At 35.3% G+C, this 62,467-nt stretch overlaps 11 protein-coding genes across 11 annotated transcripts; 8 read left to right on the top strand and 3 right to left on the bottom strand.

The window, feature by feature from the left end:
- Window positions 1-2,817: 2,817 nt before the first annotated feature.
- On the bottom strand, window positions 2,818-4,140 carry BCIN_13g00270 (hypothetical protein). The gene is made up of 2 exons (XM_001547447.2): window positions 3,499-4,140; window positions 2,818-3,449 (listed from the first exon to the last, which is right to left on the bottom strand). Exons 1-2 carry the CDS (start codon window positions 4,042-4,044, stop codon window positions 2,901-2,903), a joined length of 1,095 nt encoding a protein of 364 aa, XP_001547497.1. The 5' UTR covers window positions 4,045-4,140; the 3' UTR covers window positions 2,818-2,900.
- A 1,013-nt stretch (window positions 4,141-5,153) lies between these two features.
- On the top strand, window positions 5,154-6,611 carry BCIN_13g00260 (hypothetical protein). The gene has a single exon (XM_001547446.2). The coding sequence runs from the start codon at window positions 5,340-5,342 to the stop codon at window positions 6,438-6,440; it is 1,101 nt and encodes a 366-aa protein (XP_001547496.2). The 5' UTR covers window positions 5,154-5,339; the 3' UTR covers window positions 6,441-6,611.
- A 568-nt stretch (window positions 6,612-7,179) lies between these two features.
- Bcant1 lies at window positions 7,180-9,345 on the top strand. Its single transcript, XM_001547445.2, has 2 exons — window positions 7,180-7,287; window positions 7,525-9,345. Exons 1-2 carry the CDS (start codon window positions 7,261-7,263, stop codon window positions 9,079-9,081), a joined length of 1,584 nt encoding a protein of 527 aa, XP_001547495.1. The 5' UTR covers window positions 7,180-7,260; the 3' UTR covers window positions 9,082-9,345.
- Window positions 9,346-9,530: 185 nt separating this feature from the next.
- On the bottom strand, window positions 9,531-13,158 carry Bccdc9. The gene is made up of 5 exons (XM_024696603.1): window positions 12,799-13,158; window positions 12,472-12,713; window positions 11,214-12,411; window positions 10,398-11,166; window positions 9,531-10,344 (listed from the first exon to the last, which is right to left on the bottom strand). Exons 1-5 carry the CDS (start codon window positions 12,822-12,824, stop codon window positions 9,808-9,810), a joined length of 2,772 nt encoding a protein of 923 aa, XP_024552416.1. The 5' UTR covers window positions 12,825-13,158; the 3' UTR covers window positions 9,531-9,807.
- Window positions 13,159-13,670: 512 nt separating this feature from the next.
- On the top strand, window positions 13,671-15,760 carry Bcded81. The gene is made up of 2 exons (XM_001547443.2): window positions 13,671-15,338; window positions 15,438-15,760. The coding sequence occupies exons 1-2, from the start codon at window positions 13,705-13,707 to the stop codon at window positions 15,562-15,564; spliced, it is 1,761 nt and encodes a 586-aa protein (XP_001547493.1). The 5' UTR covers window positions 13,671-13,704; the 3' UTR covers window positions 15,565-15,760.
- A 3,000-nt stretch (window positions 15,761-18,760) lies between these two features.
- Bcmrn1 lies at window positions 18,761-22,998 on the top strand. Its single transcript, XM_001547441.2, has one exon. It carries the CDS (start codon window positions 20,012-20,014, stop codon window positions 22,481-22,483), a length of 2,472 nt encoding a protein of 823 aa, XP_001547491.2. The 5' UTR covers window positions 18,761-20,011; the 3' UTR covers window positions 22,484-22,998.
- An 893-nt stretch (window positions 22,999-23,891) lies between these two features.
- Window positions 23,892-26,435, top strand: BCIN_13g00210 (hypothetical protein). The gene is made up of 5 exons (XM_024696602.1): window positions 23,892-24,100; window positions 24,222-24,499; window positions 24,546-24,812; window positions 24,867-26,030; window positions 26,112-26,435. The coding sequence occupies exons 1-5, from the start codon at window positions 24,004-24,006 to the stop codon at window positions 26,205-26,207; spliced, it is 1,902 nt and encodes a 633-aa protein (XP_024552415.1). The 5' UTR covers window positions 23,892-24,003; the 3' UTR covers window positions 26,208-26,435.
- Window positions 26,436-28,006: 1,571 nt separating this feature from the next.
- BCIN_13g00200 (hypothetical protein) lies at window positions 28,007-30,463 on the top strand. The gene is made up of 5 exons (XM_001547438.2): window positions 28,007-28,975; window positions 29,028-29,078; window positions 29,130-29,249; window positions 29,336-29,881; window positions 29,933-30,463. Exons 1-5 carry the CDS (start codon window positions 28,490-28,492, stop codon window positions 30,338-30,340), a joined length of 1,611 nt encoding a protein of 536 aa, XP_001547488.1. The 5' UTR covers window positions 28,007-28,489; the 3' UTR covers window positions 30,341-30,463.
- Window positions 30,464-30,563: 100 nt separating this feature from the next.
- BCIN_13g00190 (hypothetical protein) lies at window positions 30,564-31,266 on the bottom strand. The gene has a single exon (XM_001547437.2). It carries the CDS (start codon window positions 31,115-31,117, stop codon window positions 30,713-30,715), a length of 405 nt encoding a protein of 134 aa, XP_001547487.1. The 5' UTR covers window positions 31,118-31,266; the 3' UTR covers window positions 30,564-30,712.
- A 421-nt stretch (window positions 31,267-31,687) lies between these two features.
- BCIN_13g00180 (hypothetical protein) lies at window positions 31,688-33,123 on the top strand. Its single transcript, XM_024696601.1, has 5 exons — window positions 31,688-32,089; window positions 32,144-32,256; window positions 32,316-32,509; window positions 32,560-32,605; window positions 32,666-33,123. Exons 1-5 carry the CDS (start codon window positions 31,961-31,963, stop codon window positions 32,958-32,960), a joined length of 777 nt encoding a protein of 258 aa, XP_024552414.1. The 5' UTR covers window positions 31,688-31,960; the 3' UTR covers window positions 32,961-33,123.
- A 255-nt stretch (window positions 33,124-33,378) lies between these two features.
- On the top strand, window positions 33,379-34,363 carry BCIN_13g00170 (hypothetical protein). Its single transcript, XM_024696600.1, has 3 exons — window positions 33,379-33,734; window positions 33,853-33,942; window positions 33,994-34,363. Exons 1-3 carry the CDS (start codon window positions 33,461-33,463, stop codon window positions 34,233-34,235), a joined length of 606 nt encoding a protein of 201 aa, XP_024552413.1. The 5' UTR covers window positions 33,379-33,460; the 3' UTR covers window positions 34,236-34,363.
- The last annotated feature ends 28,104 nt before the right edge of the window (window positions 34,364-62,467 follow it).

Here is a 62,467-nt window from a genome sequence, read left to right as displayed (position 1 = left end):
TAAAAATAGTAATAATTCCATTCACTTACCACGTACGATATATTGAATTGAGTACACACATACACACACGCGCACACACATACACACAGATACTCACGCAGATACACACAAACACCCACCGAGCCACCACATATAAATTTGGAGAGAAAATGCCACATGCCAAATACCAATTGAACCCTTAAACACTTTAGCGTGATCCAAATCTTCCATCTTCCTTGATATTTCTCCATATTATTTTTTACTTTTCCCGCTCAAAACCAGCGTCTCCACTTTAAGGATTCGGTAAGAGAAGTGATAGTGGAGAACTTTGCTCCTCAACAGTTTTTGAACAATCCGTCCTAACTTCATCGGGGCTTGGTTTTCGAACAGGTCCAAATCCAAATTTCACATTTCATCAATTTGTCTCGATTTACCGTAATTCTTCTTGCAATGGAATCGTTTGATTGGATCCGATAAGAGATGTTGTCATGTCAGCATTTATCCGCCTGAGACGTGGTGGGATGAAGGGGATGAGATTGGAGCAAGAATAGCCATCAGTATACACTTACTTGGGAGGACGAGGGCAGCAAGCAGGGCGGGCAGGGCGGGCAGGGCAGGTAACATGCTCAGAGTCTCAGACAGATACAGATCTCCCTTACCTAGATACCCTTTCAATGATTGAAACATCTCCAACGTTTATCTTCACCATCAACCATCAACCATCAATCATCAATCATCGTGGCCAGTATCATGCCACCCTGATACATCTCCACTGATTGTCCATCCACAAATTCCTTTTCTTACCCACAGCTCACTAACGGTACAACGGTACAAGTTGCGACCCCCCTAATCAAGAAGGGAAGTGATATTTGTGTTGGCATTGGCGTTGGTATTGGCACGTCTAGCATCTTTTCAGCTCCCCGGTTTATTCTCTTCGTTCACCAGAGAGATGCTGCTTGCTGCTGAGTGTTGCTGACGGTTGTAGGTGGTGATCTTGTCGTAAAGATTAGTAGTACGAGGTGTCATCATCTTCTGCTTCATCTTACGTTCTTTTTTGGGACTCTGTGCAACTTTCTCTCACATGTCAAACAGGCGGTCTTGGTATCACCTTCGCCCCTTCACCGTTGTCGGTTACAACCAGCCCTCAGGAACATCGCCTTCCACATACTTCAACGACAATCATTCATGGTTCATCCATCCATTCATTCAATCAACCAAATAAATTACATACTACCATCCAATCAAATGCTTTCTATCAAAAACTTCCTCTGAATCAAATTCAATCAACACATCTATCACCCCCTACCGACCCTGGTGGATCTAATGCAGGGTCCTTCTCCATCTATCAATCTTCGGCATATATTCTCAATTCAGCTAGCGAGAAAAAGGAACACTTCACCAAGATCTCGACCACCCCTTGACTCGTTGATCCCAATTCATGAGCCTTTGATTGGTTCGTCTATCAAAATAAATCATGAGCTTGGCTACGAAATGCTTTCCGCGGTAGTGATGTGTTTTAAATGGAGTTTAGCAGCCAGATCATCAGGGGCTTCGAATTTCGACTTCTAGAAGAAGTAGAGGATGAACGTGGTGGGATACAAATGCTGTGTCTCCCAAGGTTTTGTGGCTATGTTTTCTTGCGTTTTTCCCCCTATACTGAAACAGTGAACGGTTATGCACATGCAAAGTGCAATGCGTGGTTTATTATTGTTGTACAGCAGATTTGGGGCTCGACCCCAGTACTAGGTACATAACAAGCAGACAGGTATTATGTACTCAGAAAGTATAATGTATGAAGTAGAGCTCTTTCAGCCCCCACGTTTGAATTTTTCAAAATTCATACCTCGTTTCTCTGGTTCACGATGTCCTTCGGGATTCCAACACTAATTGAGAAAATGTTGGGGAAATTTTCATGCGATTCTAAATTTCAAGGATTCTTCCAAGGGTGTTCGTAATTTATGGATATCATGTAAAATAATCTGCAGAGGAATTATCATAACTTCTCAAGGGTTCTTATCTGCTTGGAGCCGAAGATCACAAAAGAAAATCCCCAGTTAAATAAAGGGATGTTTATCACAACATCCATATTTACCACCCGTCAATTCTGTTTCAAATACGCACGTTCTCGGATCCACTCACCATCCACTCGAGGGAGCGAGTGTGCGAATCTACGAGTACGACGAAGAAAAGGAGGAGGCGAATGATTAATTGTTGACCTTTTTTGCTTTTGTCATTGACTCGATTGGTTCGATTGGAAAGAGGAAGCTTCGACTTCAGCAATCAGGAATCAGGTCTCGGGAGAATACCCACTACAATTGCACGGGCTACACAATGAAGCCAATCAACTCAAATATTCTGGAGAGAAATATGCCATGTATACGAGGTACGCGACGGTATTGATAGATGCGGTGAGAGCTGGAGTGCGCTGCCATCGCGGGGTAGGTTGTAGGTTGTAGGTTGACTCGGTTGCGAAAATAAATTTGGAAGAAGACAACAGTAAATGCAAATAACGGGTAATCGTCGGCCTAAATGGAAAAGGGTGAAGACTTCCTTTTTTCTGTCTCCTTTCTAGCTACGGGTATGTGTTACTCTAATAAGTACCTTGAGATTCATGATTATTTGCTTTGTTCTTCACATCGATTTCAGGTTCAGTTGTAATCGATCAATGAACTATATACAGTGAACGATTGGCGAAGGTACTTTAGAACAATGAAATTGGTTGGAACAATCAGGTCATCTAGATGTCCAAATTAGCGTGTAGTCAAGGTCTATCATGTTTGACTTTTTCACTATAAAATCAGCTTGAACGGTCCATATTTTGAGGGTTGTAAGAACGTATGGTACAACAATAATTATCTTTCTTGTATTATAGTCATCTATCCCACGTTCTATCGTACAATTCGCCCGGACGCCACGCCATTCTAGCATTGAAAAGCGACGTCTTCCTTCACAACCTTATTACCCCCAGCACTAGCAAATCCTGTTCCCTCGCTTTTGATTTCTACCAATCCCGGCTTGATCTTTTCCTTATCCGCCTTCTTCCCCTTCTCCTTGACATCATTCCGCTCTGTCAAGTCTGCCTCGCAAACATAACAAGCTACGGCGTTCTGATCTGTTCCCGCTTCTGCGTGCGGATCATGAACCCCGCTTGGAGTCATGAATTTGGTGACGCATGATTTGCAGAGCACATGACCGCAGGGCTTCGCAAGTACGGCTTTGGAAGTGTTGGTCAATTGTTTTTTGCACGACGGACATATTCTTTGCGGCTTTTTTGTGACAGTATCGGTTTCTTCTGTGAAAGCAACAGTAATTAGGGTATGCAGTGAGTAATTGTGTGGTTTATCTTGTTGTGAGGCGGGGCAAACTGGCGATTGTTTGGCTTTTTTGATAATGTTGTGGAGGGTGGTGTTGGTGTTTGAACTTGGTGTAACGGATGGAACCCAGAAACTAGGTAAAGTCGTTTTGGAAGCCTATCGTAGTTTTAGCAAATTGTCATAATTATCAGATTGGGCACCATACTTTTTCGTCATCGATAGCTCTCCTCGCCTTCGATCTCTCATCCTGTGCAATTCTCAAAAGTTCATCCTCATCCAACTCAAACTTTCTCTTCTCTCCCCTCTTTCCACCCTCACTATTTACCTCTTGCTCCACCAAAATCTTCCCTCCTCCTCTCCCTACAATCTTGCCGCCTTTTCCTCCGGTCTTCCCTTCTAGCCCCATCTGTACTTTCTCAAACTCCTCTACAGCTCTCTCTCTCGCCTCATCTTCTTCTCTCATACGATCTTCATTCTTGTCCTGATCGTCCTTTTCCTTGTTCTTCTCCAGCCTCTTGATTTCCTTCTTTTGCGCTAAGATGTTGCTCAGCGCGCACTCGCGACAAAATATATCACCATGACTACACGAGACAGGGGTACGCGCAGGTAAAAGACATAGGCGGCATGAAGCAAATGGTAAAAATGAGTCTCGAGATAGACGAGCACTACTGCTTGTCCAGGCTGATTTCGCCAACTCGCGCTCGTGGGAGGTGAAGACCGCACGTGAAGTATTACGTTTGCTGTGAGACATGGTGGCCTTTTGAATTAGATTATGTCCGAGAATCAGAGCTACTAGATTGATACTCAGAACTTTACTCGAAGGTTTGCGTTATAAAATTACGTGGTCGAGAATATTGGTGAAGAGATCAAAAGTTCGAAGATGATCACCTGATGAAGTAACTGCGCGGTGAAACTTTAGTCCGTTGTCGACGCTAAGCTTGTTATAGCCCATTTCCTAGTACTGGCCAGCTGCTGATGAGAATTTCTTCCATATCCTTTCTTCAACGTCTAATCAATTTACACAGCCTTTACTCAACAATGCACTATTAATCTGAATCGTATAAGTCTATTATTTATATACCGTTATTTCCAATCCTCTCCAGCATTTTTGTCCTTACTTTCTCAGATACCATACAAAGTCTCCTCTCTTTCTTCCAAAACGGACCAAACTTGTTTGAACGTCAGTTGACATTCTTTCTATGAGTCCCTGTATAGCTGTACAAATATCATTGAAACAATCACATTGAATTGTAGCCAAGAGGTCGAATATTCCTGGTACTCGACAGCAAATAAATAAGCGCATCGTCAAGTATCACATTCACTGCAGACGCGACCAATTCGTTGCAAATACCCATGTTCATGATTGACATTGGGATTAAATAGTACTGCTTCAGTTCTTCAAGCCTCAATTATAGTTCAAGAACTCTAATCTTGCATGTCCAGCATATGATTGATTTCGTCTAGGAGGATTTATGGGCTTTGGGAAGATTACAAAGCACAAATGTGCTTCAAATGGCAAGAAGAAAAATTAAACATCCTACAGACTTTAGAGACCGGTTTTCAATCCTGTTGATTCTAACGTGTCATGACTTTGGTCCTTCATCATTTTAACACTTTCTTGAACATTTGGAAATTGCAGCTTTGGAATTGCAATTAGAAGTTTAGAACACAGATTAAAATCCTGATAGTATCTCCTCTCATCTGAACTCTCAATAATTTCGAACATTTGAGACCTTTATCTCATTCCTTAAAAGTCAAGCACGAGTATAATAACTTCAAGCTTCATAAGATTATAAAAATTATCATCTGGCATACTGTGCTTTCCACGTAAACGAAGACTATTCACTTTTACTATGTACCGCGCTTGTCGACAAATCTTCTCTCAAGAATGACTAGCTTTATTTACGGCTGTTATTGATTCATTCACGCTAAGACCACATCATCTTCCAAGCCGTACATTTAAAGATTCCAATATATATTCACAAAGTGAGATTGTCATTTTCTAATCACGGCAGCTTCTTAATAAGTCAGATCGTCGACCATTACATGCAAGCACAATCACTTCAAAAGCAACATCGACCAACAATTCTGGTTTTTTTTCTTCTCATAATGAAAGATCTTCGCCAATTTCCCGAATTCAAAAGAGCTGACCCAGCGAAACCAGACAGTTCTCGTTATTCTCGTCATAATTTACAAACCATCCAGGGCACAGAAGAAACGTGTGCACCATCTTCCATCCCATCTTATAAGTCACACAGGAGCAACTCTTCAAGCATTTCTTCTAGCAATAACTTTATCGAGAACAAAGATCACCCACGGAAGCGTCTTTCGAGGGCAGAAGCCAAAATCAAAGAACTTGGAAATTTTGGTCCAAAACTAGTTGCTCTTGAGGGAAGAACACAGAGGCTTTTCATAGATCAGGCCAATCTTAACTTCAACCTTTTGGGCCGCCTTAAAATGCCACTGACATCGTCGTCCCCACAGAGCCGCCTTTCAAGACTGGGACCTCTTCAACACCCACATACATATCTCCAACATCCATTTAATTATGGTCAATCTTTTGTTACTCAGGCTTTTGAGGCCAACTCTGAGGATGTGGAAATGAATGATGCGCCAGACATTCCAGAATCAATTTTTGTTCCTGTAGATTCTGAACATTGGGACAAAGATGAAGTGGCAACTCCCTGTCCATTCATCAGACCCTTCGAAGCAGCACCACCGGCTCGGATCCCTTCAAAATCAAGTCAATTAATGACTCCAAGTAAGATATTCGAGAGTCCCCGGCATAATGCTCTTCAAACCACCACAACGAACATCCGCGATCAAATCGAGCTTGAGCTTTCCCACTTAATGTTAGCAAAGCATAACGAACTACGACTCATCGAAACTGAACTAGCCAAAGCACAAATAATGCTTGAACAGCTTAGACGTGTTCATTTAAGGCCGTTTAACCTTGTCAAAAATGAGGAGGGTCAGGTCTATGCAGTCAGGGTTGTGGTGAGGTCATTTAGTGGGGAGGAGAGAAGGCAGAAAGCAATCGCAAAGAGACAAAGGGAAGAAGAGAAGGCTGCAGAAGAACTAAAGATAGAGGAAATGGAGAATGGAGGAAGTGGTATGGGTTTAAGGAATAGATATGTGAAGAGGTGAGGGGTGGATGAGAATGTGAATAAGAAAGGGAAGGCGATGGAGTTAGTAGGCCCCAAAAGACTCCGGAGTGACGATGATTGATCAGCGAGTACATTGGCGTTAAGTAGCGAGCCTGAGTTGAGTCTATCATAATTCAAAATATATAGAATAAAGATTGTCCAATTCTGTCCAAAATATTAGCAAATTCTGAAGCGATGCCAGCCAATTTCTCCACCGAAAAGACAGAAAGAGTTCCGGATACAGTATAAGGTGGAAAGATGTCTAGAGCGACAACTTCCCTTCTTACTATTGAGTATGGTATCCTCCATCTAGGAGGAAAATAGCTCCTTTGATGCCGAGTCAATCTTCAGTAAAGTTACTAGAAGACATCACTCAATGCTTCTAAGATCTTAGGAAATTGGGCAACTAGACTGAATTTCGAGAATCAATTGAGACACCAAGAATCATTAGATACTTGATATGATTACCGTCAATTGACCGACGTCAGGTGGCTAGTAAGTAATGGTCTGCCGTTTCAAAAGCCGATTGTGATTGATGTGGCGCGTCGACGTCAAGGACGTGTTGATTATATAATCAAAATCTGGGGAAACCCTGTTTCCCCCCTGTGGTTTATACTTTTAGGAATGACGTAAATGGTAGGTACATTTCACATGCCCGAGAGTTTTGGTATATGAACTTCAATAATCTTCCCCTCAATTCTGTCTTTCCTCACAGAACACCATCAATTTATGACTTTACAAATATAAACATCTTCGGCGACAACATCGATTATAACAGAGAAATTTCAAGGTACTTTGTACCAAGGCCAGAAAGGACCGCCATGGCAAACGTTTACAATAGTCAGCTGGTATTACACCCTTCCTCTTTCTTGTCTATCTCTCTCTACCCAAAGCTTCCATTAGCCCGAATCGCAGTCCAGCAATCAGAGACTTTCCAATTTTGTCAATTGGAGGGGTCAAATGAGATAATTTGAAAGACTGAATTCACTTAGAATGCTTTATCATATTTAAACATTGAGAGCTCCAGTCTGCCAGTCCGAACCATTGGATATTCTACTTTTGTGTCAGTACTAACAATGTCCTAGGATGCGTTCACACAATATCATCAATATCATGATACCTCATCATCCTCCGCGACCTCAACAGCTCTCCCAGCACTCGGCCATGCCATAAGCGGCGCAACCGGGACCGCCATCTCAAACCTCTGTATCTACCCCCTCGACCTCATCATAACACGTCTTCAAGTCCAAAGAACTCTCGCAAATTCCTCCTCCCCCACTTCAAAAAAGCCCCAGGAATATACATCAGTTGCGGACGCCTTTGACAAAATTTACAATGAAGAAGGAGGGATCGCCGGATTTTACAGTGGGGTCTTACAAGACACATCTAAATCCATTGCAGATTCATTCTTGTTCTTCCTCTTTTATGGATATATTCGTTCAAAAAGATTACAATTTCATCACTCACCCTCCAAAGCTACACTTCCAGCACTCGAGGAATTAGGCGTTGGCGCATTAGCTGGCGGGCTATCAAAGTTTTTCACCACACCATTGTCTAATATTGTCGTGCGAAAGCAAACTCATTCAATGACTGCTCCCTCTGGCTCAAAATCCCCAACAATATCTTCAATAATATCGGACATAAGAGAGAAGAAAGGCATTACTGGTCTCTGGTCCGGTTACAGTGCATCTTTAATCCTTACTCTCAATCCGAGTCTCACGTTCTTTCTCTATGAGTTTCTCAAACGAGTCATGATCCCGAGAGATAAACGCGATGATCCAGGGGCACGGATTACATTCTTGTTGGCAGCGGTTAGTAAGGCGATTGCAAGTAGCGTTACGTATCCTGTGAGTCTAGCTAAGGCCCGAGCACAAGTCGACGGGTCTTCTTCTCCAGTTAAAAAAGAAAGTGTCGAGAAGCTTTCAAATAATGTGAAAGATGCAACAACGGATAGGTCCAAGAAATCTGCCCAAGAAGCACAGAAACATCTCAAAGATGTTTCTAAGCAAGCAAGAAAAAACACAATCATTCATTCCATACTCAAGATCTACAAGGAAGAAGGGATAGGAGGATTATATGAGGGCATCGGAGGGGAGATTATCAAGGGATTTCTGGGCCATGGATTAACAATGATTGTGAAAGACCGTGTACATGAACTCATTCTCTCACTTTATTTCATGGGTTTACGATTATTGAAACGCAGTCCCTCGCCAAAAGTAATCATCAGCGATGCGAGAGAAAAGGTCATGGAAGGAGGTGAAAATGCCTTACAGAGGCTCAAGAAAGTGGGTGAGGATACGCTTCAATCTGCTCGCGAGAACGGCTCGAGTCTCGCATCTACAGCCCAAAATTCGACTACCACTATCACACAGTCAGCAAAGGACGCCTCGGAGAAAGTGTTCAATGGAGTCAAAACTCTTGGAGGCAAGACAAATGATAGTGTTCCCACGGCGAATGAGGTAAGCGACAGAGCAGCTGCCATAAGGAACAATTTAACAGAAACGAAAACAACGACTACTGAATATGTGAACAAGGAAGCAGGTCATTTACTTGGGAATGCAGGTGAGCAATTAGGTGAGAGAATTGAGGGGTTAGGAGGAGAGATCAAGAGAGTCGGAAAGGCAGGAAATGGGGGACAGTAATAGGATCTCGTTTCGACTCTAAATTATTGGCCAATTAATTCATCATCATTCGATTCTATTTGGCATGCATGATATGTTAGGGAAAGAATTTTAAGGGATAAGCAGGCGGGAGAAAATTGACGCAAATACGAATATACACATAGCAGGATTGCTGGCATGAATTTTTATAACAGTTTGCTAGTACTCTAATAATACCTAGGCAGTTTTTGGTGATTCCCAAAGCTTTTTGGCGGAATAAAAGATTAGGAAGATGTGGATGAATCATAGCAACGTAGGATAGATCTGCATCTTGAGCGATAGTTCTGACTGGTTGTTCAGATCTACGGGTGACATTCAAATTTACCCTAAAATTCTAAAAAGGCCTAGACACCAGCGGATGCTCTATTGGGGAAGGGGGCAAGACTTGTGAACGAAATGCTTATTTATGGATGGATAGAAAGATTCAAGCTGGAAATGATGTAAGCTCAAAGCCTGTCGATATTGCGAATTATGTATAGTTGCTACCTATCTAGCTGATATTGTAGTTTTGCAGGCACCCACTCGTATAACTATAGCCAATATTGTAACATTTAATCTCATCTCATACAGTGCAACTATATCCCCACTCTTGACACCAACAACCCTTCATATAATTACCTCCAAACCCACCAGTGCCTATGAGGCAACCATTTTATAAGCACAACAAAGCAGCAGACATTCCACTCCCAACTATTTTTGTCCCGTGATCTAATACTCAAAATCATCATCAACACTCGGGCCCTTATTCTTCGTAACACTCTCCTGCTTCCTGTACATCTCCGCAACCTGTCTGCTACTCGTCGCCATATCCGGTTTCTTATCATCTCTAATCTTGATAAATCTTGGGAATCTTAACGAAATGCCCCTTTCTCCCCCTTTGTCGACGCCCTCCTTACAACCCGCCTTGTATCTCGGACTCAAAGTCAAATCAGCCGTCTTGACTTCCCAGACATATCTTGGCTCAAACCAAACATCAGGTTGATGTTGATTTCCTGAGGAATGGGAGTAGAACGGTTTGGGACGGTCAATAACTATAGCAGAGAGTTGGGCGTAGAGTTCTTCGAGAACTTGTTCGCTAAAACCAGTGCCAATGTTGCAGATAGTTTCGTAGGTGTCAGTTTGAGGGTTGTGACAGGCGAGGAGGAAAGCTCCGTAGACGGAAGTACGCTTTCCACGACCATAGTAGGCTCCTAGAACAACGAGATCGAGAGAATCGCCGATGCCTGAGAGATAATCCTTCTTGATCTGAGGCGGATGTTAGTATGATAGAGGAAATGAACTGAGATGAGAGTTCATACCTTAAGCCAATTCCTACTTCTTTTACTGGGCTCGTAACCACTTTCCGTGCCATCCAACATCTTCACCATCAACCCTTCGCACGATGCCTTGACACTATCATCTAAGAATGTCTGAATCTCATCAATCTCTTGGCCATTCATACTAGTAGCAAATTGAAATTCGCCTTCGACAGGCTGAAAAGCTTCATGGAGAAGTGCACGACGTTCTCGTAATGATTTCTCAACAACAGCTTCACCGTTCAGAAAAAGTAAATCGAAGGCGAACACACAAACTTTAACTTTAACATCTTCAACCTTAACATCCTTCTTCTTTCGTGTCATGAGTTGTTGGAAAGGCAAGACTTTCTTTTCAACCGTATCCCAAGCAACCGTTTCACAATCGAGTACAAAGCTCTTCGTATCTTCCTTGACCCATGTGTTTAGTTTGCCAAGAATATCTGGGTATTTCTTGGAAAGATCTTCTGAGTTTCGTGAGAATATAGCAGCAAGGCCTCCATCAGACGATTTAGCAGCAGCGGGTGTAGCACCAAGATATTGTTTGGAAGAATCCTTAGAAACGTAATGTATCTGGGCTCTTTCTCCATCGTATTTATACTCGCAAGTGAAAGTTTGATTTTCAAATCGATCCAGGACTTCTGTTATTGCTTTTGTTGGTTTGGCCAACATAGGCTTCAATGGTACACCGGGCTGGAGCTTGCAGTTATCTTTCAGGTTGAAGATGCCGTGCTCCAACATTGCTGGAATGATCACATCATAACTAGGAAGGGAGCTATCTCTGGTTAATAGCCATTCAAGATCTGCGGAAATATAACGTACCTGTGAACTGCTTTCAATATCGACTCTCCCTTCGCCATCTGTTCTGTGCTTGGAACCTTTCCAGAACCTTTCGCTTCAATCTCATGACATACCATTGCTTGAGCCAAAGACACGAGAACGGTCTTTTCTGCCAACCCAAGACGAAGCTTACCCTCTAGGAAACGAACAATGTATTTTGCTTCGCTTGCTCCACCCTTGTCTTTTGTGATGTCAACTTTACCTGACGAATGCGCATCAGCTGCGGAAAGCAACTTCTTGATCCCATCAACTTTTCGTCCCTGGGCACCGTTGCCTTGCATTGTAGCAATGTCGATCAGACTCTTCAGAACGCCTCTGATTGTCAATGGCTTTGGCTTGAACATTACAGGCTGATTTGATCGACTCTTAACAGCTACAAGTCCAAGATCACCAATCTCTTTCTGATCATTCTTGATGACGCTTAAATTTCGACCAGTAGACTCTCCGATGGCCTTCATAATTAATGATTCACCAATACCCAACTCAATTCCAGCATAATCTGCAGCCAACTTGTTGATCATGAGAAGAACTGTAGGTAAAAGATCATCTGGGGTAAGTCGAAGGACTTGACGAAGAAACAAGGAACAATGAGCCGCAATTACTAATCGCTTGGTCGTCATTTCTACCAGGGAGAATGTTGTACAAAGAGCTGCATAAGGTACTGGCTCTCCTGGTTTCCAATCCGGATATGGGTCTTTGCTCTTCGATTTCAAGGATGTTTGAATCTTCTCCCTAGCTTTGGCAGCTACTTCCGGTTTCTCGTCTCCACTAGATTCTAAATCCTCCTCGATTTCGGATTCTGATGCCGATTTGGATACATTTGAGTCTCTGCGCTTTGCCGGTTTTGATGGTGCTGTTGCTTGCACTTCGTCTTCATCCTCTTCATCTTCCTCTACTACCTTGGCGTTCTTACCACGCTTTGGTGGCGGTGACATGTTCTTTGAAGTGGCTTTTTTGGTCGATGATTCTGGCTCGGGTTTGGTCTGAGTTTTCATGCTAACGGGTTTTGGCGAAGGCTTCTTCTCTCTTGTTTCGGCCTTTCCAGCTCTTCGAGGCTTCTTCACAATAGGCTCTTCGTCTTCATCCTCCTCCTCCTCTTCTTCCTTGACTTCATCCTCAATTTTTATAGCCTTAGTCTTTGCTGAGAGTTTCGGACTCGCGGATCTTGATCTCTTCACACCTACGTTTGCAGGACTTTAGCTTCATAGAACTATTGCACCATTGTCTTGCTTGGACCTACCTTTCTCTAACTTTGCATTTTCTTTTTTTACTTTTTGCTTTTTATCAGACCCATCTTCTTTCTTGATCGAATCTTCGTTTCCTATATCTGAATCTCCATCTTTCATCTCAACATCTTTATTCTCTTCTGAGGCTTCTGACGCGGATGGCGAGCTTGCTGGCGGCTTGCTTGAGCTTGGCTTGGAAGAGAAAGATAGCTTCGATTGTTTTGCAGGCGCACCTTTTGGTTGGCCGAAGAACTTGCTGCAATCAAACAACCATTAGCATCATCACATCTGCATACTAGACAGAAACGAACCCCAACGTAGTTTGTGAATCTTTTACATACCCCAATGTCGCCTGCTTTGGAGGCATTGCGCAAAACGTTCGGATTGATAGAAACGTATGGGAGTTACCCACTATAGGAGCAAGAAGTCTGCGCGAAGCCACAATGTCGAGTTATGCGGCTGCAGGAGAGCTGGGGAATTCAACGATCTCGACCAATTACGCTCAAGTATTGACAATTCTGTAGCGTAGAGTTGACTTGAAAGGTGCGAGGTTCAATGTAAATGATACTTAGTATGAGATTACAAGTTGAATCAGTTCCGTTATTGTCATTCTCAAGTCTTCTATTCAAGCATTCAAACTTTTCCACTGACATAGATAGAGAGATATCACAGAAACAATAAATTCTACCTGGTAGGCATCCCGTCGCGTCATTGAAAATCAAACTACGCGTTTCTACCTAGTCGTTAGCTTTACCGCGTAAATTGGTTCCTGATCACATCGGTCGGTCGGTCGGTCGGTCGGTCAGTTCCGTTAGCTTCCGTTCACTAATAAAAGAGTCAAAGTCGGCTCTTCAAGCGCCCGATTGCTCGCGTATCAACATCACAGACTCAAGGAAGGAATGTAGGAAGCTGCTCACACTTTAGAGCTCGATGATACTGTCGACGATAGATTTGATAGAGACTAAAACTGTTTATAGATTAAATGAATGTACAGTAAGAATAACATCAGCGGCTTAAATGCAAAATAATGATTGATCAATTTGATACGGAATTTTGAAGAGAGCATTTTGTGGTTTGCGGTGTGACCCTTACCTTGATCTCTTATCAGCTCCCCTTCTGACTCACCAATTGAATTGTTTTGATGACTCCAATAATTATTAGAAGCATAAATTCCCCCACCAAATAATAATAAGTTCCCCTCCCCTCCAAACTTGCAAAACAATTTTGAACACCCAAACGCGATAACCATGGCCGCACTTCAAGAACTCGCAGATAGAACTCTGAAGACGGATGCGATCTATATCGATACTGATGTTGGCCAAGATGATCAATCAGCCACTGGTGCTGAAAGCAAGCCTTACAAGTCTTTAGCATACGCCTATATCCAACATGGTGGGAGCGAGGGAGGAAAATATCAATCAAGAGCCTCAACAACTAATGCCGTGAGCGCAGATGGTGATCCATCAGAGCGATTGGTATGGAAAGATCCAGCCAAGGCTGCTATTAAGAAGGCACAAAATGCCTTGGATGCACACAAGAAGAAGTTTGTGAAGCAACAACAGATGGCTGCCGCCGAGAAGGAGAAGGATGATGCAAGACTCAAGACACTCGAAGATTCGAAAAAGATTGTTCTTACCGAAGACGCCTCATTACCACCAGCAGTCAAGATCAAGATTATGCGCAAAGATATTGAATTGGGTGAGGGCGAAAAGAAGGGTACCCGTGTTAAGGTTTCAGGTCGCATTCACAGATTGAGAGAACAAAAGCAGGCTACCTTCATTACATTGGTTGATGGATATGGGCACTTACAATGTATCTTGCAAGGTGACCTAACCAAGACATACGATGCTCTCACTTTCGCACAAGGTACTTCTCTTACTCTCTACGGAGAGATGCGAAAGGTTCTTGCTGGTCAATCGGCTCCAGATGACCGCGAATTACATGTCGATTACTACAAAGTCATTGGCACATCTCCATCTGATGCCGATGCTATCACTAACAAGATTTCTCATCAACAAGATCAATGGGAGTCCTCTATGTTGGACAACCGTCACCTTGTCCTCCGTGGAGATACCGCTTCTTCAGTTATGAAGGTTCGTTCTGCAGTCGAATGGGCATTCGCAAAGGCATATAAGGAGATGTACTTCACCAAGATTAGTCCACCTGCATTCGTTCAAACACAAGTTGAGGGTGGTTCTACTTTGTTTGAATTGGACTACTACGGAGAGAAGACATATCTTACTCAATCATCTCAACTTTATCTCGAAACTGGTATTCCAAGTCTCGGAAACGTTTACTGTATCGAAAAATCCTTCCGTGCAGAGAAATCCCTGACCCGTCGTCATTTGTCCGAATATACTCACGTTGAGGCTGAATTAGATTTCATTGATTTCGATGATCTTCTAGATCATCTGGAAGAGATGATCAGCACTGTCATTAGTACCATTATGGCCGACCCAGAGATCGCCGGCTACATCAAGGAGCTCAACCCAGAATTCCAAGCTCCAGCCCGTCCATTCAAGCGCATGCGCTACTCGGATGCCATTGACTGGCTCAACGCACAAGACCCCCCTATTCTCAACGAAGAGGGCAACCCACATGTCTTCGGTGATGATATCGCTGAGGCTGCTGAAAGAAGGATGACGGATATCATTAACTTGCCCATTCTTCTCACACATTTCCCAGTTGAAATTAAGGCCTTTTACATGAAGAAAGATCCCCAAGATCCAAGAGTTACTGAGAGTGTGGATGTTTTGATGCCAGGTGTTGGTGAGATTGTAGGTGGTAGTATGAGAATGGAAGGTTATGAAGAATTGATGGCTGCATATGAGCGTGAGGGCATTAGTCCTAAGGAGTATTACTGGTACACTGAACAGAGAAAGTACGTTACACCCCTTCTTCTTTCCCCTACAATTGCGTGTACCCCCTGACCATATTTCTTCTAAACTATGAATGCACAAATTAACTAACAGTAAAATAGGTATGGTACATCTCCTCATGGTGGTTACGGATTAGGTCTTGAAAGATTCATCGCTTGGATCTGTAAACAACATTCAGTCCGTACATGTTGTTTGTACCCAAGATTTATGGGCCGTTGCAAGCCTTAGAGCAATGGATCATGGCTGGTGGTGAGAATGAATCAACTTGAAGGGAAAAGTTGCGGCGAATGGATGATATCGATAGCAGAGCCAGCAGATTTACGTTTCATTAAGCGTTAAACGAATGAATGATAGATCATCTGATTTTTGACCCGTTTCCAACTCTATGTATACATTGCGAATCTTAACAGTTTGAATAAAGTCAACATTGTAACATCAGAACTTCCATGTCTGACTTCTCAAAAGCTCCATGAGGGCTTGTTAGACTTTGGACATTAGAGACAATCACATATAAAGCTAATCAATTTTCACATTGTACAATTTCCGATGAAGAAACACCGCTAGAAATGCAATGCAATGGTAATTAAGAGGGCGTGAGTAAGCGAAGGGAAAGGAGGTGGGCGGGCATCAGAAGTAAGAATTTCAAACGTGTGGAGCAAATTTGATAGTTTGATCCTCAGACTTGAGTTGGGTATGTAGCATAGGAAAAATAGAAATGTTATTTGATGTCAAGTTTATGTATGTGTATATAGAGAGGTAAATTATCAATTCTGTATATCTCAAATCTGGAAGCTTCTTGATAGGCTGCTCGGGGGAGACTCTAGATATACAATTTTGAGACTCCTTTGTATTCATCTGCTAATTACACCTTGGAGATTATAGATCGATATCTATTAATAGGCATGTTTTCAATTTAGATCTCAATATTTTCCGTTTTAATTACTCGTAGTTATATTAGTTGGTGGCGAGTGGACAATCATTAAGCTACAATACACTACACTACTATCACGAGTCACGGGAAGTTGTTTCACGAACAAGCCACGAGAGCTTGGACCTATTGGCTCGGATGATGTTCCTTACTTGGTACTGTAGGTAGATAGGGGAAATCCTTGGAGATCGAAGGTTTGTGTGATTGCTGATGGGTGGAAGGAGGTGGTGTAATGTTCTGGAAGGATGGGTGGAAGGAAGGAGGTGAAGGAGGGAGGTGTAATGGGAGAGAGATTGGAGGTTGTGGGTAGCTGAAGGTACTGTGTACGATTGACTGCCAATGGAGATGAATGGGAAGGAAATACTACTTCTGATGGTGATTATAATAAATGTGGCTGGTTTTCACTGAGGCTGTAATTTGTCAAACCGGTCGCGTTGAGACGTAAGGGATGTTTTGAAAAACGTTGAAAGACGTTTTTGAGAACGGCTACCTATGACTTTAGCAGCAAAAGTATACTTAAAAATTTTCAGAATTAATGACAGACCAGTGTGACATATCGCAATGTGCTACTCTACATACATACGGAGTACAGTTATGCATAGCTACCTAGGAAGGTTCAGGGCTGCATCTTGAGACTTGGGATCCGTTGTCGATACTACATAGACATGTACGTAGCCTGTAAGTACTTGGCCATCCTGGATATACATCCATCCATCCGTATTATCTCAGCAATATTCTGGAGATTAAATCTGCGCATCTGAGTGTTCTGGCGCCTAAGTGCATCGATTGTTCGTATTGTATGGGAAGCAACAGTAGATACTAGAAGGGATGGGTGGGGCCGAGGGTTGAATAGAATGACATCTGTTCTTTGAGGGCTGAGGAACTTTTGTTGGGATGGCTAATGAATCTCTCAGAAGTGAAGCGGTATCATTGGATTTACACAGCTGATTGGATAGACATGGGATGAGACTCTCAGAATCGGCATCAAAGAATTGGACAATGGATTGAATGGAGACATCGATCACTTCGGAGAATATAAATCTTTTGTGCTCGCATGATCTCTGGAGCATGCCCTCAAAGCAGAAGAGCTGGAAAAGTCGGTGGGTAGTCGAGAATTTATCGAGGATTTTATGCCTATCGCGTGCAGAAACGAGGACAACCCATGGGCGGTGTTGGAGATCGTATGGAGTCGATGGATTTGGACCCTGGATTGATGAATGAAGATTAACCACGAATTCGATGCGAGATCCATAAGTGCATATCGTGTGCTGTTTTTCTCCATACTGCGCTTCAAGAATCAACACACAGTCGTAATGGATTTGCTCCTTTGGGCCTTCTCCATAGTAATAAAGTCTAGAATGTATTGTTGGTGCTGCGATTGGATCAGTGTGAGAATGCTGAGAAAATGAAAAAGACCGAGTTCTTTGTTTGACATATCGTACATGATTGTGGTTATGGCTATGGCTATGGCTTCGTGCCTCTGTTTGTATCAACATGGAGGTCCCAAGATATGCGCCGCGGCTATGGAGGATTCTGTATGTTAGGTATTGGTAGGCTGTGATGACCGAAATGAAAAATGATTTGACATCTTGACGCTCTTTCTGCGCAGATGCCTCGAAATGCATGTACCGGACACACATAGCATTTTGAGTTTGGGTAGCGTAGAGTGCTTACATGATAGTTGTCCCTCATATGAAGGGTCCGAGATGATCTTGGAAATGCCTGGCCTCGCCTCACTTTGGGTGCTTATAGGTAGCATTGTGACTACTATACTTCTGGCTGGACCGTGAGAGACAGAAGCGTCCCTTTCTTCCCTTTCTGTCCTGTCATATCTCGAGTGAACATGTGTGCATCGTATTGGCATGTGTGTGTGCACACCTGCGCATGTGGTTCCGTGTGATTTCATCTAATGAATTTCTGGTGAAATGTTTCTAAACAATGATTATTTTGAGATGATTGCATCAACATATTGGTAGCACAACCACCATTGGAAACGGTCTTGGAGGCTTCCAGGGGTAAAAGGTACCATGTTGTTAGCGGGCACCTAACGTGAAACCATGATGGTCAAGAGGTGCCTACCTGACATCCTGTCCATATTATAGCAGATGGCAGATTAGATACGATACTAGCAGACACCAGACACCAGACACCAGACACCAGACCATACATCAGACTACACCAGACTGTACCGTGCCATCTCCAATGCCATCTCCAATGCCATCTTGTATCCCATCCCATATCCTTCCCACATCTCCTCCCATACCGTACATTCATTTCCATATTCCGAGTAAAAGGGGAGAGTAATAATGAACTAACGAAGGCACTAGGTAGCTTGTTAGCTCGCTACTAGTGAGGTACTGGCGGGAATCATTCTGGAAAAGGAAGGACCCCATGCTAAATCGGACTATCCCACATTGAGCCATCGACCCAAGCTACTTTCGGCTTAATTAAAATGAGGAATTCCTCCCTTTTTCCCTCTATTATTCACCAATTCTAGACGCTGATTGGCTCAAACCACACTCGTTCAGATAAATTATCCAGGGTGTTATTTTTCATCATCCTATTCTATCCTAACTTTGCTTGCCCGCTCTCTATCTTCTCATTTCAGTCCTCTCTCACCCCCTCAGTCTCTCTCTCCCTCTCCCTCTCCCTCTCTCCATCTTCCTTCATTACTCTACTTCTTATATTATGCTTGGAACAATTCACAACTCCTTCAAGATATTGTTCAATTCTGTTGTACTCCTTTTTCGTTGATTTTTGATACCGATTATTCCTTCTTTGGTTAACTCGTTTTGAACACACTCTTTTTTGAAATCATTTCCACCAACAGGTCCCCATTTCAAGAGAGATTAAAATAAGCGGGTTGACTTACTTACATTCCCCTTTTTTTTTACCCTTTCACAACTCTAATTCTTGATCTTTTGATTCTCGAATATCGACAAGAGGATTGAATTGAAGAAGACACGAAGAGGAGCAGAAGAAGAAGCGTGTATTGAAAAGACGAAGAAGAGGAACAGAGAAAAGAATTCCAGGCAGTCCTTATCGATTCGTCCAAACTGTTCGATTAAGCTTGACGAAAAGTCTACCTCCTTTTTTAAAGACCAAACTTCTTTGTTGTTCCTATTGTTCCAATATTCTCTATACAACCCGCTCAAATCTTGCATTGAGCAGATATTTCGAAGCTCTTCTCTCAGAACTGCCCAATTTGCCTTCGCATTGAAACGGCCACTACTTCGATTGGAATCCTTTGCGGCCAAAGCAAAGCCCTTCGAGCATTCACTTAACTTCAAGCGTCCATTCCTTCGATCCAACACACTTCGATCACCTACCATATAGATACCTTGCGACGATTCACATCGACAACTCCTCCTTTCGATTCGAATACTTGTATACAAACTGAACCTATTTTAATATTCATATTTCTATCTACACAAGAATTTGTTTGTAGCGGCAAACATTCTCAATTCCAGCCAACCTCGAATATCTACATACCTAGCTTTGTTAATACATATCCAAACTTCACTTCAGACAAATACTTCGAATTTGAACTTCTCGGCACATCCACTCTTCTCGCGATCTTTGGCAGATTAATTTTCAGTTGGATATCTTTTGGTCAATTGATTCATTCAATCTTCAAGACCGAAAGTTCTTCAACGTGCCTCTGCAGGCACAGTTTAATCTTTCAAAACGGCGGTAATATCATCTCTTGTGCGGGACAGCTTTGTCCTGCCACCTCATCTTCTCGGGATGCAGGAGTCACAAACTCAAAATGGCGGATCTGGAGCGACATCTGTGAATAGACCCTTTGGGCATGCATCTAAGCCCTCCAGCAGCGATACGGGCTTCTCTCATGGCGCATACAGCTCAAATCAGTTTTCGATGGGTGGTTATGGTGATAGACATCCTCGCAGAGTGAACATTCCTTCGATAAATACACAAAGCATGGGTCAACAAGGTCAGAATGATATGACAACACCGGGAACCGCATTTGATATGCAATTCACGCCTTTGTTACCTTCACAGCTTCTTCTTGGTAGTCCATTCCAACCAGGGACTCCTTCTGCGTTTCAAAGTCCCCAATTCCAAAATTATGCAACCTTCCAACAGCAACAGCAGAATCAACAACAACCTCAGAGCCCAACTGGGCCCATGTCTCCTCAACTATACCAGAGCTTGGTATCCCCTTCGACTTATGGCGCACCTCAATTCTACAACCCACAATCTCCAACCGGCGGATTTGCTCAAATGAACAACGGGATGCAGAACATGAGCATGGCCCCTTCCTCTCCAGTACAGATGTCACCAGGTTTGGTTTCAGGAACTAGCCGAACTGTTTACTTGGGAAACATCCCCCCTGAGACGTCCGCAGAAGAAATTCTTGGTCACGTCCGAAGTGGCCAGATTGAATCTGTTCGACTTTTGCCAGATAAGAACTGTGCTTTCATCTCATTTTTGGATGGAAGTTCTGCCACACATTTCCACTCCGATGCGATTTTGAAGAAGCTTTCTATCAGAGGCCAGGATATCAAGGTTGGTTGGGGAAAGCCTTCTCAAGTACCCACCTCTGTCGCTCTTGCCGTTCAACAATCAGGTGCTTCGAGAAATGTTTATTTGGGAAATCTTGGTGAAGAGGTCACTGAGGACGAGCTACGTGAAGATCTTGGAAAATTCGGCCCAATTGATACAGTGAAGATTGTTCGTGAAAAGGCAATTGGTTTTGTTCATTTCTTGTCGATTGGAAATGCTATCAAGGCGGTCTCTCAGTTACCTCAGGAGGCAAAATGGCAGTCACCACGTCGGGTCTACTACGGAAAGGATCGTTGCGCTTACGTTTCGAAGACCCAACAACAGAATGCTGCACAATATCTTGGTATCGCACCAGGGTATGCTCATGTTCTTAATGGGGCTGATCGTGACTTGATTTCTAATGCTTTGGCTCAACAATCTGTAGCTGCAGCAGCTGTTGCCACAACTGCGGGTGGAATCAATAACCTTGGGAACCGAACTGTTTACCTTGGTAACATTCATCCGGAGACAACAATCGAAGAAATTTGCAATGTTGTTAGAGGTGGTCTTTTACATCACATTCGATATATACCCGACAAGCACATTTGCTTTGTCACATTCATTGATCCAACTTCTGCTGCTTCTTTCTATGCTTTGAGTAACTTGCAAGGATTGATGATTCATAATAGAAGATTGAAGATTGGGTGGGGAAAACACTCTGGTGCTCTTCCTGCTGCAATTGCTCTTGCTGTCAGTGGTGGTGCATCAAGAAATGTTTACATTGGTAACTTGGACGAATCATGGACTGAAGAGAGATTGAGACAAGATTTCTCTGAATATGGTGAGATTGAATTGGTCAACACACTTCGAGAGAAGAGCTGCGCCTTTGTCAACTTCACCAACATTGCAAACGCTATCAAGGCAATTGAGGCCATCCGAGGCAAGGAAGAGTACCGTCGATTCAAAGTCAACTTTGGAAAAGATCGATGTGGAAATCCTCCACGACAGGTCCAACAATCCCAATCTCCGCGCGGTGATGGTGTTAACTCACCTCCTCATTCGGGCGGTCTTCAACCCAGTCAAAATGGTTCTTCACCTACGGGTTCCGTAGCTCCAGGTTCAATCAATGGATCAAATGGAAATTTCCAACAGCAACAGCAACAACAGCAACAACAGGGATCTACTCCATCGACTATTCTTAACGCTGGAAGTAACAATCCTTTGACCATGTACCTCAACCAAGTTTCTCAACAAGCTCAACAACAACAACAACAAAATCTTGATCCATACTCTGTTGCAGCTCTTCAACAACAGCAGCAACAAGTTCTTGCAGCGCAACAAGCTGCTTTGTACGGCGGTGGTAACATGGATGAAATGAATATTCAGCAACCACAATCGAATGGACATGGTTCAAGCGCAAGTATTAGCAACACGAATGGTTTCCAATCATCTGGAGCACCCACCATGAATGGATTGTTGGCTCCAGCCAGAGGAAGTCACAGTAGGGCTGTTTCTCTCCCTGTTTTCGCACAACCAGATGGTAATGGAAACGGAGAGCAGCAGGGAAACCCAAGAGGTAGAGGACATCAATATCAAAGTTCTTTCTCTGGTGGTCTAGGCAATGGAGGTTTCAACAGCGGGTATGGACTTGGCATTGATGGACAAGGACATGGACTCAATGGTTGGGCCGAAGAGGAAGTGGCAGGACATTAATCAAGGACGGGGACTTTTAATGATTATTTTGAGCTTATAGTATGGAGGAGGAAAAGTGGCTTAGTTGATTTGTTTGAAATTGAACTTGCGTGCATTTGATAGGCATGGGCAGGAAATATTGTGTTGTAATACCGAGCTCTCAATTTCTTATTTATTCCATTTTATCTTTTCTTTACTACCTTCATTCGCTTTGTTGTGTTTTCTTTCTTGTTTTGGTCTTTAATGGCTTTTGCGTTCTGTGTATCTTCTTTTATTTCGTGGGGTCGAGGTGTGAAGGGGAAACATTTGCGGATGGAAAATTGAGAAAGGCGAGGATCTCAAGAGAGGGTGTTGAATGCTTGATATTGATATCCAGAAAAAGGGAGGACGTAATTAGAGAATTCAAGAGAGGATTGGATAAGAAATGATGAACCGTATGGGATTAGGTATCAGGATAGAAAGAAACTTAGCAACCTGACCCGGTGATGGGAGGCGGCTCTAGGAGAGGAATGAGATGGGAAATGAAAAATGAAACAAAACAGATATCTAAATCTTGATGGTGATAACTTTGTGAAGCGAAATTAGTCAATGCTTCGTATCTGTCAATTGGTTTGGAGTGTAGGTGAGTTCGATGAGATGCGTATATCATCTCGAGATCTCTACATTCCCTGGCTGCTCGTCTAAGTCAATAAGGGGAAAAGAACTCAACTTTGCCTAGCTTCCGCTCGTCGGTTGAATAAGCTGGAGCGTTCGGCCTGGCTTGGTTGAGATGATCAGATTAGAATTGCACAATTGATATACTATTTATGGATGAGCTGTATGAATGATCGAGAGTATAAGAGTGAACGTCATTTATCATAAAGGAATCGTAATGTTGGTGTTAGTCCATCCCTTGATATTCACTAAAGACATAGAGAGTGTTCCTGAGTAGGCTGAAGTCCCGACTGGTTGGTATCGACTCAGCATATGAAGAAGCTGTGTGAGAAATTTGAATTGACACCCAATGAAATTCGACTATGGTGCAATGTCTGGAAGGACCTCTTGATCAGATGTTTGGCTTACGGAGTAATGGTTCTGATGAAGGAGGGAGGACAATCCAAGATCAAATGGGAGAGGCAGGGGATGTGAGGGTCGAGAGAGTACAGAGGATTTAATTGTCAAACAAGACAACACTTCCAGCAAGTTTGAATACCTTATACATGTCAGAACCGTTCTTATATTACGAATTCCTTTCCTTGTTAACAAATCATCAAATTTGAAGTGGACGATTAGACACTTGTACTGCTACAAGAGCACAATTCATTTTGTGAGGGGCCTCAGTAATAGTTGTGGTCTGTGCACACCAATGACGATGGCTGGTGATCAACTATGTTTAGAACTTAGAATGAATGTAGGAAAGCTTTCCTTGAGTGCTTGTTCCAACTGCCATGATCTACGAATAACATCAAATCACAGCCCACAAACAATTGTCTAATCATTAACCAAACATCCACAGAAACAAAGAAAGCTTACCCTAGAAGCAAGCATATCGCTCATACAGGATGTGGAATGATGAAGACAATAATCCATACGGCACCAGCTTCGAGCGCCGAGATTCAATAACTTCTTCAAATGCTGTCCCGAATTCACCTGGATCCCGTAAGTTCTTGTCTCTCAATTTCACAACTTTGATCACTTTGTATCAAGATGTTCTCTGTTTTCCTGGGCTACGCGCCAGGTGCTGAGTCTGATGCTGACTCTGAGGGCTGGGATATCGTAGAACATGATTTTGGCGGACCACGCACTCCTTCCACCATCAGCGAGAACCAAGATAATGTACCAGAACAGCGCAATCTAAGTTATGATCCGAGTGAGGCAGGAAGTGATGAGGATTATGGCGAAGCGTCTCAAGCTACAAGGAGGCAGAAGAAGGGGGGGTACGATAGTCGCATTGAACAAATTCTTTACGAGAATCCGGAACTCCCTATTCTGATTGTTGACGCTGGGAAGAGTTCTGAGAGTGGAGGAAAATATATTGTGTATACGATAAGAACTGGGGTATGGTAACTAGCTAGGCAAAATCGACAAGCTAACATTATAGTAGGATCTTGAAGTCCGTCGTCGCTATTCCGAGTTTGCCTCTTTAAGAGATGCCCTCTCCAGGTTACATCCTACTTTGATCATTCCACCTATTCCAGAAAAGCATACCATAGCAGATTATGCTGCGAATCCAACCAAAGCGAAGGTGGATCAACAGATGATAGATCTTCGAAAGCGCATGTTGGCTGTTTTCTTGAACAGATGTAGAAGAATGGATGAGGTACGGAATGATGGGGTTTGGTGGAGATTTCTGGATCCAAACGCAAGTTGGGTAAGTCAACGATCTTTCATATTCCGCTACGATTCCTATTCTAAATCTCCTTAGAACGAAGTATTGCATTCCCATCCTATCGCATCAATTCCAAAATCCAACATGAAAGCCCCACCACTCGACCCCGCCAACCCCACACCTGCTCACGCATTCCTACCTGTGCCTGCATCCTCTGCGAAACTCAAGGCAGCTTCTACAGCTAATACCAATGCTCAAGGTATGATAGCACAACCCTCTGAGTATGCCACCAGTCCTTCCGCCGCAGCGCATTCTACAGCCGGGCCGCAAGTCTTTGGCAGAATCCCTCCGGAAAGTGCGAATTTGAGCGAACAGGACTTAGATCCATACTTCATAAGCTTTGAATCTTCTACAAAGGATTTAGAAGCATTGTTGACCGGACCTATTGAACGAGTGAACCGGAGGACATTGACCCATTTGTCTTCGCTGTCGACCGATTTGGCGGAACTTGGCGCTAGATACAATGGGTTTTCACTCTCGGAGCCGTCGGCATCTCTTGCAGCAGCTATTGAAAGAGTTGGTCAAGCTGTTGATTCTTCATACATTGCAACCGAGGAACTCTCTGCTTCTTTAGGTGCAACATTTGCTGAACCAATGCGCGAGAGTGCACAATTTGCCGGTGTGGTGCGAAGTGTTTTGAGATATCGCGTTCTGAAGAGAGTTCAGCAGGAGATGACTAACGAGGACCTGGCCAAGAAGAGAGCTCTTCTAGAGCAGTTGGAAAGAAGCGAAGCCGAAGCAAAGAGAATCGACCAATATCTAACCAATAGTGGAACTGGCAATGTACCGCGGCGGTCAAATTCGTCTGCAAGAGAACCACCACAAGTGAGACGTGAATCACCGCATGATGATACGGCATCAATCGATTCCGATTTCCCTCCAACCCATGGCGAAACTCCATCTGCTTCTCAAGGAATTCCTCAACAGGAAGAAATTCCTCCCACTCATCGAAAAAGTTCCAGTGGAAATTTCATCACCAACAAGATCTTTGGACGTATTAGTCATGCAGTCCATGGCGTTGTTGATGCTGACCCGGAGCGAACACGAAGGGATCAAATTAGCAAGACTAGAGAGGCAATCTCACATTTGGAGCAAGCTCAACTTGCATCCGCCCAAGATGTCAAAGATGCAAGTGCAGGTGTTCTCAAGGATTTGCAGAGGTTTCAAAAGGAAAAAGAAGATGATTTGAAGAGATATATGGTACGTATTCATGTCATGTTATATGCTCTCTTTCGTATACGCATACAAAAGTTGCGACGGAAATACTAATTACTCTCACAGCTTGCATATGCGAGAGCTCAAATTGAATGGGCTAAAAAAAATAAGGAAACTTGGGAGGAAGCCAAACTTGAAGTGGAGAAGATAGATGACAATTAATGCGGAAGGGATGAAGGCTTCATGGTGATGGATGACGGATGATAAAGTTAATCAAAGCTAGCAAGTGGGCAATGGTGGTATTTTACGGGTGGTAATATTGATACGGGTTGGATTAGTGGATATGAATAAAAAGGAGTTGGGGAGGAGTGGTATGTAATTAGGAACTAGGAAAAATAACTCTGCAAGCGCAGCCAACGAACAGAAATGATTAGAGATATACCCTTGAGATTGAGGTCGATAGTAGCTATGTGTATGAAATAGGTGAGATTCTTTTCTGAGACTTCCGACGACGCTGCAAAAGTCGAGTGTATTCACAGAAGCGCGTTTGCAATACTGAACGGATATCTAAGGTATAGTTTGCGAAGATTGTCTTCCATAGTCTTAGGTTGTTAGGAAGAGGAGAGGCGCGAGATTTAAAAGCCAATTATGGCTTAGGAATCAATAGCATGAAGTGCTTGGCTTTCGCACCTTTGCTTACAATAAGCAGCCGTAAGTCTAAGATGAGATGTGGAATTCATTGTTTGGTTACGTCTCGCAGAATACTGGCCAGCAAAAGATAACTAGCGAAGGAGATGAAGGGCGGAGTCATAAAGTAACAATCTGGTTGCGTAAAATCTCGAGTTAAGAAAGGGAAATGAAAGATATTGTAGCATGAATACAATGCCATGTTGAGATCCTTACCTTGAAACCAAAATAGGGCATAATCATATCACATGTCTATCTTTGAACCATTGCTTCTGATTGAGAAACTCTCTCTCAAAGGTATGATTCAAATTTCTGGTAAAGCAGGCTCAATATCTCAATATTGATAAGGATCAATGATGCAGCAAACTCAACATCAAAGCGAGCTACATATTCGATTTACTAGGAAGATGACAGAGATGATAATGTGGAATATAATGCCAAGTCTTTTAGACATCTCAATCTTCCCTTTGATATCAGTCAAGTCTGTTTGAGTCTACCGAGTCTGTTCTACATTCAAGTCGTCAGTTGCTACCTACGTTGAATGAGGAGCAAATATAAAATCTTGCTTTCATTTGTGATCCGTGAGCTAGGTGGATAGAGCAATCTTAAAAAGTATCCCCTTTTACAAAATTGCTATCGGTGTGGACTCAAAGCACGGAATTTTCTCAAAAGTGGGCATGTTGGGATGATCCGAACATGTCCATTTCGAATCAATACAATCCTATGGAGAATTGCCCAGATTTGAAAGTTCACTGTGTGGGCAGTAGTTCAAATCTTGGGAAATTTGTTTCTGTACAGATAGGTTACTTATTGCTGAGAATGATCTGTTCACATTCCCTCGGCTCGCGATCTTGCGAACCTTAATGGAAGTCAGAATGGATTCGACACACCAGCTTTGATCTATGACAGATGTAAGCAGTGAGTGGAGGGAAGTGGGTATTGTCTCCGCTGTCTTGGTCAAAAAGCTCCATAGCAATATGATTTCATGCCTCCCTCCCCGCTCCCTCCTCCAAAATCAAGCTTTCCAATAGTTGGGCAAGCATTTCGGGTCCACTAGGCAATGGATTCAGAAGAGCTAACAGCCAAAACCCCGTCCCACAACCCGAACTGTGATCAATATTTTTCCGCGCTGCCCCAATGAGAGATTGGACATTAGCATTTCGTACACAAACAAGCTTTGAAAATAGGAACAAAAGGAAAGCTTGCAGGGAGAGTGTAAAGTGTTTATCCGCGTGTCAGCAAGAATGCGGGGTAGCTTTGTGGATTCGCGGGGGCCGGGGTTTGGAGAAGATGGGGTTCTCGGGGTTGTAGGCGACCGCCGTTTTGGCCACCTAGATTGAATGGAACTCGAGGACCTTCGACCTCTTATTTTCTAGTTAGTGCTGGAAGCTAGAAGGAAATCCTTTCGGGGCTCTCTACGGATACATCGAAAGTTCCTTGGATTTCAAACTGGTTCATAATATGGAGCTTGCGTGGAGATATACTGCTGGCACGTGTTGTTTGCAAACATGCTCGATTTCCCTTATTGCATTCAGGTCAGATGGGAGTGGGTTCCAGGGTATGAGGGTATGAGGGTCAATCTTTTACCGGAAACCATGCTTCTATACAGATTATTGGTTTATCCATCTTACGCCTCAGCCGTGCATATTCGCATCGAAGTTCCGGGGATGGTAAAAGTTACGTATGTGTGAAAGTGGGTAAGAAGCTCTGGATAAGATCCAGCTATGCGCACGATAAATACTACGATTTCCCTCTTTCTCGTGGCACTCCAATTTACACCTGAACATCGCTGAGCCTTGAAGCCCCAATCCGCAATCATGGGGATGTTGTCCAAAGTTGAGGATCGCCCTACTCCTTCTCAGGTCTATAACTGGCGTGTTTATGCATGCTCTATTGTCGCTGGGTTTGCGGCTGTCATGATAGGTTATGATAGTGCATTTATTGGAACAACTATCGCGCTCCCGTCTTTCAAAGAGGAATTCAATTTTGCCGCATTATCTAAGACGAGGTTAAATCTCGTGAGCGCCAATATTGTATCATGTTATCAAGCTGGAGCATTCTTCGGTTCCCTCTTTGCGTACATTGCAGCGTATTTTCTTGGAAGAGTCAGAGGTATGGCTGTATTTAGTGCCGTGTTTACAGTTGGTGCTGCAATGATGCTTGGTGCAAATGGGGACCGCGGCCTTGGTCTCATCTACGGAGGACGAGTTCTTGCTGGGTTGGGCGTAGGAGGTTGTTCGAGTTTGGCACCCATTTATATTTCCGAGATATCTCCACCTGCAATTCGTGGTCGATTGGTTTGCGTAGGTTTTGCCAGCCCATTACACATTCCAGCTCTTGCTAAATGCTTCGCAGATGTTCGAATTAGGATGGCAGATTGGTGGACTGGTTGGATTCTGGATTAATGTGAGAATAACAATCGTTGAGTGAGGGGAGGGTTGCTAATTGTCTCTGCAGTACGGAATCTCTGAGACCCTTCCATCTAACCACGAGCAATGGATAATTCCATTTGCAATCCAACTCATCCCTTCTGGACTGTTATTACTCGGTTCGTTTTGGCTCCACGAAACCCCTCGTGTGAGTAATTCCGCTTCCAAACCTTTCATGCTTCCTTCTCAATTGCGTTATCTTTCAAAATCATGGCTAACCTTTACTCCATATAGTGGTTGATGAGCAAAGGAAAACGGGACAAAGCTATCAAAAATCTATGCTGGATCCGAAACCTCACTGAAGATGACGTTTATATCAAGGAAGAGATCTACGCAATCGACCAAAATATTGAACAACAAATGGCGGGTGGTGGCCTTGGATTCTGGCAACCATTCAAACTCCTTGCGAGAAGCCGGAAGATTCAATGGAGATTTTTTCTTGGAGGTGCATTATTCTTTTGGCAAAACGCTTCTGGTATCAATGCCGTCAACTATTATTCTCCAACTATCTTCAAGAGCATTGGAATTATCGGTACCAATACTTCACTATTCTCGACTGGTCTATTCGGTGTTGTCAAAACCGTCGGAACCATCATTTACTTGCTGTTCCTGATCGATCAGTTGGGGCGCAGGAAGCTATTGATGATCGGATCAATTGGTGGAGCTTTGTGCATGTACTACGTCGCTGGTTACATTGCAATTGCAAAACCTGCGGATCATCCAACGAGCTCCCTACCACCTTCTGGTGTATCTGCCGTTTTCTTTTTTTACTTGTGGACTGTAAGTTCACAGCTCATCAAACACCCAATGATATAACTAATCATTCCGTAGGCATTTTACACCCCAACTTGGAACCCAACACCCTGGGTAATAAACGCCGAGATCTTCGATCAAAGTGTCCGAACGTTAGCTCAAGCACATGCCGCTGCCCATAACTGGCTATGGAATTTTCTCATCTCGAGATTCACACCTCAAATGTTCTCTTCAATGGGATATGGAGTTTACTTATTCTTCGCATCATTGATGATTTGGGGTGCGGCGTTCGTTTTCTTCTTGATTCCAGAAACAAAAAATGTTCCTCTGGAAGCGGTCGATAGACTTTTTGAGCGCAATTTACCGGCTAGGAGAGCGCACGCAGTTGTATGGGCGGAGTTGGAGCAGGAGGAAGAAGCGTTGAGAGCGGGAATTACAGCGGGATTGGAAAAGGAGAGAACGACTGCACATGTTGAGACTGTTTAGGACGGATGAGACACAGGGGATTTGTGTCCATTCGTAGCTAATGGCCGACTAATGGCTTGACTATTGCTGAAGTAGTAAGAAATAGTAATATCAAATGCTCTGCGTAATTTTTCCTCCGCGCCAATTTTCCTGAAATGATGAGCTCCAAATAGAGGATCGCAGGGTACTAAGTTGTGTGGAAAAATACACTCGGTTTGAAAATTGACGTATTTCCAGCTTCAAATGATATATAGTGGCCCATATTACTCAGATATTTTACACGTGTCAAAAGCCAGGAATTCGTTTGCCTTAGACTAAAGTCCAGGATAACGGGCATCACCCACAGGAATGGAAACTCCCAAACCTCTGGATTTTGCGCTCCTCATCTCCCCCCTACTTTCTGTTCCCGAGCCCCAATAAGAACGCAATTCTCAAAACCAACCCAAACCCTAAAATCCCGTTATTGATCAACTCCTCCGTCGACCATCCTCTAACGCTCAAAAATTCAACTGGGTCCGCCTCGTAAATTCCCCAAAAATGTCCCATATCACAAACCAACATAGCAAACACCACAGTTTTCCACACGGAATAGTCACGAGTGAGTCTCAAGACCACTGCTTCGTTGATTGTGAATAGAACATAGAGAGCGGCGATATCAGTGGATAGGAATTGTATCACGGGGTCCGGAGTAAAGGTTGAGGAGAGGGAAAGAAAGGGTCGGGAGAGTGAAGAGGGGGCCGTGCCGTGGATAAATTTGTAGGGTTGGAAATGAGCGAGGTAGGCGCCAGAGAGGGCCATGATGGGTTCGATGTAGAGGAGGAATATACGGTAGAAGGGGTGGATTTCGGAAATTCGGGAGTCAATTGATGGGGCCATTGTAAATGTTTGTGTTGTTGAGAAAGATTGAAGGTATTTAGTTGCAGGTAGCATATATGACTGTAATTTTCAACGATGTGAAAGAGTTAAGACCATGTGTATCATTTTTTGAATATTGTCCGAGCTGACTAATGCAATGCTTCTACAACCTCTTCTCCACAACACTCACCCCTGTTTTGCGTCCAGAAACACAGATTATTGCGGATTGCGCGCACTTAACCTCAATGTCGTGCTCTTGTTAGTGTTGTTGATCATTGGGGAAATCCATTTCCAAGAAGCCGGTATTTCCCCAGATGAGGCATTGATTGGCGCGTCAGCCATATCAGATCAGTGCATTGGCCTTCAGTCATCTATTTAGATCCTTATTCCTGACTTTGAAGACAATGTGCCTAAATGGTTGCCGAGAAGCATGTCATGACTGCGTTTATGTCGAAATCTTCGTTTAGATTGGGCATTGTGAGAACGAACAAGTGTTCTGTGTCATATAAATATGGCCTCGAGGTTCCCAATCCATGAATTACATTCAACCATTTAGCCGATTTGAAATACTGGGTTCATTATCATTGTTGAATTGCTTTCAAAATACTAAAAGTCTCTGTTTGTTGGAACCACAGTCAGGCATTTCAAATCTCTGCGAAGTTCGGGATTTGGTATTTTCAGATCAAGAGGCTAATCCCGACAAACACCGGCGGTTGCTATTTTTTCGGACTTGGTTTCGTCTCTATAAATCTATGTGACTGTACAGGCTTGATTGATCATCTCAAAATGGTTGACAAGATTCGAAGTAGAGATGTCGAAAGCGGCTGTCTCAAAGACATCGACACCGAGCAAAGCTTGCGAGGATACTCTATTCATGTAGTACAGCAATCCTTTGGAAGTAAAATTGGTAGCCCGGTGAGTTTTTCCAAGCCTCTATGCAATCGTCAACTTATTTGTGCTTTTGTTCAGACCGCATTAGCAATCGGAGCATTTGCGACTACTCTTACGACGCTCTCTTGTGCTCTTATGGGATTTCGCGGTCTATCTAACACTGATGTTTTCGTTGCGAATTTCAATTTTTGGTAAAGGCTCCTTACCTTTTTTCTTTTTTTGAAATTCAATTCGTCTAATCCTCTTAAAGTGCAGGTATAGGCATGGTGATCTCTGCCCAGTGGGAGCTCATTCGGGGCAATTCATACGGCTATACTGTCTTGAGTGCATTTGGACTTTTCTATGCTGGATTTGGTGCATTGGACATTCCTTTTCTGGGCATAACAGCTGCATATGGGAATGATACTGTGCAGTATAATAATGCCCTTGGATTCTTTGTTCTATGTAGGCTTTCATTACTGCCTATTAAGGAATTACGAAGCTGACAGAAACAGTATGGTCTGTCTTCAACCTATTTTTCTTGATCGGATCACTTCCAATGTATGTACTACATCACAATTTTCTGGCAATCTTTTGGTTGAGATCTAATTAACACTCTAGAAATCTCGTCTATATTGCCATATTCTTTTTTGTACAACTAGCATTCACTCTTGTCAGCGCATCGTACTTCTGCGCTGCAGACGGCAACGTTACAACAGCCGCCGTACTCAAGAAAATAGCCGGAGCCTTCGCCTTTATAGCGGGGATGTTTGGATATTATACTGTGGGGCATTTGATGTGCCAGGAAGCACTATTTTTTGACTTTCCAATGGGAGATACTAGTCGATTCTTCAGAAGGAAACTCAACGACCAGAGGCCAGTTCCACAACATCATGAGAAAGAATCTCAAGCCTGAAGGATACTTTACACAGGAGACACTGAGGTTTGTGAAAGAGGTTGTGATTATATTATGGTACAGAATGAGGCTTGAGGGAAAAAAAAAGGTTGATAAGTCGTTGAAACGTTTGAGATACTATTTCCGAACTTCCGGACCTAGCTTTTGTACAACACATTCAGCATCAAGTTATTGTTAGTCCCGTCCCTCGCCCCTTGACGTTAAATTTTTTCAATCTTTTGGCTTATTTGTTTTTTTAGAATATAGAAAAATATTCAATATGATAAATGCTGTTTATAACCATTTAAAACAAACTATTTTCTGCTACCTTTTGAATTTATAAATGATATATCCCTAGGTCAAGGGCACAATTGTATACTTTTAGATGACATGCCAGAAGAGATTGTTTCAGGTAGGCAGTGGATCCTCTTTTGTCATTGAGCTAGATTCACTTCCTGCACTGGACGGGTTGGAAAAGCTCCCTTCAAGTATACATAGATCAATCATATTTAAGAACTTTTATGCGACCTCAAAGTCAACAGTCTGGTGCAAAAATTTCTTACAGAGTGCCGCCGCCAGGATACATGTATGCCATTCGAACAAATGAGTTAATCGAGAAACATTTACAGGACTTGGATGCAAAAGATTGGTCTGTTTTGCAACGTCATGAATACGAACAGAAAATACGGCAGCGAGCTTTGCAATTGATCGACCAGTCGGTTGCGAATTATCTAGAAGATATCCATCTGACTCGCTATATGGAAGATCTTAATTGGTATTACGAATATGGTGATAGTAAGTTGATTGATCCTTGAGCTCGTGGCAGAGAAAGCTAACTCAAGAAAAGAAGAAGCTCCTTTCCCTTACCCATCTCCAGCCGAAAGTGCCAGGAACTAACTGATTGAAAATACAGGTATCAATATCCAAGGCTCTGTTCGAGTTTATAATCTACCTATGACACGAGGCGACCGAGGCGGTGGTATTTATAATAGTGGCCATAGTGGTGCGTAACAAAGTAATGACTTTGTTGAACAAGTTGATGTAACGTTATCAGATCTATCTATATCTTCCCCAGCAACGATTCAAAGCTCTATCCGTTATCAGGCTTCTTCAAGCAGAGGAGGTGGATCCACGTTTGCAAATAAACAAACATTGGTTCATCAGCCAAATGCCGACGTTAGATGGGAGCTTTCACCCACAGTTTCATCTCAATATTCAAAATTGTCTCGAACTTTAGAACGATCGATTGGGGATGCCAAAACCAAGGAAGACAAAATAGTTGTAGAAATAGAGTAAAAAGTCTTTTCTGAGCCTTCTCAGTAGTTGACAACTTAACGGTCACGAAAAGTGGAGTAAGACTCACTTAATGACAATGAATTATTCAATATCCATGTATCTCAATAATATACGAATCTAAAATTTCATTATGGGTGAATAGATCTCAATGCTTAGATTGGAGTGATTCTAAGGGGCAAATTACTCGTTTGACCCGATGGCGGAATACAAGAGTTATAGTTATAGCTCATCGTACTCTTTATCAATTTATAATAAAATCCTTATAAAAATAATTTTTTAATATCTAAAATTAAATATTGAATAATTTTTCCAATTGTTATATTATAAACTCGAAACTTTGACATAATATAATTTAATTATAATAGTTTAGAAAAAATGAATGAAATGTTTTCTATAATTTTTATAATTGAAATATAGAATATTAAAATTGAAATGTTCAATCTCAGAACTTTATATTTCAATTGAAAAATTTCAAATCTTATTTATCTATTTCTTTAATTGGTTTCAATAATTTTCAATAATATTTAGGAAAATTAGAAAATTTACTCAATATTATATTAAATTTTTAAGAGATTAAAAAGTTGAATAAATAATAGTTTTTAATACATTTTCGCTAAGAATGCGATGTACTATAGCTATAACTCGTATTTGTTTGTATTAACTTAGTTAATGTTTACAATTAAAGGAGTAGGCTAATGGAATGCATATAGTATTGACTATATAGAATTACTATAATATTCTAAATTCTAAATATAAAAGTAAAAGATATTATATATATATATATATATCACATACACATATTATATTTTTTCAACACTCCCCTAAAAAAAGTATCTCATTTATTTTTTATATCTTGATATTTAATCTATTTGATTTCTTTAAATCCCAGTAAATCTTTAAGCTTTTCAAAAATAACTCTAATATATAGCTTTATTAATTCATTTACAATCATATCATTAATATTAATATAAATAATATTAACTAATTTCTTTTCAATAAGGTTTTTAATAAAGTAATAATATATATTAAATATTTTGATTATTTATATGAATATAGATTCTTAGTTAATATTAAAACTTCTTAATTATCTTTTAGCATTTATACAATTTCTTCTTCTTCAATATATTTCAATCACTTTAAATCTTTTAAAAATTATACTATTCATTATCCTTGTTTTACAAATATAACTATCGAAATATATTCTATTTCTATATTAAATATAATTATAAATATCTATTTTTTACTTATCTATAATATTAATCTATTATAAATATTACTATTCTTTCAAATATACTTTTTCTATCAATTTTATTATTTACTCAATTTATATAATGTAGTTTATTAGCATATAGGCTATATCACTATATAGGCCATTTAAAAACACATTAAAATTAGGCCTATTTCAATATTCTTATTTTAATAATTAATCATTATTTTAAAGAGAAAAAGAATATTAAATAATAATAAAAAATTAATTTCTAAATAATTTAATTTTCAAATAAAAATTTCTATTATATTTTAAAACAAGTGAAAATTGTTATGATTTTTGTTACAAAAATATTATTTTTATAATAATTACTTTAATAATTATAATTCCCAGTAAATAATTTAAATTCTATAATTTTTCTATAATTAAATTTTTAAATTTTTAAATTTTATAAAATTATATTATTAAATGAAGAAAGTGTATGGTTATGTATAAATGAATTTTGTATGTAAAAAGGAGTGGTCTATATAGTAATATAGCTTATATACTAATAAACCACGTCATATATATCTTAATAATATATTCAATTAAACTCTTTCAAATTCAAAATGTAGTTTTTATTTAATAATTAATTATAAATATTTCAAAAGATTTTTAAATACCATATAATAATATTTAATAAATTTAAATATAACTTACAATAACCTTTCTATATCAAATACAATATCAAATTTTATATAAAATATTAAATAAATTATATTATCAATTATCTATAAATATTTATATTTATCTAATAATTGATTATTTAAAAATATTAATCTCAATTAATTATAATTTTAAATTAATATTTTCCTAAATTTATACTGATTATATAAAATCTCAAATCATATTAATATAATATTCAAATATTCTTTTTGATTTATGATTAAAACCGTTCTTTTGCTATTTCAAATAATACATACTTTTAAAACCTTATTAATCTTTTTTAAATATTTAATATTAAAAAAAAATAAAAAAAACATTAATAATATTATATAATATCTTTTTTACAAATAATTATTACAATGATATTATTTATATATATCAAAAGAAATAATTGAAAAGAATATTATATATATATATATATATATATAGATTTATTAAATTTAAATAAATCCTGTATTAAAATTTATTCTAAAAGAATACTTCGATCTTTTTTAATTTATTTCAATCTATAAAGATTTCAAAAAATATAAAGAATATAACCCTTTTTCATTTAAACATTTTGAAATAATATAAAATAGATTTCTTCATTTAAATACAATTTTATAAATATATTCTTAATATTGAAATAAAAGAATTCTCAATTTTCTTCTATTGTTAATATTGTTTTTATAAATATTGTTTATAATATTGTTTTTATAAATAAAAATAATAATATGATATAATATTGATATCTTTTAATTTATATATATATATATTCAAATAAGAATAAAGTAATTTTCATTATAAATTTGAATTATAAATTAATAATAAAAGATTGAAAGCTATATAAATCGATTAGATAAGATTGATAAGATAATAGTTAATTATTTAATTGTCATTTCAAAAGAATAAAAGGAATAATAAGTTTTTTATTTAAAGAATAATTAAATTAGAAAAAGGATTTTAAATAAAGAAAGCTAATTCTAGGCGAATAAGTATAAAAAGGAATCTAATTTTTTAAATTATAAAATAAAAAAGTTAATCTCATATAATTTTTTCAATCAAAATTATATATTATACTATTTATATAATCCTTTAATCATTTATACAAATATATTTCTATATTATATATATTATATATATATATATAATCATTTCTTATATATTTTCGATTTATAATAGATTATAAGTTTAGTAATTCATATATACAATTAAAAAGTAAGTTATTTTAATATACAGTGTAATATATATCAAAAAAGCAATAAAAAAGCTTTCAAAAAAATATTGAAAAAGTTTTCGAAAATTTAAAAGAAAATCGATTTTCGAATTCGAAATTAAATATACTCAAAATATATCTAAAATTTTATTAAAACTCAATTAGAATTTGATATTTTATATATTATATACAAAAGAATATATATTAATACAAATCAATATCGATTTTATATTTCTTTTTGAATTTATATAATTTTTATATATATATATATTATATATACCCCTATTATATTATAGAATAATATTATTAAATAAAATATATTATTAAAAGGTATTTCTTTATATATATATATATTTATAATTCTTATATATATTATCAATCTTTATATATATTATTAATCTTTATATATATATATATATATTATTGAAATATATATTATATATATATTTATAAATTTTATATATATATATATATTATATAGAAATATTATAAAATTATTTTAATTAATTAATCAAAAATAATATAAAGATTTTAAATAATAGGTGATATAATATAATTCAATATAATAATAAGAAAATCTATTATATTTATAATTTATATTATTATATTATTTTCAATATAAAAATCAAATATTATTTAATAGTTTATTAAAATGAAAATTAAAATATAATAGATTAATTAATTATAGAAGATTTTGATTTTAGTATATTTATATATTATATTTATAATATAGAAATTATAAAAAGAAATTCTAATTTAATTATTGAAAAATCTTAATTATTAAAATATATATTGAATATATATATAATTAAAATACTAAATCCAAATATAAATTTCATTAAATTAAAAAATTATAATTTAGATTTTATATTAAATATATTAAGGAATGAAAAAATATAATTGAAATAATTCCATATTTTTATTATATTAAAAATCAAATAAAAAAAATAATATAATAAAATAAAATATATATCAAATTTTTATTTTTATAAAAATATTAGTTTTTTAGTTTTCTTATATATAAATCTATATTTCTAAAATTAAATCTAATTAAATAAATAAAATTAAATTTTTAAAAGTTATATAAATATATATAACGTAACGTATGGGGAACTCGGACATATGGGGAACTCGGACACTTTTTCAATTATTCTACACGCGATCTTGTTCTACGAGCCACACAATCCTCCAATTCCAATTCCGAATCACTTGAACTATTCTCTAGCTCTTCTTCTTCAATCTCTTCTTCTGATTCTTCAATTGGGCGTTTGCGTGGCCGTCCTCGTGGCTTTTTCTCCTTCGGTTTTTCCTCCGCCTCACGTACCATTTTCAATACTTCCTTAGTACTAAAGACAAATTGACCTTGTAATTTGACTCTTTTGCCTTTAGTTCTCTTCTTTCGAGTCTCAATTACCTCCTGAGCATCAGAGAGCTGTTTCCGAAGTAGGGCTATCTCAGCATTTTGAGATTCTACAAGCCTAGTCATTCTCTTGGCATATCGACGAGTTGGCGATGCAGGAGAACCACTGCTTGCTAGAGCTGTATTAAAGATCTGATTTGCTTGCCTTAGTTCTGTTCCATCTGGAGGAGAACTCCTGAGTATAGACAAGTCTAGGTCTTGATTGGGGGTTCTCATTTGTGGAGTAGAAGGTTGCTGGGAGGAGTTAAATGGTAATGAATCGAGTACTTTTCGTGGGGCAAAAGGTACTAAACCAGCTCCTCTCCAGCCAGCTTTAATATTAGAAGAATTCAATGCTTTTTTTCTGATATTTTGAAAGAGTTCTACCCATTCAGCTCTTTGGATTCGCTTTACACCAGCTCGAGAATATCGATCGACCTCTAAAGCATGATATCGTTTCATTGGCCCATACACCGCAATATCAAGTGGCTGAAGCAAGTGAGAGCAATGAGGAGGTAATATAAGTAAATCGATATCATTATCTATACAGAAAGCAATAAAGCTACCTGTAATATGGCTTGAATGGCCATCCATGATCAAAAGTCGAGGTCGGTCACCTGACACTTTCTTGGATTCTGGTTCGAAAACCCTTTTTAACCATTCTAATCCATGGCTATTTGAGGTCCATCCATTTGTACTAGTAGAGAACTGCCAGCTTTGAGGTGTGTCCTTTGGAATCCATGCAGAATTCGTATTCTGAGCCTTGAAAATGACCATAGGTGATAGAGCATTTCCAGCTGCATTGATACATTCAAATGCAGTTATCCATTCTTGCTTGCCAGCTGTAACTTTCCAATTCGACTTCTGAGTAGAATCGACTATAATGCGCGTACTTTGAGTACTTCCAACTCCAAATCCGGTTTCATCCATATTATACATATCATCTAATTCATACTTTCGCTCAATGAGACGCGTGCGAAACGCGTCAAACCAAGCCTGAATATTCTCCGGAGTTGCTTCTTTAGCCCGATTAGACTCTAATTGACGTGAATAGCATGTTTTAAGTTCTGGATGTCGTTTTTGGAATCTATAGATCCATTCGTGGCCTATAGGTGGAATTTCTGTCGAGGTAGGATTTCGAGATGACGCGACCCGAACGCGTCGAAGACGAATTTCGTCGGCCATTTCCTTCACCAACATAGGTGTAGCAGGGAATCCAGTGATGGTAAGTCGTGAAATCCATCGTACAAGAGTATTTTCTTCTGCGTTTGAAAGAATTTGAGCCATTTCGTGGGTTTGGGAACGTGTTTTCTTCCCAGCCAGCCTATCAGCTAGGGTAGACTTAGGGACTTCAAAATGCTCTGCAGCCTTTCTAATTGATTTAAATTCTTTCAATTGAAGTGAAATTATAGCCTTTTGAAGCTTCTCTTCAATTTGAGCAGATGTAGAAGGTGATTGGGTATGCATAATAAAAGTTATTGCGGTTTCAAGTTGGTGATGGGCTAAAAGTGTCCGAGTTCCCCATATGTCCGAGTTCCCCATACGTTACGTTATCCTAAATATTATTTTTTTTTAGAATTTTTATTTCATAATTTATAACTTTTTCCTAATTTTCTTTTTAATTTGAATATATAACTTTTAAATATAATTTAGAAATAATTAGATTTTTATTATAAGGTTTTTTTATTATTATTTTTTCTTTAATTTTTATATTAAAATATAATAATATTTTATTCTTATATTAATTATTATTAATATTATTTAATTTAATTTTATAATTTTGATTTTTTAATTCAATATATAATATATAAATAAGATTATATAACATAATTTATTAATATATAAGCTATATTATTATATAATCTACTTTCACCTCAATTTACATTTTCAAATCTATATTATTTAATAACAATTGAATCAATTGATTTAAATTATTAAGAATTTAATAATTTAAAATATATTATATTATTTTAATAAATTCTTATATTATATTTTGTTTTTTTATATTTATTATAATATTAATTAAAAGATATTTCTTTATTAGAATTCCTTTTTTTTTAATATTTATTATATTAAATTTGAATATCAATCTTTTATTAAAATAATATATCAAAAATATTTTATTTAATAAACACTTTTTTTTATATATTAATATTTATTTAATATTTTATTTGTTATTTAAAATATATAATTCTTTATATTTAAAAGTATATTTTTATAAATTAATTTTTTTAAATTTTTAATTAAAATTAATATAATTTCAAATATAAATATAAAGAAACTTAATTGATAATGAATTATTCGAGATTTAATTAATATTGATTAAAAAAGAACTTTTATTAGATTATAAAAAATTTAAAAGATTTATTAATTTAAATTGAAAAAAAAAAGGATAAATATATAAATTCGAATATTTAATTTTGAAAATATAATTTTAGAATTAAATAGGATTAAATTTGTTTTTTGAAATTTTAATTTTATATTTTAAAAAGTGATTGATTTTTTATATATAATTTTAAAAGTTATAAAGAATTCAATTTTCAAAATATAATTAATATATATTTTAATAAATTTATTAATTTAATTATTATATAAATATTTTAAATTATTAAAATAATTAATATTAAATAATTGAATTAAATGATTTGAATATAATAATAAATATAAATATATAATATTATTCTTTTTATAATATATTTGAAAAGTTATTGATTTGTAGTTTTTATATTTATTTAATATTAATATTTGATATTTGTTTTTTCTTTGATTTTTAATATATTTATCAAAATATTTCAATTATTCTAAATTTATTTTATTATTCATTTATTTATTAAATATAAATTTAATAATTTATTTCAAAAAAAGATTTGTTTTGATATATTAATTAAAAAAATAAATTTATTTTTGAATTATTAAAAATGAAGAAATAAATTTTATTCTTTTTATTTTTATATATTATTATTATAATTTATTTTCAATTATCTAATTATATTATTTTATTTTTATTATTTCATTTAATATTAATTATTATTATTATTATATATATAATTTCTATTATAAAATCTATTTTATTGAAATTATAAAAATCTTTATTCAAAATATTATATTTCATTTATATATTTATAATTAATCGAAATCATTTTTCAAAAAGTTTAAAATCCTTACAAAAAGCTTTTTGAAAATTATAAATATAATTAAAATATATTTTTAATTCAATTTGATATTTTACAAATCAATATATTCAAAACTTTTCAATATTCTTTATATTCTTTAATTCAAAAATATAATTTATTATATCTTTTATATTTTTGAATTTAAATAAAAAATCTTTTGAATTTGTATCAAATATATATTTGATAATGATATTCTTTTTTAATTTTAAAAGATTATAAAATTTATATTGATATTTTATATAAAAAATAAAATTGTCAATTTTATATTATAATATTATATATAAAATATTATATATATTAATAATCTTTTGAATATTTTAATTTTTATCTTTTTAAATAATTTCGATAATAAAGAATATATAAGTTTTTTGATTATATAAATTTATAATAGATTATTAATAAAATATATATTAAAAAAGAAAAGTATAAATTAAAATGAAAATGAGTTATATAATGATATAAATTATATATTAATAAATTATATTATATTTAATTATAATTTTTTTTTAAATATATTTAAATTATTTTATTAAAATAAATAAATTAGAATTATATAGGATTTTCATTATTAATTTTTTATCATTATTTATATTAAAATTATTAGAATTATTATTATTTTTTAAATTATTATAAATATTATTATATATATTTATTTTTTTTTTTTGATTTTCATTTTCAAAGATTTTTATATTTAATCTTTTTAATAAATTATTTATAATAATATTATTATTTTTATTATTTATATTTCTATTATAATATAAAATATCTTCTTTAATAATATAATCATTAAAATTCATAATTTTATTTTTATTTGGAATATAAAATAATAGATTCTTAAATAATTCAAATTCTATTAAAATTCCTTTTTCTAATTTATAATCAAGTTTATTTGTTTTCTTTTCTTTATATTTTAATATATATATTAAAAATCTTAAAACTTTAATTTCTTTTAAATTAGACTCTTTATTTAATATTAATTTAAAAGGAAAGCTTTTTATAATTTTATTATAGTATTTGTTTTTAATATAAAATATATTCTTTAATATATTAGGTTATAAGAATATAAATAGATTTTTATTTTTTATAAATACTAATAATCTTTTTATTAAATATCTATTTGATTTTTCGGCTTTTTTATTTTGAAAATAATAATAAAGATTTATAAACTCTAATATAATATTTTTTGATTTAGTAAATAGATTCTATTAATTCGAATTAAATTCTTTAGTGTTATTGACTTTTATTATTTTAATACTTTTATTAAATTGATTTAATATTAAATTATAAAAATCTTTTAATATAATAAAAATATTAGATTTATACTTAATAGGATATATCTATATATTTTTTATAATCTATTTAATAAAAGTAATAAAATATTTTTTTTTTTAATTTTAATATTTTAAATTATTTATAAATATTAATATTAATTCTTTTGAATTAATTTAATTTAATATTAAAAAAGGTTTTATTAATATTTTAAATTATTTTAATATATATATAAGTTTTATAATAATTTAGATTAATATTAGATTTTTTTAAATTTAATGTTTTTATAATATAATCTTTATTTATATAATTTAAATGTTTATGTTAAAGATTTAAATTATTAAAATTTATATTTTTCAATTTTTTTTAGATTTTATATTCGAATTTATTTTAGAATTTTTAGATTCCTTTTTAAATTTATTTTTTAAATCTATTTTAGAATTTGTATTTCTATTAATAATATTTATATTTATATTATAATTTAATTGATTTATTAATTTATAATTTATATTATATTTTAAATAGAAAGTATTATCAATTTATTTAGCTTTGATTTTAATATTTAATAATTTATTTGAAAAATTATAAATATTATTAAAGAGTAATATATTATTAACTCATTCTTTTTTAATTATTTATTTAATATTAATTAGAATTGATTTTAATAAGAATATATATTTAATTATTCAAATAAATATTCTTTTATTATTTATAATAATTGAAATATTTTTATATTTTAATATTAATATAGATTCTTTATTTATTATATTAATATATTTTGAAATTTTATATATTTTATAATTTATAAATTATTCTTTATTTGAATAATAATATTTTATAGTTTTTAAATCTAATATAATATTATTCTTAAATTTAATAATATAATTTATTAATAAAATTATAATATTATTTTTATATTTGGAATTAAATATAATATTGAAATCCTTTGGAAAGATTTGATTTATTTTTTCAATATTAAAATTTTTAAAATCTTTTTTATTTTTATTATTATTATTTTGATTAGTTTTTGTATTATTTTTATTTATATTATAGAATTTATTAGATTTTTTAAGATTATTTAATTCTTTTATAATTTTATAAAATTTATTTTTATTATATTTATTTTTATTATATTTATTTTTATTAAAGTTTTTAAATCTTTTATAATTTTTATTATAAAATTCGAAATGTTTTTTAAAATATTTGCTTTTTAAATGATTCTTTTTATTATAATATATATAATTTGAAATAGTGTTTTAAGATTTAATAATTTTATTAGATTTTATAAAGCTTTTCATTTTAAATTCTTTAAATATCAATTCAAATATTAATTTATTTAAATCAATATTATTATTATTGATTAAATCTTTTAAAATTTCTTTTATTTTTTTAGATTTAAATAAATCAAAAGAATTATTTAAATTATTAAATACTATTCAAATTATATAAACCTTTTGTGATTCAAATTTTAAATCTTTTAAATAAATATATAATAATAATATATAATTTATATGTTTATTTATATTACTAAAATTATTATAATTTGATTTTATTAATTTATTAAAATATCAATTTATTAAATTTGATAAGATTTCATTATACATTTTATTTATAATATTTCAAAACTTTTTTAAATCAGATTTTTCTTTAAATCTTTTATTTAATTTTATTAATATTATAAATTTTAATATAACAAAAACTTTTTTAGATTTTTTTTTAAATTTTTTTTAATTTTTTATTATATTTTAAATAAAGCTTTTTAGATATAAATATATTATTAAATTTAAAATAATATTATTTATTAACATTATTATTTCAATTATTTATATAAAATATAATATTATTAGTTTTTAAAAAGAATTTAATTTTATTATATTATTTTATATAATTAAATCGATTATTCAAAATTAAATTTATATATTTAATTTTATAATTTATATTTAATAGTTTTTTAAATATATAATATAGTATAATAAGTATTATATAAATCAGAATCTTATTCAAAAATGTTTTTTAATTTTATAAAAACTTTATAAAATTATATTATATATTTTAGATATTAATATAAATTTTATATTAGATTTAATTTTTATTTTTTAATTTAAATTTTATTATATATATATATATAATAAAATCTATTCAAATTAGAATATCTTTATATAAAATAATTATTATATTATTTATTATAAATAATATAACGTAACGTATGGGGAACTCGGACATATGGGGAACTCGGACACTTTTAGCCCATCACCAACTTGAAACCGCAATAACTTTTATTATGCATACCCAATCACCTTCTACATCTGCTCAAATTGAAGAGAAGCTTCAAAAGGCTATAATTTCACTTCAATTGAAAGAATTTAAATCAATTAGAAAGGCTGCAGAGCATTTTGAAGTCCCTAAGTCTACCCTAGCTGATAGGCTGGCTGGGAAGAAAACACGTTCCCAAACCCACGAAATGGCTCAAATTCTTTCAAACGCAGAAGAAAATACTCTTGTACGATGGATTTCACGACTTACCATCACTGGATTCCCTGCTACACCTATGTTGGTGAAGGAAATGGCCGACGAAATTCGTCTTCGACGCGTTCGGGTCGCGTCATCTCGAAATCCTACCTCGACAGAAATTCCACCTATAGGCCACGAATGGATCTATAGATTCCAAAAACGACATCCAGAACTTAAAACATGCTATTCACGTCAATTAGAGTCTAATCGGGCTAAAGAAGCAACTCCGGAGAATATTCAGGCTTGGTTTGACGCGTTTCGCACGCGTCTCATTGAGCGAAAGTATGAATTAGATGATATGTATAATATGGATGAAACCGGATTTGGAGTTGGAAGTACTCAAAGTACGCGCATTATAGTCGATTCTACTCAGAAGTCGAATTGGAAAGTTACAGCTGGCAAGCAAGAATGGATAACTGCATTTGAATGTATCAATGCAGCTGGAAATGCTCTATCACCTATGGTCATTTTCAAGGCTCAGAATACGAATTCTGCATGGATTCCAAAGGACACACCTCAAAGCTGGCAGTTCTCTACTAGTACAAATGGATGGACCTCAAATAGCCATGGATTAGAATGGTTAAAAAGGGTTTTCGAACCAGAATCCAAGAAAGTGTCAGGTGACCGACCTCGACTTTTGATCATGGATGGCCATTCAAGCCATATTACAGGTAGCTTTATTGCTTTCTGTATAGATAATGATATCGATTTACTTATATTACCTCCTCATTGCTCTCACTTGCTTCAGCCACTTGATATTGCGGTGTATGGGCCAATGAAACGATATCATGCTTTAGAGGTCGATCGATATTCTCGAGCTGGTGTAAAGCGAATCCAAAGAGCTGAATGGGTAGAACTCTTTCAAAATATCAGAAAAAAAGCATTGAATTCTTCTAATATTAAAGCTGGCTGGAGAGGAGCTGGTTTAGTACCTTTTGCCCCACGAAAAGTACTCGATTCATTACCATTTAACTCCTCCCAGCAACCTTCTACTCCACAAATGAGAACCCCCAATCAAGACCTAGACTTGTCTATACTCAGGAGTTCTCCTCCAGATGGAACAGAACTAAGGCAAGCAAATCAGATCTTTAATACAGCTCTAGCAAGCAGTGGTTCTCCTGCATCGCCAACTCGTCGATATGCCAAGAGAATGACTAGGCTTGTAGAATCTCAAAATGCTGAGATAGCCCTACTTCGGAAACAGCTCTCTGATGCTCAGGAGGTAATTGAGACTCGAAAGAAGAGAACTAAAGGCAAAAGAGTCAAATTACAAGGTCAATTTGTCTTTAGTACTAAGGAAGTATTGAAAATGGTACGTGAGGCGGAGGAAAAACCGAAGGAGAAAAAGCCACGAGGACGGCCACGCAAACGCCCAATTGAAGAATCAGAAGAAGAGATTGAAGAAGAAGAGCTAGAGAATAGTTCAAGTGATTCGGAATTGGAATTGGAGGATTGTGTGGCTCGTAGAACAAGATCGCGTGTAGAATAATTGAAAAAGTGTCCGAGTTCCCCATATGTCCGAGTTCCCCATACGTTACGTTATTATTAAAAAGAATAATAATATTAAAGAATTAAATATTTTAAAAACAAAATGGATTTATAAAATCACATATTTATTCAAAGATAATATTGAATTTAAAATTAAATATATAATTAAAGAATTTGAACAATTATATAATTTAAATTATTTAAATACATTTATTAATATAATAAAATAAATAATCTAGATATTAATATTTATTTTAATAATAAATAAAAAGTAATATATATATAAAGTAAATATAATATTAATTTTTATTCAAAAAAATATTAATAAAAATATATATATTAAATCTTTTGAAATATATAATAATAAAAATATAATATTAAAATTAAATAAAGTTTTATATGAATTAAAATAATTTGTTAGAATTTAATATATTATATTAAAGAGTATATTAAATAAATTAAATTTTATTAATATAAAATCAAACAAATATATATTTATAAATAAATATTTAAAATTAATATTAAATTGTTACGATGAATTAGTAACAGGCTGTAGAATTACCAATGTATAGGCTATAATAGTATTATAGGCCTCAGTGATTCAGCTGTAGTATACCGGAGGATATTAGGTATTCAAGGAAAGCTTCAAGCATATATATAATATTAGTTATAGGATATCCTAGAAATATAGAATACAATTCCTAGAATAATAGATTTTAGAAAATACCAAATATAACTTTACAAACTTTTTACAAAGTTATATTCCAGAGAATTAACCCTAGGATAAAAGATAAGCTAAAATAAAAGGATAAATTAGAATATTAAGAATCACAGAATTAGTATTCTATAATGAATAGCTCAAAAACGATAGCACTTTAGGAATAATAGTATTCCAAAAGTAATTAACTATTCCAACTATTCAAATAAAACAAAGATTTATATAAGGGAATAGGTTTTATTATAATATAAAGCTTTATATTCAAAATAATAATTATTAGTTTTATTATTATAGTTACAAGAATTACAATCAATTATAATCTTATTGAATTCCTACTTGAAATCTAATTTAAATTATTTCAAAAGATTTTTAGATATTTCCATATAATCTTAAAAACAGCTTCTGTAATATTTTAAATATTATTTCTATTTCAAATACCGATTCGATAATCAATTATTAATATAACATCTAGGGCTATTATTACAAATCAATCTACCAAAAATACTAATAATATTGAAATAATCAATACTTCAAAGAAGATTATTATTAATAAAACACTTAAAATCGCCTTATCAAATAAATATTAGAGTAATTAATAAAAACTTAATACTTTCCTTTTACAATTTGAAATCTACTTCTGATTTAATAAAAACAAATTCATTATTAAAAAATCTAAAAGTATATGGATTATATTATATCTTCGAGATAAAATAATTAAATAGATTCAATTATATTTGTATGATTATTTCGAATATAATAATAAGAATTGTATATAACTTATTCAAACAATCTTTAATAGTTTTAAAAGATTTAAAATAAAGATTTATAGAATCTTTAGAAATTTTAATAAATTAAAGATAATAAAAAATAAAATCTTCAATTTCAAATAAATAGAATTAGTATTGAAATATATTATGGAATTTCGAAGATATATTGAAATAATCAAATAAAACAAAATCGCTATTATAAATTATTATTATAAGAAATTCAAATTAGAAATCAGATTAGAATTAGAAAGATTTATTGAAAGTATAGATTTGAATAATTTAATTTAGGATTTCATTGAATTAGATAATTATTTTTATAAATATTAATAAAGCTAAAGATTATATAAATCTTATGAAAATCAAAAACAAAAGTGTTATTATAAGAATAAAAATAAACTATATTATAATCTATAAAGGTATAGAGATTCTATAAAACTAAATATTATATATTATATAAATGGAAATAATAATTTAAAAAAAAAACGAAAATAAAAAAACAATTTATATTTTGAATATGGAAAAGTAGAATATCGAATAATAAAATATTGAAACAAAAAGATAAAAGGAAAAAGAAGCAATTTCAAATCTAAGTTCGATAAAGATTAATTTAATACTATCTTTACAATCTTAAAAAATCTAATTAAATTCAAAAATATTGAGATTTTCATTATTAAAGAATTTCAATAATTATTAAAGAAATTATTATAAAATCAAAAGAATATAAATGTAATAGACTTATAAAAATAAAAGTATTATAAAATCCTAATACTTTTTATAATAAAAGAAAGTTATTAGAATAAGATAGAAATAGATTATATTATAATAAACTGGATAGTTTATTATAATGAATTCTATGGAATCTATTAATTAGATAAAAAAGCAATCGAATGATTTCTTAAAAAAAGGAAGATGAAGAATTATTAAAATAAAGTAATATATAAGGATTTAACTTCAAATATAACTTTGCAAAAAGTTTGCAAAGTTATTCAGTAATTAAATGCTATGGGATAGGTAGGATAGATATATTACAAAATTCAAATAAATGGATATATATAATCAGTTATAACGTGTTTTATCACCGAGTGGATCATATCACCGAGTGGATCACTTTCACCTCAATTTACCACTTTAAACTTATATTATTCAACAACAATTGAATCAATTGATTAAAACTATTAAGAATCTAGTAATCTAGGATCTATTACATTGTTTTGACAAGTTCTTGAATTATGACCTGATTTTCCACACTTACTACAGCACCTATTAGAAGATGCTTCCCCAATAGGATTTCCCTTATTTTGACGCTCGTCGCGTTGAATCTGAATATCAACCTCTTGCTGAGATAATATATCAAGAGCCTCTTGTCCAGTAAGCACTCCTCCTTGACGTAACTGAGTTTTTTTCGCGCGTCGACGTTTGCTTAATGCCTCATTTGCTGCCCGAAGTGTACGAATCTCTGCATTTAAAAGTGTATTCTCATGAGCTAATCTCTCTGTACCCTTAGCTAGAGCTAGTACAGTCTCAAATATAGGTGTAGGAGAGCTTGATTGATGACGAGTTATTCGAGATTTAACTAATGTTGATTGAGAAAGAGCTTCAGTTGGGTTGCGAGGGGTTTGAGAGATCCATTGATCTAGATCGAAAGAGGGGGGGGTAGGTGTACGAATTCGAATATCTAACTTCGAAAGTACAGCTTCAGGGCTAAATGGTATTAAACCTGTTCCTCGAAACCCTGATTTCATATTCTGAGAGGTGATTGATTCTTCGTATGCAGCTTTAAAAGCTATAAAGAATTCAACCTTCGAGATATGATTGATATGTGCCTTGATAAATCCATCAATTTGACCACTATATGAACGTTTCAGATTACCAAAACAACCTACATCAAGTGGTTGAGTTAGATGACTTGAATGCGGTGGTAAACATAAACATATGATGTCGTTCTCTTCACAGTATGCTTGAAAAGCTCTTGATTCGTGGCTTTCATGCCCATCTAGCACCAACATTCGATATTTGCCCTTTCTTCGATTCTTAGTATGTTTATCGAAGTGTTTCAACCATTCTAAACCCGTCTCGTTATTTGTCCATCCATTAGATGTAGGTTTAATAGCCCAATCCGCAGGAAAATCGGTTTCGGTATACCAATTGGAAAGATGGACCTGTCCTTGAACCACTAGAAATGGGGGTATAGTTTCACCCTCCCCATTACCACATATGATCGCTGTAGCCCATTCTCTATTGCCTGGTTGTATTGCCTTGCTTCTGCCATTTCGTTCAGCACTAGTTACCACCATTCCGGGGCATATTATACCCATCATAAAGCCCGTTTCGTCGAAGTTGTAGAAATCGCAGTCGAGAATACCATATTTCGCTCGCATATTCGAAACTAGTCGAAACCACTTCTCAATAAGTTTAGGATCTTCGCAGAGAGCCCTTTGAAAGTCATAAACACGACTAAAACGCGTCTTTAATTCGATTCGACGCTTTACGAATCGATGCGTCCAGAGCTTTCCAACACGCTTTGCACCCCTCGATTCAAGAATATGATTCGCCATATCTTCCACCATTCTAAGTTTAGGTGGAAATCCTCTTGAATCTATATCAAGTATATATTGAATAATCACTTCCTCTTCTAATTGTGTAAGATTATGACAATTCGCTCGAGTTTCGACGCGGGGGGTAAAACCATTCATTCTATGATTGAGTGTTGTATATGGTAAATTATATAGCTTAGCAGCTTTTCGAATACTAAGTTTTTTGTCTTTTTGAATAGCTTCAATAGCTAAGAGTATTCGAGCTTCTTTATTATTCGATTGCATTTCAATTGATTGATAAAACGCGTATTGAAGTGAGAGATCAACAATTGAAGTGAAAGTGATCCACTCGGTGATATGATCCACTCGGTGATAAAACACGTTAATAGATTTAAAGGTTATAAAAAATTTTATTATATTAGAAACTATAAAGTACTTGGAAATATCATTTCAAACGAAATAATATTCTTATCAATTATAATTAATTAATGAATAGCTAATAGGGTTTAATAGAAAGATTTTATAAAAAACAATTTCAATATAAATAGATATAATTCAATATATAAAGGTTATATAATTTAATATTATGTTATTGGATTAATAACAAATCATTTTAGAAATGTTATGGTTAAAAATATATAATTCGAAAATAGATTGAATATAAAGAGTTGTAATATTTGATTAATACAAAAGTGGTTATAAGGATATACTAAAAGCGTTTATGAAATGTAATATATATTAAGAAGAGTTGAATATAAATAATACCAGTGATATAGGATATTCAATTTAGGGTTCTCTATTAAAAGCGAAGGCTAGTATATTTCCTTTATAAATATAGAAGCTAATAATATAATACAAAATTGTAATCAAGGTAAAAAAATGTTACAGGAGCTGCCTCTAGGGTCACGTGGAAGTGTCTAGAGATCTCTCGAGGTGGTTTTAGACTAGACTTCAAGTAGGAATTCAATAAGGTTGTAACGGGTTGCAATTCTCGTAACTATAGTAATGAAACTAATGATTGTTCTTGAGCACGAAGCTCTACATTATAATGAAACCCATTCCCTTATATAGATCTTCGTCCTCAGTATGCTAATCCCCGAATACTCTCAACATGATGGATCGCAATGGATCGCACTGCGCTCCAGGAGCGCTGGCGCTCCCTGACGCTCCATCACGTGCCCAAGTCATGTGAGTTCCAATGTCTTAGCTTATCGTTCTTATCCCTGAAATTAGTCCCCTAGGACATTTCTAATCCTAAATATAACTTCGCGAGAAGTTTGCAAAGTTATATTCCTCTTAATTCCAAGATTGATCTGTTGTCCCGTGACTTCTGTTGACCTGTTACCAATCCGTCGTAACACTATCCCCTTCTTAGCCTAGCGCTTGTCCCAAGCGTCTATATAGAACGTAGTACCCCACTTGGGATATTTGTCGCTGTATGGTATTTCTTTATTCAATATGACTGACAACTTTCACAAACGAAAGGAAAGATTACGTTTAGCTCGTCTCGTTGAATCCCGTGGTTTCGAAATGTCTTCTTGTTCTCTGTGTGAACGCCAAGGGCGTAAATGCATTGTTTCTTCTTCAGATTCCTCGCGGTGCGCCGAGTGTATCCGTCAAGGGCGAAAATGTGACGTTCGTGGTCCTGTGGAGAGTGATTGGGATAGTCTGGATCGTCAAAAGGCCAGATTGGATGAGGAGGAGGAACGCGCGATTAGTGTTTCTCAGGAAGCAATGGCTAAAATCCTGCGATTGCGAAAGCAGAAACGTTTCCTGTTGAAACGTGAGTCTGAGATGCTTCGCCGTGGTTTACGAACTCTCGATGAGCTAGTGGAGGCGGAGGAGAAGGAGAGACTAGAAAAGGAAAAGATTGAAAAGGAGCGTGTTGAGGAAGAAACAGCAAACGTTGATGCTGCGCCTACTCCTATTGATTCTTCTTCCTTCGACTTCTTCGATCCTTCTTTGCCTGAGTTGTCCGAAGCGGATCTTGAGGCTTTACTGGCAGGTGTGGGTACTTCAGGTGGAATGCCCGTAGCTTCTCAGGGCAGCTGAGATCCTCCTTGAATTCCCATGTGTTTTCTGAATGTGGGTAGTCTAACCATTTGATCAAATACTTGACCTTGTTTCTGACGTATTTGCAGTCTAGTATTGTTTCGACATCGTATATGGCGTTTGGGTTGACTGGTTCAATTTCTGTAAATGGCGCATTTGGCGCTCCTGGTGGTGCTGGTTCGAGCAAGGATATGTGGAATACTGGGTGGATATTCATTGTGTCTGGTAATTTCAATCGATAATTAACCGTTCCTATTACCTTATCAATCTTGAATGGTCCTAGTTTCCTGTGGTCGAGTTTATTGCTTGGTCTCTTGGTTTCGATGTTTCGTCGTAGCAAATAAACTTTATCCCCCTCTTTAAGCGTAGGTTCCATACTACGTTTCGTATTGTAGTACGCTGCTGTTCTGGAAGATATGAATCTTAGATCAAGAGCCAGTTGCTCTTGGAGATTTTTCAGCTGTTCGACTTGTACTATTGCTGATTCGGCATTAACTTCTTGTGGTATCGGGATTTTATACGCTTGTGGATTAAACCCAAAATTAGCTCGTGCTGGTGTGATTTTCGTGGTTTCCGTTTCCGATGTATTATATGCGAATTGTGCCATAGGTAATAGTTCTACCCAATTGTCTTGTCGATAATTTACATAGCATCTAAGATATGCTTCCATTGTCTGATTGGTCCTCTCTGTTTGACCATCTGTTTGTGGGTGGAAAGATGTCGATAGCTTTCTCTTGATACCCATAAGTGCTAATAAGGTAGTCCAGAATTTTGAGGTAAAGAGCTTGTCTCGATCCGAGATTATCTCATCTGGTACTCCGTGTATGCTTACTATGATCCTTAGGAACACATATGCTAGTTGTTCAGCATCCCATGTTTCCTTGAATGGTATCATATATGCAAATTTCGTTAGCCTGTCTACTATATTGAGTATCGCGTCGTACTCAATTCCTGTAGTAGGATCCTTTGAGAGTGGTAGTTTGACCACAAAGTCCCATGTGATGGACTTCCATGGCTGAGAAGGCATGTCTGGGGTCTGGAGCTGACCATACGGAGCATGTCGTGATGACTTGTTTCGTATGCAGGTGTCACAATTTCCAACAACTTCTTCAACTATCGTTCTCATTCGTGGGAAGTAACTGATTTCCCGTATTCTTGCAAATGTCCTTGCAATTCCTTGGTGTCCATGTGCCGGCAACCCATGTTGTTCCGTCACAAATTCCTTGGTCATTTGACTCGGAATGTATACTTTTCCATGAAAGTATATGGTATCATTTTCTATAGTGAATCCTGGTTCTATTGTCTTGCGTATGCGTGTGGCAGTAGCATCCTTGTCGTAGTGTGATTGAATCTGTTTTCTGAGGTGGTTGTCTTCCAACAGGTGTGTTGCTGCAAGCTGTGGTGCATTGTAGACCAGTGATTCGCCGTCTTTCTTGAATATAGCGTATGACTCGTACGTTTTGTTTTCTTGATATTCTGGTTTTCGGCTAAGAGCGTCGGCTCTAGCGTTTTCTGATCCTTTGACATATGAAATTCTGAAATTGTAGTTGGCCATGGTCTCCGACCATCTGACCTGTCGTCTGTTTAACTGCTTCGTTGTGGTGAAGTAAACCAAGTTCTTATGATCTGTATACACCTGTACTGTGTATTTCGATCCTTCCAAATATACTCGCCATTCTCTAAATGCATCGACTATCGCCAGTAATTCTTTGTCATATATCTCGTAATTCAACTCGGCTGGTGATAGTTTTCGGGAGTAGAATGCGATTGGCTGGTATTTTCCATTCTGGCCCGGTTGGCTCAGAACTGCTCCTATAGCGAAATCTGAGGAATCCGTTTCCACTATGATTTCTTTCTCTGGGTCAAAAGTCAACAGTATTGGTTCTTCTGCCACTGCTTGTTTGAGTGTATCGAATGACTCCTGTGCTTTGGCAGTCCATTCGAAGCTTCCTTGATCTTTTCTGGTTAACGTGGTCAAGGGTGTAGTAATCCCTGAATAACCCTTGATAAATCTTCTATAGAAGTTGACAAATCCTAGAAAGGATTGTACTTCCTTGATTGTGGTCGGCTGCTTCCATTCGAGCACTGCCTTAACCTTGTCTTTGCTCATCTTGAGCCCTTGGCTTGATACGGTGAATCCCAAGAATTCTGTTTCTGTGACATGGAATTCGCATTTGCTTGGTTTGCACAGCAAGTCTGCTTTGGATAGACTTTCGAGGATGCTGCTAACGTCCTTAATGTGTTGAACCTTGTTGTTTGAATATACTAGGATGTCGTCCAAGTAGCATATACAGCAAGTATCCAAATATTGTGACAACACATTGTTCATAAGCCTCATGAAAGTAGCTGGTGCGTTGGTTAGCCCGAACGGCATAACTTGGTACTCGTATAGCCCGTATCTTGTTTTGAAAGCGGTTTTCCATTCTTCGCCTTCCTTCATTCTGATCAAGTGGTAACCATTACGTAGGTCCATCTTGGTGAATATCGTAGCTCCGCCTAATCGATCTCTTAATTCCGTAGCTAATGGAAGTGGATATCGATCCTTCTTAGTGAGTGCGTTAAGCTTTCTATAGTCTACAACTAGTCTATCGGGTCCATCCTTCTTGGGTACCCACATAGTTGGACTGGCCACTTGGGACGCGGATTCCCTGATCCATCCCTTGGCTAAATTGTCGTCGATGTATTCTCTGAGCCTTTTTAACTCATCGGCTGACATTGAATAAATTGGGGTGTGCACAGGCATCTTGCCTTCCTCCAATATTATCTCATGATCCCATGGCTTGTGTTCCGGTAAAGCCTCATGGATCCCTGGTTCTTTGAAAACATGTTCATATTTCTTGTACTGTTCTGGTATCGTAGGCCTTTCTTTTGCCTCGATTGCGATTTCGTGCCGTGTCGTTGGCTTCTGCATTTGTAGAGGAGGTGTACTGGCCTTCGCTCTTAATGGAGGACCCTGGACTGGGTGTCCTACGTCGCCGGTGTTGTTCGCGTTCAACTCTCCTTGGCGCGTGTTACGTCTCGCGGACGCCTCTAGCGTGTCCCTGTGACCGCTTTTGCACTGATCAAATGTCACAATTCCTTGTGCCCAATCTATTTTCGGATTATGTGCCTTCAACCATGGCATTCCTAAGATGATCTGTTGTTGGCCCAATGGCACAACGTCAAGCTGTATAACCTCTGTATGTTGGGTTATGCCCATTCGTACTGGGATTGTCTCCTGCGAAATCTTTCCGTCAGACCCTGCTAGCTGTCCGTCAACTAACTGCAATCGATAGGGGTATTGTTTCGTCTGAAGTGGTATTTCCAAGTACTTTGCAGCTTCTGGTGCAATAAAATTTCCTGTAGCCCCTGAATCTATCATGGCTGATTGTATGTGTCCATTTATCTGAACCTTGCAGTATATCTGTCCTGCTTGTCCCGTAGCATTCAACTGCTGGGTAACTTTGCGAACTTTTCGCGAAGTTATATTTGAAGTTAAATCCGTGCATGTTACATTATTCTGATGGTTCTTCGTCTTCCTTTTCTTGGGGAACCATCCGGTTGCTTCTTTATCTGATCGATGGATTCCGCAGAATTCATCATAGCAAGCTGTCCAGCTCATCGTGGCGTGGTCCGCTTCTGCCTCGTCCTGGTGACTTTCTTCTGTCACAGAGGGTGTTGGGGTTCTGTAATACTCTTGTTCCCATAAGTCTATTGCATTCATGCCCTCTTTATTTCGTGGTAATTCCTTTAGTAATTGCTGGAATTCCTCAACGGTGAAAGTCTCAGTATTTTCGGATTTAGTTGGGTTTTCTGGGATTGTAAAGGTAGCGTTAAGTTGGCCTTTGCCGAACTTAGGTTTGAAGTTGCCCCTTTTTCCTCCTGTCTTCTTGCTTCGGCAGTCTGCTGCTCGGTGCCCTGCTTTTCCACATTCAAAGCATAAGTTGTTTTCTCGTCTTCGTCTCTTTTCTGAGTCATCGTTCCCGTTTGTGTAGTGCGTAGCGTCTAGTTCCATGGGGTCTCCGTATCTTTGTGGATTGTAACGTGGTCTACCCTCATTCTTGCGGTAACGCCCTTGCTTCTGATTTCCTTGGGGTTTGTATGATCTCTGGCTTTGTCGATATCTGTAGAGACGATCATCTGATTCGATGGAGTCCTGAATTAGATCGTTCAGATCTGTACTCTCGGCAGATCTTTCTAATTCCAGTCTGACTTCTGGTTTGAGTCCCTTGCGGTAGTGACTCATGATAGCGATTTCGTCCCACTTGGTTGTTCCAGCGTATCTTCGAAATTCCGTAGCATATTTCAATGCTGATCCTGTCTGCTTGAGGTTGAAGATCTTATCTTCCGCTACCTCTAGCTCGTTGGAATTTCCGAAGATTCTACGAATCTCTGTCTTAAATCCTTCAAAGCTATTGAAGATTGTTCGGGTGGGTTGCATGCGATCCTTATCGTCATGCTCGAAATAGTCGCGCAAATATGGTTGGATCCATTTGGTTGCTTCACCTCGAAGGTATGATGCGGCCCATATACTCTTGGATTCCTTGGTAGTGAACTTGTCCTCATTGAATCGAAAGTAGATCTCAAGTTGTAAGAGGAAAGTATCGAGCTCTTGTCGACTACCTTGGTACTTGTCTGGTAAGGCGATCTTAAGGGTTTCGTTGATAGTGATCTCCTTTGGGGCATCGGTCATCTCGATGTCGTTGGTATCTCCGGTAGGCTGACCTGTGGCGGTAGCTCTGGATGCCATATTAGCGGTTGGTTATCGAATCGGTACTTGAAGCAGAAATGGTGCTCAAAGTGTTACAGGAGCTGCCTCTAGGGTCACGTGGAAGTGTCTAGAGATCTCTCGAGGTGGTTTTAGACTAGACTTCAAGTAGGAATTCAATAAGGTTGTAACGGGTTGCAATTCTCGTAACTATAGTAATGAAACTAATGATTGTTCTTGAGCACGAAGCTCTACATTATAATGAAACCCATTCCCTTATATAGATCTTCGTCCTCAGTATGCTAATCCCCGAATACTCTCAACATGATGGATCGCAATGGATCGCACTGCGCTCCAGGAGCGCTGGCGCTCCCTGACGCTCCATCACGTGCCCAAGTCATGTGAGTTCCAATGTCTTAGCTTATCGTTCTTATCCCTGAAATTAGTCCCCTAGGACATTTCTAATCCTAAATATAACTTCGCGAGAAGTTTGCAAAGTTATATTCCTCTTAATTCCAAGATTGATCTGTTGTCCCGTGACTTCTGTTGACCTGTTACCAATCCGTCGTAACAAAAAAAGGCTTACAATATTAGAACAGTATAAGAAATATAAATATATTTTTAAAAAACTAAAGATTTATAAAGCTTTACTGGAATATAAATTATAGAATTATAAGATAATATTGAAGGAAGGCAAGATATCTGTGTATATTCCAATTTATTCAATATCAGTTAATAAGTTAAAAAGATTTAGAAAATATATTGATAACAATTTAATTAAGGGATAGATTAGGGAATTCGTATTCCAAATAGTCAGTTCAATTATGTAGGTATTCAAAAAGGATGGATCTAATAGATTAGTTATAGATTATAAAAAGCTTAATATATTTATTAAGAAGAATCGATATCCACTTTTATTAGCTATAGAGTTAAAAGATCGATTAGATGGAGCTACAATATTTATTAAAATGGATCTACATAATAGTTATTATTTGATTAAAATGAAGAAAGGTGAAGAATGAAAAACCGCTTTCAAAATAAGATATGGGCTATACAAGTATCAAATTATGCTGTTTGGGTTAATCAATATATCAACTACTTTTATAAGGTTTATAAATAATATATTATTATAATATTTGAATATTTATTGTATATATTACTTGAATAACATTCTAATATATTCAAACAATAAGATTCAATATATTAAAAACATTAATAATATTCTTGAAAGCTTATTCAAAATAGATTTGTTATATAAATCAAGCAAATGCGAATTTCATATTATAGAGATAGAATTCTTAGGATTTACTATATCAAATCAAGGATTCAAAATAAATAAAGATAAAATTAAAGTAGTATTTGAATAAAAGTAGCTAATTATAATCAAGGAAGTATAATCCTTTTTAAGGTTTATCAACTTTTATAAAAGATTTATTAAAGATTATTTAGGGATTATTATATCTTTGATTATATTAACCAGAAAAGATTAAAGAAGCTTCGAATAAACTACCAAAATATAAGAATCATTCGATACATTTAAATAAGCAATAGCAGAAAAGCCAATACTATTGATTTTTAATCTAGAAAAAGAAATTATAATGGAAATGAACTCTTCGGATTTCATTATAGAAGCAATTCTGAATTAATTGGGTTAGAATGGAAAATACTAATCAATTGCATTCTATTCCTGAAAACTATTACTAGCTAAATTGAATTATAAAATATATAATAAAGAATTACTAGCGATAGTTGATATATTTAAAAAATAATAAATATATTTGAAAGGATTGAAATATATAATACAGATGTATATAAATTATAAGAATTTGATTTACTTTATTATAATAAAATAGTTAAATAGATAATAGATTAGATAATCGGAAATTATAGTCAATTATAATTTTAGAATTTCATATATTAAAGGATTAGAAAATACTAGAATTAATATTCTTAATTGAAAATCAAAATATCAAGAAAACAAAACATACAAATTATATATTATATTCAAAAAAGATAACAAATTATTGATTTATAATATATTATAGCTTATAGTAATACATCTATTAGAAAACAATTACCTTAGAAAACAAATCCAATTATATTATAATAAGAATGCTATTGCCATATATATATACAAAATAATAGAATCAGAATTCATTATAGAAAATAATATTATATATTTTTATAGAAAAGTATATATTCTGAATCAAATGATTAAGGAATTTATAATAAAATAATACAGATTACTAATATATAAATATTAAGGAATTGTAAAGATATTTATAAAAATATAGGAAATCAATTACTTTTTATAAATGAAAATGATAATTGAAGAAGTTATTAGAAATTGTAATATCTATATATAAAACAAATTATTATAATATATTTTATATAATTAATTCCAAATCTTAGATATACTTTTTTAATTATAGAAATCTATTATATAAAATTTTATAATCAAATTATTACTTTCAAAACATCCTATTATAAGAATTAAATATAATACAATATTTAATATAATAAATAAACTAATAAAACTTATATATATAATATTATTTAAGGAAATATAGAATATTGAATAACTAATATTTATATTTCTAAGTATTATAATATATATATATAAAATATTAAATAAAATAATCTTGAATTGAGATAAACTTTTTATTTTAAAATTTTAAACTACCTTATTAATACTTATAAATATCAAAAGAAAGCTATCGATATTTTTTTATCTATAAATAGATAATTAAATAGAAAGGATTAATTAGATAATAAAAGTATATCTTAAATGCTATATAAATTATTAATAAGATAATTGAATAGAATTATTATTTATAATATAATTTATATATAATATATCGGAAATAGAAATTACAAAAATCATCTTAATATAAATTAATTTTGGATTTAATCTATAAATATATAAAATCCTAATACTTCAAGAAGTTAATACTAAATTAATAATAGTATAAATCAAATAATTGAAAGATCTTTAAGAGTAATTGATTTTTGATTTAAGATTTATATTTTTTAAAATAATAATATATTATAATACAAAATATAATATAGAATCTATATTTAAAAAGAGGAATAAAGTTTATTTGTTATAATGAAATATTGAAACCAAAAAACCAAATAATAAATTCGATTATAGAAAACTAGAATCATTTAAGATTGATAAGATAATAGAAATGATTAATTATTGATTGAAATTATTAAATATAATAAATATCCATTTAATATTCTATATATCCTTATTCGAATTAATATTATTAGGAATGTTAAATATATTATTTATAGAAATTGAACTAATTAATTCAAATATTATATACAATATCGAAACAATATTAAATTATAAATATATTAAAAACAAAATTAAATATTTGATTAAATAATTAAATTAAATTATTTATATTCAAAAAATATATAGAAATTCAAGGAAGATTTTAGTTATTTTAAAAAACTATAAATATTCTATTTAAAGTATTTATATCTATTAATAAAACTTCAAAATCCATTTTAAACAATTTAAATAAAAAAAGATTGAAAAAGTCAAAGGAAAAAAAATTAATAAAAATAAATACAATATCAACATTTATTATTTCTTTTTTAATACATTCTTTTTCAATCTTTTCCTTTTCTAATCTTTCCTTTTTCTTTATCTCTATTAACTTATCAAAAATTTATAAATTATAATAAAGCATTTCAGATTCACATTTCAATAAAAAACATTTCTATTTTTTCAATTATAGAATTTTAATTATAATTTTTTTTTTTTTAATCCAATCTCTTTTTTTATTGAACCAAACTTTTCTAATCATTTTCAAACGAACCTTGAATATTACATTTTTTGTTATTATAAATATATTCATTATATTATAAAAAATCAAAAAGCGAAACAATATATTTATAATCAATATGTTTGCATAATAAATATAAAAACATTTCGAAACTTTTCTATTTAATAAAATAAGCAAAATAGATTTATTCTTTTCTTTTATTAATATTCAAAAAAGGTATAATAAAAAAGAGAAATACTACAATTATTAAAATATATAAAAGGGAAAACATACTAATATAAACACTTGGGATAAGTGTTAGACTAAAAAGGGAATAGTGTTACAATGGATTAATAATAGATTGTAGAATTATCAATGTATAGGCTATAATGATATTATAGACCTTAATGATTCAGCTGTAATATATTAGGGGATATTAGGTATCCAAGGAAAGCCTTAGATATATATATAATATTAGTTATAAGATATTCTAGAAATATAGAATATAATTCTTAGGACAATAAGTCCTAGAAAACACCAAATATAACTTTGCAAACTTTTCGCAAAATTATATTTTAGAAGATTAACCCCAAAATAAAAGATAAACTAGAATAAAAGAATAAGCTAGAATATCAAAAGTCATAGAATTAATATTTTGTAATAAACAGCTCAAAAACAACAGCGCTTTAGAAATAACAATGCTCCAGAAGCAACCAATTGTTCCAGTTATTCAAATGAAATGAAAATC

This window comes from Botrytis cinerea, chromosome 13 (assembly GCF_000143535.2).
Source record: "Botrytis cinerea B05.10 chromosome 13, complete sequence".
NCBI lineage: Eukaryota > Fungi > Ascomycota > Leotiomycetes > Helotiales > Sclerotiniaceae > Botrytis > Botrytis cinerea.
This window is presented reverse-complemented; position numbering and strand designations above follow the sequence as displayed.

Bases quoted from the DNA above. Each gene is read 5' to 3' on its own strand.
- BCIN_13g00270 (XM_001547447.2), bottom strand. From the start codon at position 4,044: ATGTCTCACAGCAAACGTAATACTTCACGTGCGGTCTTCACCTCCCAC. The intron at 3,450-3,498 runs GTATGGTGCCCA...AAACTACGATAG, and splicing joins GAGCTATCGATGACGAAAAA to GCTTCCAAAACGACTTTACC.
- BCIN_13g00260 (XM_001547446.2), top strand. From the start codon at position 5,340: ATGCAAGCACAATCACTTCAAAAGCAACATCGACCAACAATTCTGGTT.
- Bcant1 (XM_001547445.2), top strand. From the start codon at position 7,261: ATGGCAAACGTTTACAATAGTCAGCTG. The intron at 7,288-7,524 runs GTATTACACCCT...ACAATGTCCTAG, and splicing joins ACGTTTACAATAGTCAGCTG to GATGCGTTCACACAATATCA.
- Bccdc9 (XM_024696603.1), bottom strand. From the start codon at position 12,824: ATGCCTCCAAAGCAGGCGACATTGGG. The intron at 12,412-12,471 runs GTAGGTCCAAGC...CTGCAAACGTAG, and splicing joins AAATGCAAAGTTAGAGAAAG to GTGTGAAGAGATCAAGATCC. The intron at 11,167-11,213 runs GTACGTTATATT...AACCAGAGATAG, and splicing joins ATATTGAAAGCAGTTCACAG to CTCCCTTCCTAGTTATGATG.
- Bcded81 (XM_001547443.2), top strand. From the start codon at position 13,705: ATGGCCGCACTTCAAGAACTCGCAGATAGAACTCTGAAGACGGATGCG. The intron at 15,339-15,437 runs GTACGTTACACC...ACAGTAAAATAG, and splicing joins TGGTACACTGAACAGAGAAA to GTATGGTACATCTCCTCATG.
- Bcmrn1 (XM_001547441.2), top strand. From the start codon at position 20,012: ATGCAGGAGTCACAAACTCAAAATGGCGGATCTGGAGCGACATCTGTG.
- BCIN_13g00210 (XM_024696602.1), top strand. From the start codon at position 24,004: ATGTGGAATGATGAAGACAATAATCCATACGGCACCAGCTTCGAGCGC. The intron at 24,101-24,221 runs GTAAGTTCTTGT...GGGATATCGTAG, and splicing joins CCCGAATTCACCTGGATCCC to AACATGATTTTGGCGGACCA. The intron at 24,500-24,545 runs GTATGGTAACTA...ACATTATAGTAG, and splicing joins TGTATACGATAAGAACTGGG to GATCTTGAAGTCCGTCGTCG.
- BCIN_13g00200 (XM_001547438.2), top strand. From the start codon at position 28,490: ATGGGGATGTTGTCCAAAGTTGAGGATCGCCCTACTCCTTCTCAGGTC. The intron at 29,079-29,129 runs GTGAGAATAACA...TTGTCTCTGCAG, and splicing joins TGGTTGGATTCTGGATTAAT to TACGGAATCTCTGAGACCCT. The intron at 29,882-29,932 runs GTAAGTTCACAG...ATCATTCCGTAG, and splicing joins TCTTTTTTTACTTGTGGACT to GCATTTTACACCCCAACTTG.
- BCIN_13g00190 (XM_001547437.2), bottom strand. From the start codon at position 31,117: ATGGCCCTCTCTGGCGCCTACCTCGCTCATTTCCAACCCTACAAATTT.
- BCIN_13g00180 (XM_024696601.1), top strand. From the start codon at position 31,961: ATGGTTGACAAGATTCGAAGTAGAGATGTCGAAAGCGGCTGTCTCAAA. The intron at 32,510-32,559 runs GTAGGCTTTCAT...TGACAGAAACAG, and splicing joins CCTTGGATTCTTTGTTCTAT to TATGGTCTGTCTTCAACCTA. The intron at 32,606-32,665 runs GTATGTACTACA...TTAACACTCTAG, and splicing joins TTGATCGGATCACTTCCAAT to AAATCTCGTCTATATTGCCA.
- BCIN_13g00170 (XM_024696600.1), top strand. From the start codon at position 33,461: ATGCGACCTCAAAGTCAACAGTCTGGTGCAAAAATTTCTTACAGAGTG. The intron at 33,735-33,852 runs GTAAGTTGATTG...TTGAAAATACAG, and splicing joins GTATTACGAATATGGTGATA to GTATCAATATCCAAGGCTCT. The intron at 33,943-33,993 runs GTGCGTAACAAA...TAACGTTATCAG, and splicing joins TTATAATAGTGGCCATAGTG to ATCTATCTATATCTTCCCCA.